The sequence below is a fragment of the Vicia villosa genome, linkage group LG1 (assembly GCF_029867415.1).
Source record: "Vicia villosa cultivar HV-30 ecotype Madison, WI linkage group LG1, Vvil1.0, whole genome shotgun sequence".
NCBI lineage: Eukaryota > Viridiplantae > Streptophyta > Magnoliopsida > Fabales > Fabaceae > Vicia > Vicia villosa.
In genome coordinates this window covers 75,760,771-75,832,859 of record NC_081180.1, presented here as the reverse complement: position 1 = coordinate 75,832,859, position 72,089 = coordinate 75,760,771, and the positions used below count along the sequence as shown (strand labels likewise).

The window sequence follows — 72,089 nt, the reverse complement described above, 5'->3', positions numbered from 1 at the left end:
AACCAATCGTCTTCAGTGATTGAGGGTCCTGTATGAAACAACCAGAAGAGTTAAAAGTGATATTATAATGAATGGTTTGACACAATTTTGGAACTAAAATGAGATTCACAGAAAATTCTAGTATGTACAAAACCTCTGAAATACTGAATTCAGATGAAAACTTAACTGTGCCAAAAAATTTAGCCATAGAAAACTGACCATTTGGCAGTTTAACATTAATTGGGGTGATAGAGTAAATATGATGAAACCAAGAACGGCTGGAGCAAATGTGATCACTTGCACCCGAGTCTATTATCCATGAATTAAGAGTAGAACATTTATAAATGGAAGAATGAAGACTACCTTGAGCACTAACAGATGTATGACCTGTTAATGAAGATGATGTGACTTGGTTGGATTGAGCAGGAATTGAGGCTTGACTGATGGTAAATTGTTGAATAAGATTGACAAGTTTGTCAAACTGTGCTTGAGTGATAGTGGTAGATCCATGTTTCTCATCATGTTGTTGAACTGAAGCATGATCATCTTCTTCAGTGTCATTAGTGGTGAGGTTGTTAGCAGCTGTTCCTTTGCCAAAATGTGGTGGAAAACCATGTTTGCGATAACAAACTTCTACAGTGTGGCCATTTCTTCCATAGTGAGTGCATACTTGGGATCTTGCAGAGTTAGAGTTATAGCCAGAATTGCCAGATTTGGGATTTGCTTTCTTGAAATTCACAGCATTTATCAATGCTTGTGAATCTTTAGATGTAATGAGGTGATTTTGTCGCTCATGTTGCAACACCATAGAAAATATTTTGTTCATAGCTGGTAAGGGATCCATAAGCAAGATCTGAGACTTTACCACAGCAAAATTTTCATTCAATCCTGTGAGGAATCTAATGACATATAGAAGATTGTGATTGCTTCTTGCAATTCGCATGGCATTGCATGAACATCGAACTCTACATACACATTGCGGAATAGGCATATAAATCTCTAGTTCCTCCCATAAAATCTTTAATTCAGAGAAAAAATCAGTGATTGATTTGGAATCTTGTTTCAAAGCATAAATTTTTGATGTAATTCAGAAATACGAACAAGATCACCTTGCGAGAAGCGTTCTTTCAAATCGTTCCATACATCCAAAGCGTTTTCCATGTACACGATCAACTGCGCAATGGATTCTGAAACTGAATTGATGATCCAAGAAAGAATCAACATGTTGCACCTACTCCAAGCTCGCATGGAAGGATCAAATGTATCATCCAAAATCGCGATTGATCCATAAATGAATTCAAGCTTCATCTTTGCGCCAAGAGTACGACGCATAGAACGTGCCCAAGAGTGATAATTGGAACCGTTCAGAAGAGGTGTAACTTTGACAGGCTTGGTCCATCACTCGGATGAACGTAGTAAGGACTAGTAGGATCGAGTTGAGGATCGGTGGGAGGATTGCATGGTGGTGCCATCAAAAAAAAAGAAGAAGAAGAAGAAGAAACGATGTGAATCGAGAGGAAGAAAGAGTAAACTGGATCAGAAAGGCTCTGATACCATGTTAGAATATAGAAAACTCCATTGATGGAGTGCAGAACTTCTAGAGGAAGAAGATGAAGAATGCATAAAAGAGAGAATGAAGCTGTGATCTTTATTATTCAGCTTAACTGTAAACAATTGCTATGATACAACTATATATACAATTCATAACAACCAAGCAATAACAGCCTAACTAACTAACTACCAAAAGAAAAACCCTAACTGCCATGTAACTGAATTAGTTAAGGGAAAGTTTTCTAAAGTAGTAAGCTAAACACATAAGGCTATGTATTCTAACATTTGTCAATTAGTTTGATGTAGGTAGTTAAGATTCTTACAAATTAGTTAATAAGTTAGAGGTTAGTTATGGTTATGAAACAATCTAATTTGACTAATAGTAATTAAATTAAATTAGTTGGAAAAGTGAAAAAAGAATGAGTAAAATTAGATTAATTAGTAAAGATATGCATAATTATAGATAAGTGATGCTGAATTTTTCATCACCAACATGATATTTTTCAAGAATGTCTCATGTCTCCTTCGATAAAGTTGTATTCTAAATTTTCTTGAAATTGAGAGTATCAACACATTGATGGAAGAAGAATGTCCCCTTAAAAATTTTCTTCTCTGATTGTTTATGGACATCAACCCAAACACCATGTCGAATACATCTATGTTGGACAAATGACTTCAAATAGAAGAGGGGAGTGTGAATTGTGTAGCGTTGAAAAATAATTTCCAATTAAAAGATTTCTTGTAAAATCAATTGTTAAAAATATTTTGAAAAGAGTAAGCATCAGAATAAATAAAACTAGTAAAATTAGAGTTAAAAGCAAACTTGAAAATAGCATAAATAAACAAATAGTGAAAATAAAGAGAGATAAGTGACAAGTAAAATTCACCATAAATTTATAGAGGTTCGGTTTAACCACTTGGTCTACGTCCTATCCCAAAAATGACTTCTTAAGACTTTCACTATATATAAGACTTTTTCACAAGTTATGCTCACGAACCTTCCTACAATAGAAATTGAAGTTTTATACTGGCTATCTTCCAAACCAAACACGAGATTTTGTACAAGGCTAATCTCAAACCAAATGAGAGCTTTTATGACATGTGTAGCTCACGAACCAAGTGGATATTTTAACAGACAATCTCTTGAAACAAACGAGATTTTTTACAACAGACAAAACTCATAGCCAACCTGGAGATTTTAACAGACAATTTCTTGAACCAAACAAGAGCTTTTACAAAAGGCAAAACTCACGAATCAAACGCGAGATTTTGACGCACATCGTCACAAACCAAACAAGATCTTTTTGCCGTGATTTAACTAAGAACCAAACAAAAAAGTCTCACAAAAGATATTATAAATTTTTCCTCACACCAGAACCAAAAATATCACAGGTAAATTTAACTCTCGAAACACTAAGGGTATATTTGGATTGATGGAAAGGGATGGAATGAAATGGAATGGAGTGAAAGAAAGTCATGTTCCATTGTTTGGTTTTACAAAAAATGAATGGAATGGAATGGAATGGAATATGATGGAAACAATTCCATCCAATACCATTATTTTAACCAATTTTTCACTCCCCCCAAATTGGGGTGTATTCAATGGAATGGAATTAGTTAATTAACAAATTACAATTTTGTCCTCCAAATTCTACTTTCTGTAACCATTTTACACTTTATTCTTTTAGTTTTTAGAAATTAGGTATGATATTGTTTTATCTTAATTTATATATTCTTTATATGAAATACTGCAAGATACATTTTTTATTTATTATTATGTTGTTGTGCAGTATACAACGGAAAAGCTCAGCTATAGATGAAATTTTAAAAGCCGGAAATTCTTCGTTAAACAAAAACTTCGGATGATTGAAAAAACTATGTATATCTAACATAATTATTTATTTTTCAATATTGTACCTAACGTAATCAATTTTTTTTGATAACCTATATACCATTCATATTACTTTCATAAAAATGATAACGTTAAATAATTGATACTGCTATTCATTCTACTAATGCAATAACATATATGCCAATTCATTACTACATAACATAACATGATTTAATTTTCTATAAAAAAAATTAATTAATTTGTTTTAAGTTTGATACATTGTTTGATTTATTATAAAAAAATTAATTTGATTTATTTGTATATAAATATATAATTAAATGTAATTTTTATTATTTAATTTTTATCGATAACTAATTAAGACATAAAAATAAAGTATATGAAATTGTTTCAAATGATGATGGTTCAAATATCTATCATTATTGTTCTAATATGTATTAGAAAATTAACGTAGAAGATTTCAAATACCTTCTAAAATCACAAAGCAAAGAGAGAAAGTTAGAAATTTCCATGTGATTTTTTAATAATCTATATATTTTGAAGGAAAGGGTAAAAATGAAATCAAAAAATTATAATGTTTTTCGCTCCGTCCAATTTCCAAACAGTGGAATGAGATATTAGTTCCGCTCCATCGTAAAATACCCAAACAATGGAATGAAATTTATGTTCCATTCCGCTCCATTATATTCCATTCTGCTCCGCTCCGTTCCGTTACTTTTAAATTATCCAAACATAGCCTAAGGCAAAAGGGAAGAAGAAATAAAGAGAGAGAAGAGATTGGAGAGTGAGAAAGAGTATTCAAAATATTTTTTTTCTAGTGTGAATGAAACGAGAAATGAGCCTTGTATTTATATGACAAAGCGTGACTCAAAAATGGAAAGAATCTTTGGGCTTTTTAATACTCATAATCTATTATGCATTTCAAATATGGAAAGTTTTTAAGTCGTTGCCACTAATTGATTATTAGGGTTAAAAAAGTGTTAATTGATTAATCCTAATGGGGTAATTGATTATGCCATGTAAAAACCCTTTTAATTTATTAGAATGAGTCCTTTATCCATTAGCTAGGCATGCTAATTTTTTATGGTTATTTTAACAAAGTCAAAGAGGCTTCCTGGCCATTTAAAAGTATGTGATTTTCCTTAGTAATTCAAGAGCAAATATTATACCTTTACAGACACAAATCACTCAACAGGAACAACGCGAGCTTTCACACTTCTTCTCTTTCACAAATATTGAAATTCAAGATCCCTTGATTGATACATCAATGATTAAGCACTTCATTTAGGACTTGACTTCTTCTATCTGATGAGGCTTGATATGACTTCTTGATAGATATCACCATCAGAAAGATTGCTTGACTGACATCATCAGAGATTCCACTAAACACCATTTGACATTATGTGTTGTTCTTTAGATATATGCTTTGAAATATTGATCTCTAAGCACCACAAATTCATCATCACATCATATGAAGACTTTGTTGGACAAGTGACTTCAAGCACAAGAATGGGGTGAATTGTGGTATTCAATATTTGTGATTGATTTTAACCTTTTCTCGTTTAATTTCGCATCAGCAATTTTTAGGTGAGTGATTGTAGTGGATTGAAAGTAAATTGCAGAAAGTAAAGTATAGGGTTAGAACAATTACACCATATGTTTATATAGATTTGGACGAACATTGGCCTAGTCATGTCCCCAAGAGGTCTTCTTGATAGTTTCAGTATAAACTTTGAGCTTTTAAAGGTTATGCCCACGAACCTTAATACAATATGATCTAGGTATTTTAACAGGCTTATCCCTAACTAAATGATAGCTTTTAACCCATGCTAAGATATCGAACCATTTAGACATTTATGGTTGATCTCAAAGCTTTTTTCAGCAAAGCTTAATAAACCAAGCACGAATATTTTATAAAGATTGATCTCTAGAATCAAACTCAATCTCGTAAAGGTATTTTACACTTAAGAATATAAATGACCGGCATAACCACTTACAAAAATATCTTCCTCACGAGTAAAGTCTTCACTTAGTAGCACTAAGGTAATAAGAAGTGAATACTATTTTCTAGAGAGAGAGATAAATTTTAAAGAAATATGAAAACATTGGAAAGTGGCGTGATTTGAAGTGAGGGCGAGCCTCTCTTATATAGTAGTTGGAAAAATTGAGAAAGGAAATAATCCATCTGCTGAATTGACTATCTAGTCGGTTGAAAAAACGCTCCAACTGATTGGACAACTCAAATATAATCGTTTGTATAACCCAATTAGGAAGGTTTGGATATAGAGTTGTTGCAAGACATTAATGTGTTGTCTTTTTTTTGATTTTGTAATCGATTAACACTTTTCTAATCGATTGACAAAGTGCTCCAATGGATTGGTTGGTCAGAAAGAGTTTTGCCAATCGATTGGCACATCTTTCCAACAGATTAGATAGTTAAAGAAAATTGGACAGATTTTTAATTACTTGTTTTTGGCTAGAAATTGGTTATGGAAGATGTTTTAAGTGTGTGATGGTGTGTTTGTGAGTTGCTTTAGTGCTTTTAAGCAGGGTCGGCCCATTCAAACCAGAGACTCCGTTCTAATTTTAAAAAAAGTCTATCTTTTTTTGAAAAATATAATTATTATAATTAAAAATGACACATTAAAAATATAAATATATAATAATATAAAAAATTTAATTATAATTATTTTGATTTTGATTAATCTCATTTTTTTAATGTATTAGATTTTTATCATAACATTTTTTTAATTTATTAAATTTTTTATAACATTTTTTAATATTTATTTATATTAATATAAAAAATTGAACTTTTTAAAATTTTGAGGTCCTCCGAAATTTTGGGCCCTGTGCCGCAGAGTCTGCTGCTCCTGCACAGGGCAGAACTTGCTCTTAGGCTACTACCTTAATTTTACGGTACTTAATTTATTGAGACATACCGAAAGAAGTTGAATTTAATAGTCCTTTCGGAGATTAAATTGATAATAAGTAGTTAAATAATTGATAATAAATAGTTAAATGTAACAAAAGTAAGTTAATAGTAAATAATTAAATATATGTATCAATTTGACATTTTGAAATGATAAGCATTTTTAAAAGATTCATAATCTAAATATATCTAGGAAAAAAGGAAATGCACTGACAGTATTTTTACACTGTCAACCAATGAGAAACATGCATCAGAATAAATCTCATTTTTAATTTTAAAAAACTGAAATTACATGATAAATTAAAACATTTTGATTGGTTGTATGTGTAAAACTGTTTTCGTATGACAGAGTAGTGTCTTTAAACTCATATATCTTTTTAAAGTGTTATATAAAACTATTGACTAATTTGTTAGTTCATAATAATGACAACCTATGGGTCTTATAACACAAGTCTTAAAGTTTGTAAATCGTGGGTGACTATTTAAATTTAGGTTTTCTATCTTTTTATATTAGTTCATAATGTCCATGTAAAAAAAGTTACTCTAATATTATTCATATATAATATGACATAATTATAAATAAATCGAATTAACACTTTTAAAGACTAATTTGTGAATTACAACAAATATTATTAATATATATTTTAAATATTTTAATTATTAATAATTTTATTTTCTACAAAACATTTGACACTCTCACGTAACTAACGGATCAATGTTATTGTTATTATTACATTCCCACCTATACATATGGCATTTGATCATGATCTGAAAAAGATTTCAGACAGTTTCAAATGACATTTGATTTCTTGTTACATCTTCTACCACAGACTTTTGTTCTTGTTCTGTGGATAGTAGTAACACTTTCACTCTACCATGTTCATGTCAATGCCTTCCAAAAAAACCAATTAAATCATTGTGATTATTCTAATGGAAAATGGGTTGTTGATGATCCTTACTATCCTCTTTATGATGCCTCAAGTGATTGTCCTTTCATTGTGCAAGGATATGACTGTCTCAAAAATGGTAGAATTGATCAAGTTTACCTCAAATATCGATGGAAACCTTTTGATTGTGATATTCCAAGGTAACATTATTAGTGTTTTCTATAGCATCAAAATCTCTGAAAAAAATTGTTCATGACAGTGTTACATTGTCTGTGTCCGTGATTATAGTTAGTGATGCTGATTAACAGGTTTGATGGTGTGAAATTCTTGGAGACATATAGAGGGAAGAATATAACATTTATAGGAGATTCTATAAGTGACAATATGTGGCAATCACTCGCTTGCATGCTTCACATTTCCGTTCCAGAATCAAATTACACTTTGACAAGAATAACCAAACATCTTTCTATGTTCTCATTTCCGGTATTCTTGTTTAGTTCCAGTATTTTCGAAACTTGATTAAGATTGATTTATTAATTAGCTTAATTTATAACTTTGTTCCGTTGTTACTATTATGTGTTATATAGGACTATGAAGTTTCAATAATGTGGGTGAAAGATGGTTACTTAGTGGATACGTTTCGCGATATCAGAAAAGGAAGAATTTTAAAGCTTGATTCTATTAGTTCTGGAAATTTGTGGCATGGAGATGTTTTGATTTTCAATACCTATCATTGGTGGTTTCACACCGGAAAAACTCAAACGTAGGAAAGTTTTTAGCTACAAACTTTTACAATAATTTGAACAAAATTTGTGATAAAGAGAATTCAAATGTGTGTGTTACTCTTTGATTTTGACAGATTTTTTCAATTGGGAAATGAGATAATAGAAGGCATGGATAAGATGGAAGCTTTTAAGATTGGGTTAACCACTTGGTCTAATTGGATTGATTCTAACATTGATCCATCAAAGACTAGTGTTATATTCCAAGGAATTGCTGCAGCACATGCAGGGTTAGTTTAGTTTTAACTATTCTTTGTAAAATATAACCCCTCTGGTCCTACTTATGAGTCAATGTTTTCTTATAAATAGGATTCTTAACACGATTTATAATGGTTGTTGAATTTTTTAAGGGAAAATGATTGTATGGGACGAACTGAGCCAGAGGAAGGAACAAAACCAAGTTATCCTGGTGTAGAGGTTGTTAAGAATGTTTTGAGTAACATGAAAAGTGATGTTTATTGGCTTGACATTACTTTGCAAACTCAATTGAGGATAGATGGTCACCCTTCTATATACACTGGACTAGGGACTTCTTATGATGATTGTAGTCATTGGTGTCTGGCTGGTGCTCCTGATACTTGGAATGAAATTTTGTATGCTGTTTTACTTGGAATTTAGTATTAGTATTAGCATCGTTTGTAGTAGCTCTAGTTTATGTTTTTTTTATTCCTATTGAGGAGACAAGACTCGTAAATTTGGATTGTAGACAAAATATATTACTATTACTATGTTTGAACCTCCCTTTGTAATTATTTTACAAGCAATAGGGGTGTGTGGAAGTACATAATCCTCACAAAAACAGTTTGAGGAAACTTCTGCAATATTAGTTCATAAGTTGAAATAATTGATACAATTTATATGAACAAAATTGATTCCCTTACCCGTCGCGGCGTCGCCCTTCATTGACCAATGGGTCTCAAAGGGCCAACAGAACTGCTCATAGTATCAATCACCGCCTCACAAGCCTTCCCCCGCATATTGAATACTCCACAACAACAAAAATTGAATGATAATCCTCAGCAACAATTGGAAATCTGGCAATGTCGTCTTTACGTCTGAAAGGCCGGTGAGGTTAGATACGGAGGTGTTGTCGTGATCGAGGAAGATGGCAAAGCTGAGCAATTCCTTTCTTTTCCACGTTGGACCACCGTGTCATCAGTATGCTTGATTTACAACCAAGTTGGTAAGAATCAGCATTTTCCATGTATGTGTATATAATGAATGAGTCATCTTAATGATATTACCAATAATCACCACAAGAACATCTTCCATCTTTAAAATGATGGAATCTATTAATATCTCTAACAACAATTTGCCTTGAAACAATCTTAGTTACAAATTTGAGAAAAGTGTGGCAGTCAACACAAACTCTCAAATTCTTTTTTACTCTTATTGGAGCTCCATGTGGTGTAGCTATTAATCCAAAAGCTACAGCAAGTTTCTCACTATGATGATATAATAGCTTTTCCTTTTCACTTTGGTTCACATTATGTATATCAATCTCTGTGACGGGACTGTATCCAGCTTTACTTAGAAGGTCGTTTAATTCGTCCAATTTAGCATATATTTCATCACTTCTAGAATGATTTCTATCTCCAACGATGAAAGTGTGTATCTTGTCTTTGACCTCAATCCAACTCATTCCGGGTTCCTTTTTCACATTGCTGTTTTTCATAACTTTTCTAACATTAGCAACATTTTCCCACATCCCTGCTGATGCATAAATGTTTGCAAGGAGAACATGAGTACCAGATTTGTCTGGCTCAAGAGCAAAAAGCATCTCTGCAGCTTTCTTACCAAGTTCAACATTTTTATGGATTCTTGCAGCACCAAGAAGGGCCCCCCAAACCGATCCATCAGCTTCAAATGGAATGGAATTCATAAGCTCCACAGCTTCATTTAGTTTCCCTGATCTTCCAAGGAGATCGATCATGCAAGCATAATGCTCTTGTGTAGGTTTGATTCCAAACTTTTCTTCCATTGTTTCAAAATATTGTTTCCCCTCATTTACCAAACCAGCATGATTACATGCACAGAGAACACTGACCAATGTAATATGGTTTGGTGACACGCAATCTTCAAGCATTTGATTGAACAACTTAAGAGCCTCTTTACCATGTCCATGTTGAGCCAGCCCTCCAATCATTGCAGACCATGAGACGATTCCTCTCTGCTGTATCTCGGAAAAGGCGCAACCAGCATCCTCTATGCTTCCACATTTTGCATACATATTAACAAGAGAATTACTGGCAAAAATATCAGACATAAATCCAAACTTAATGGCATGGACATGTAGTTGCTTCCCTTGCTCATATGCCGACAAGTTTGCACAAGCATTTAAAAGAGAACTGCAGACAAACGGATCCGGCTTGATGTCTGCAACCTGCATTTGCAAATATAGCTTTAAAGCCTCCTCTCCATCCCCATACTGAGAATATGCCGTTATCATGGATGTGTAAGCCACCAAATCTTCCCAAGTGCGCTCTTCGAATATTTTAGATGCTTCGTCTATATGACTACATTTTCCATAAGTGTCAAGAAGACTGTTTATAACATAGAAATCCGAATAAATTCCAGACTTTATAGAAATTGTATGAATTTGCTTGCACACCTTAATTGCCTGCAAGCTGGCCACAGATTTAAGAACCGTCGACAAAGTAGTTTGATTGAACTCAATATTTTCATGGCACATTTTGAAAAAAATTGAGACTGCTTGTAAGTCATCACCACACTGCGAGTAACCGGAGATCAAAGCATTCCATGAAATACTATCCTTCTTTGTTGGCATCAAATCATAAGCTCTTCTTGCATCATCCATCATCTCACACTTGGAATACAAATCTATTAGCCCAACAGCCACAAACAAATCTGAATCAGTATCAATCTTTACCAAACAAGAATGTATCTGTCTACCTAAATCCTTAAACCCCATTGCAGCACAAGCTTTCAAGGCACTTGATAATGTAAACACATTGGGACAACAAGTTCCCGACTTTTTCATTTCATTCAACAGTATCAAAGCCAATTCATTATAATCATGAAGAACACAACCAGCAATAACTGCATTCCAAGAAACAGTATCAGGGTGTATAATTTCTCGAAAAATAGCAACAGCATCTTCAATCCTCCCCGCTTTAGCATACATATCAACCAATGCATTCGTAGAAAATTGATCCAAACCATGTCCAAGCTTCATTAAAACACCATGAACCGTCCTTCCAAGACTCCCATCCCGCAATCCAGCACAGGCATTCAATATAATCGAAAGACTGAACTCGTTAGGTCTTACTTCACTCTCAAGCATTCGTTTAAATAAATCAACAGCTTCACCTAAGAAATCACTCTGCACATGACAAGAAAACATGACATTCCAAGAAACAACACCCGGCTCCAAAATCATACCAAACAATTTCTTAGAATCAATAAAATCCCCACATTTAGCATACATAACAACCAAAGTGTTGGAAACAAAAGCATCAGACTCAAACCCTGAGACCACAGTCATGGCATGAACCTTTTTCCCCATATTCAAATCCTTCTTGATTGAGCATGCTTTGAGCACACTTGGGAAAGTAAATTCATTACACTTAAGTCCCAATGTACACATCTCATTAAATGCCAATAAGGCCTCTTTATGAAACCCATTTTGCACATGGCGAGATATTAATGCAGACCAAGAAACAACTGTACTTGGTTCAGTACTTTGATCAAGCAGGTTACGGGCATGCCCAAAACAACGAGAGCTAGAATAGAGTGTTGTCAAATGTTTTCTGAGATTTGGGTGGCGGGAAAATGCAAACTTGCTCAAGTGGGTGTGAAGTTCCATGCATGAAGTGAGGGTCGGGTTGACTCGGACGAGTCAAAGGCGGAATTGTGAGAGACAGAGCGAGTCAGAGACGATGGGTACGTGGAAGGAATGAAGATTAGTTTTTTTATGGGCCGAAGATGGGCTCTGAAGATTTATGCTAGGCCCAAGTTGGGGAGTGTGTTAGAAGAATTTATCTCCACAATTTCTTTATAGACCTCCATGGCTTCTTAGAAATCTGCGGCGAAATTCCAAAACGCCCTTATTTTTCGGAAGTGTATATCCGAATGCATCTTTTTCTGGAAAAAAAGAGATTTCGGATGTGCACTTCCGAAAATACCATTTTTTTTAGAAAAAGAAGTACATTCGGAGATGCACTTCCGAAGACACCTGTTTTTTAAAAATAAAAGTGACTTCGGATGTGCACATCCGAAATCACCCCCCTTAGGAGATTTCGGAGATCCACATCCGAAATATTGTCTAATGCAGAAAATAAAAAACAAACCAACAAAGCTTTGACAAAGCCTTCAATGGAACATTTTTGTTGTGTTACCGACATGTTAGGGAGGGTGGTTGAAGCCTATGAGTTTGTTAAGGGACTGGGTGAGGATGGTAACAGCATGGAAATATGGAGATCTATTCTTGCGTCTTGTTAAAATCATGGGCATTTTGAATTGGGAAAAGTTGTTGCCAACAAATTGTTGAACATGGGTAGGGAGAAAAGAATGGCAGGATATCATGTTCTGCTCTCAAATATTTATGCAGAGGAAGGAGAGTGGGAAAATGTTGATAGACTGAGAAAGCAGATGAAGGAAAAAGGTCTGAAATTTAGGTGCTTTCGGAGATGCATATCCGAAAACACTTAAAAATAGGTGTTTTCGGAGATGCATATCCGAATTAACCAAAATCCCAATTTTTTTGGGTGTTTTCGGAGATGCATCTCCGAATAAACCAAAATCCCAATTTTTTGTGTTTTCAGAGATGCATCTTCGAAGGGTATTTTGGAGTTTCCAGTAGAGTTTTCACCTCTTGGGGGTCTATAAAGAAATTGTCTTTATCTCGCACCCGTCAAGTTGGTCCTATCACCCCATATACCCAACAATTTTATCCCTAAATCATAAAGTTAGTAGTTTTTTTTTAATTTTTTCAAAAATAATGTGTTTTCACAAAAGATTTGAAGGAAGATACTTCATTTTTACAATTAACTAGCATTTTATATTCAATCTATGAATAATCCTAACTATACAACAATGTCAGTACAACCATGCAATCCTAACTATACAACAATATCAATACAATCCAAATTATGTTGACCTCCTGACTTCTTCTTCTCAATGCCTTTTGCATCCCGAATATGTTGTTTCTCATGCTCTTGCATCTTCACTACAATCCTCTCTCTTTAAATTAAAATCACCAAATTATTTTTGGAGTCTAGTCGGTTGTTTTTGGAAATAGTCAAATTGATTAAGACAAGTTTTTGAATGGTCTAATCTATTATAACAAATACCTAGATGAGTGTGAATCAAGTCCATAATCGATTATGACAATATCTTAATGAATGGTAACGGCTCCGTATCTAAATCTTCCAAAATACCTAATCGATTAGCTGTGACATTTATTTTTCCTGTGGATTGTTTCCTAAAATGAACCATCTCTTGCCCTACAAATAGTGGGTTTCCCTTTCATTTCAATACATCAAGAAAACATGATACTCCTCACTTTTTTCTCTTTCTCAATCTCTCCAAAATATTTTTCTTTCTCTCACATATTTTTAACCGTAGCTCTTTGAAAGTGTTCTTGAGTTTTGTGAGGAAGTTGTTCTAGGTGAGGGATTTATTGTAAAATTTATCAAGAGTTATCTTTCCTCTTGAGTAAATTATTCTTCTTTAGGAAATGTTTGTTTTGGTTTGGAGATAAACCAACGTAAAAGCTCTTTGAGAATTAGTATAAGTCTCTGTTTGGTTTGTGAGTTCCGCTACTTGAAGAAAATCTTTCCTTTATGGTTCGTGAAGAATAATCAGTGAAAAATCTTCACATTTTTTCTTGAGTTTAGCCCAATATAAAAGCTCATTCGATTGGAGATTATTGTATTATAAAATCTCACTCAGTTTTTTAGTTCAGTCTATACAAAAGCTCAGTAGGTTCGAGATCGGCCCAGTAAAAATCTAAGTTCAGTTCATGGTCAACCTAAATTAAACCCCGATTCGATTCAGAGGATAACCAATTTAAAACACCAAATTGGTTCGAGATCAACATGTGCAAAATCTCAGTTTGGCTTAGAGACTAATCGCTTGAAACTCCATCCATTATTTGGCTTGAAGATTAACTGTGCTTCATTCCTCAATTCGTTGTGTGGTTGGAAGTTGACTTGAAACTTCATTTTCCTTGTACAAGGGGGTTCATGGGTTTAACCTTCTAAAAGATCTGAATTATTATTTGATACTCTCAAGATCAGTTTTAGGGGAGAGGAGTAGTTCACTTCTTTAAGACCGAACCTCTATAAATCTTTAGTGTTATCTCTTTTCCCTTAACTCTTTTATTTTTGTTGTATATTCAAACATTTTTATTAAAATGTTTTCAAACTCTATTTTGGAAAAAAACTGTCTTAAAAAATTGTTTTTTAAACCTCCACAATTCAACCCCCCCCCCCTCTTGTGTATGGAGTCATTCCATATTGATTATGGAGTCTTATGATGTGAAAATGAGTAATACACTCTCGCGCTTTACGTAAAAATGAGTATGTTTCTCATCTTTAAGTCATAAGATGCCATTTTATTTTTGTCATATGTTAAATCCTTTGAGGACAGTATAGTAGATATGCCATTGACATTACTTTTAAGGATAAAAGGTTCGTCTGTGATAGTTATCAAAATCAGTTCATCTATTGGCATATCATGAACATACATAGTATCTTTCCAATAAGCATAGTTTTCACCTTTAAAAATTGAGGATCTATCGAAAGCTCCCTTCATATGAGTGTTATCCATATTCTCTTTTGTAGTCGTTAGACCTGATAAAAAGACCGGCTCTAAAGCTAACTGTTGGGGAAGAATATGGACTCGAATGGTCTAGAAAGGGGGTTGAATAGATCGTTCCTAAAAAGACCAAATTAAAAAACCTTTCTTTTTTAAATCAGAGTTTAGCGAAATCGCATGTCATAGCAAAATTTTCATACATAATATATGTTATTGGATTTATCGTAGTATACACTTAAACCTACCAGTAATGGACGAAAGATGAATAGACTAAATCAATCAACGCTTCAATTAACTTAACTTAATTTTACACGAGATGTGTAAACTGAAACTTTATGATTTAAAGAAATATATTATTATAATTTTTAAGATTTAATCAAAAGTAAAAAATATTTAGGATCTTGATCTAACACAGACTAAATCCTTAACCATGAAATAACTATGGAGTTGGTAAAACCTAATAACACACAATATATAAGAAAACATTAAATCTAAACATATGATTCTAAATAAAATATAAGAGAGAGACAGAGAGAGGGGGGGTATGTTGGATTTATAGTGGTTCAGCAAGTTTGTCCTCGCTTTGTGCCTACTCCAGAATCCAATGGATTCCTAATGAAATTTTGTAGTCTTCCAATATGATTTTGACAATTTTAACTGGGTATTTTAATATTGTCAAGAGATTTAAGATAATGTTGAAAATTAAACAATCTTCAATATGAATCTTATCTTTGAATGTATATAGCGTATGAAATTAGTCACTGCAAGATTCAAAATTCTACTCGATCTTGCCTTCAACCTTTCAAATTCAAAATTTTTGCTCTAAACGTCCGTTCCTCGGCCACTTCTCCGAAGTCCTATCGATTCATTGACTAAGCCTTAATTTGTATGAAGGTAATAGAAACTCCAGAAATGTCTATAGTAGCTTCCACACAGCTCTACCGAAGCAATCTTGGAGAAAAAACTCCTTTTTCACAACTAGATTGTCAATCCTAGTCACAACCACAAAAATATGCCGACCTGAAATCCTCAAATATTCACAAAACAATAATCACAAAACGAACCTCCCCAATAAAATGTCACACCCTTGGTTGAAAAGTTAGTCCAAATAATATTGGTAAAAGCTAGAGGTTGAAGATGAAGATAAATTTTGGTTGCAAAGTCAAAACAAAACTCAAAATGTTTTTTGAAAGGTTGAGAGAAAAATGTGTTGTGTGTTCTAAATCATGTAATGTTATGGGAGGGATTTCGAAAAATGATTTCTATATGTGTTGGAGATATGACACAAAAATGAGAGAAAATACACATTTGATTCAAGTCAAGAGCAAATGGTGTGAGTTGAGTCAAGAGTGGATGATTTAAATCAAGAATAATAGGGCTGGCAATGAACTAAACTAACTCGAAAATAGTTCGAAACTCGATTCGGAAATTAAATCGTTGAACTAGGTTCATGAACCAAATGAGCTGAGTATGAGCTAAAAACTAAGTTCGTTAACTAAATATGCTGAACTTGAACTATACATAGTTCGACTCGTTAGATTCATGAGTCATCTCGATTATATATGAGATAGATTATATTGTCTTTAAGAGTAGGTTTTAAGATTTGCTCTAAATCTTAGTATCATATTTTATTTTAATCTAACGGTTATAATTGATAATTTATATTCTCAAGTGAGAAAAATATTTCTACAAATAATTATACAATTAAAATTAACATCGTATAAATTTCAATCTTATAACTTTTAATTTATTTCTATATTTTTCATTTTAAAATATTAATTTAAAATGTCAAATATATATATATATATATATATATATATATATATATATATATATATATATATATATATATATATATATATATATATATATATATATATATACTTTAAAAAATTACTTTTAAGTCCGTGAAATAAGCGAGTTGAACCTAACAAGTGTAATCTAACGAGTTGAACCGAGATGTTCGTAAACTTCTAACAAGTCGAGTTTGAGCTGAAAAAAAGTTCGTGATTAACTCGAACTCGAACTCAAACTCGGTCAATTCCTAACGAGTCGAGTTTGAGCCGGAAAAAAAAGTTCGTCTTAAACTCGAACTCGGCCAATTCTTAACGAGTCAAACTGAGCTGATGCGAGTTCGACTCGACTCGACTCATTTCCAGCCCTAAAGAATAAAAAACCAAGAAAAATTGTATCTATGATTTGAATCAAGCTTTTCTAGATTCGAGTCAAACAAATCAATGATTCGAATTAAGATTACATAACCAAAATCCAAAATTTGCAACCAAGATTTGATTGAGTCAAGCTTTTTTAAGATCCGAATCAAAACCTCTTTGATTTGAGTCAAACTTTTCTTTGATTTGAATCAACCACTCAATAGAAAAGTCCTATTTTGTAGAGTCCATATTTGATTTGAGTCACACTTTTCTGTAATTTGAATCAAACACTTCGAATCAAACACTTAGAAACAAAATCTGATTTCTCACATTCAATTTGATTTGAGTCTGCCAATTTCCTAATTTGAATACACTTTAAAAAATTCAAATTTTAACAAAAATAAAGTATTGATTTCAATCGAGACTTTGCACAATTTGAATTATGCTCTAATGTGTTTCACGATCCAAACCTCCAACTAATTGACTAGGAATTTTTGTGTTGACTTTAAGAAAATAGTTTAATTTTTGAATGCGTAAAAATGATTTAGCATTACACCCTAGAATGCGCAACTATGTGATGAGACTCAATTATGACAAATAAACAAAAATACTAAATTCACAAAACATTAACTTGGGAAAATCCTAGGAGGCAGAGCGACTTCACTTGCCCCAAACAGCACTTAAGGGTCTTGCCTCTAAGAAACACTTTAGATACTTATCGTCGTAGGTTTTTAAGAAATCAGTGCATATCTAATTTAATCACTTCACCTTTTCCAGACCTCGTGCTTGAGAGACTGATGACTGGGATAATTTCATTAGACATGGAAAGTTGTAGCAAATAGCCTAAAAAACCCAAAGAAATTATGAAAGGTCATTGGGAGAGTGGGCGAGCGCGACCCCAGGTCACCCGACCTAGACTCATGCCTACCACCTAATATTCTTGCCAGTACGTGGCAAAAGTTATTTTCCAAAAGAAGGTCACTTTTGCTCCTCCTGGTAATAGAGGAAACCATCTCTCCAAGTCAGGAAGAGGGACTAGTCATCCTTCTACTCCTACATACTCGTTGGGAAAATGGTAGATTATTTGGCCCAAAAAACTATCTATTAATATTTCAACCCTAAAGCTTAGAAATCATTCATTAATTTGAAATATTTAGAGCACGTAAGTTCTCTTATGATGATCTTTGTAAGCGGATTATCACTATAATGTATTACTAACAAGCACAATCAGAATTGTTTACAACATAAAATTTTATCACCTTTTTAACATATCTTTATCATCTTCTGTACATCCCAAGATTTTTTATGAGGCCAAACAGTGAGGCTTATGCATATCTCAGATTTTTCCTATTCTGGGACAGGTCCAAAAGTCGGGGTGAGCTTCACATCTCGAAATTTGGAAGGCTGCATCCAATGACATTTAGCCTTTACAGCATCCAAGGGGTTATCAATCTGTTACCGTATTTAAGTGGAGGTTACTGACATGCCCAAAACAACGATAAGCATGGTTTTTTCCTTTAAATATTGAGGATCTATTGTACTCTCCCTTCAGATCATTGTTACCCATATTCTTCTTATAGATTCGCGAGAAGAAACTTAACGATTAAATAAGAAATATATTATTAGATTTTTTCAGATTTAATCAAAAGTAAAAATGTTTAGGACCTTGATCTAACACAGACCTAATTCTTATCCATGATATCACTATGAATGCGGTAAAACCTAACAACAACATGTGATATCTAAGAAAACGTTAAATCTAAACATATGATTCTAAACAAAATATGAGTGAGAGAGAGAGGGTATGTTGGATTTATAGTGGTTCATCATGTTTGTCCTTGCTTTATGCCTACCCCACAATCCAATGGATTCCTAACAAAATTTTTTAGTCTTCCACTATGATTTTGACAATTTTAATAAGGTATTTTAATATTGTTAAGAGATTCAAGATGATGTTGAAAATTAAACAATCTTCTGTCTGAATCTTATCTTTGAATGTATATAGCGTATGAATTTGGTCTCTGCAAGATTCAAAATTCTACTCGATCTCGACTTCAACCTTTCAAATTCAAAATTTCTGCTCCAAACATTCGTTTCTCGGCTACTTCTCCTAAGTCCTACCGGTTCCTTGACTAAGCCTTAATTTGTATGAAGGTAATAGGAACTCCAGGTATGTCCATAGTAGCTTCCACACAACTCTAACGAAGCAATCTTGGAGAAAAAACTCCTTCTTTTTCACAACTAGATTGTCAATCCTAGCCACAACCACAAAAATATGCCAGCCTGAAATATTGAAATCTTCACAAAACATTAATCACAAAACAAACCTCCCCAATCAAATGCCACACCCTTGGTTGAAAAGTTAGTCCAAACAATAATGGTAAAAGCTAGAGGTTGAAGATGAAGAGAAATTTTGGTTGCAAAGTCAAAACAAAACTCAAAATGTTATTTTGAAAGGTTGAGAGAAAAATGTGTTGTGTGTTCTAAATCATATAATGTTATGAGAGGGATTTTGAAAAATGATTTCTATCTGTGTTGGAGATATGGCACAAAAATGAGAGAAAATACACATTTAATTCAAGTCAGGGGCAAATGGTGTGAGTTAAGTCAAGAGAGGATGCTTTGAATCAAGAATAAAAAACCAAGAAAAATTGTTTCTATGATTCGAATCAAGCTTTTCATGATTCGAGTCATGTAATTCGAGTCATACAAATCCATGATTTGAATTAAGATTACATAACCAAAATCCAAAATTTGCAACCCAGAAAATATACTTTGAAAAATTAAAATTTTAACAAAAAAAAAAGTATTGATTTAATCGAGACTTAGGACAATTTGAATTATGTTCTAATGTGCTTATTGATCCAAATCTCCAACTAATTGACTAGGAATATATTGTGTTAACTTTAAGAAAATAGTTTGATTTATGCATGCATAAAAATGATTTAGCATTAAACCCTAGAATGTGCAACTATGTGATGAGACTCAATCACGACAAATACACCAAAATACTAAATTGACAAGCAGTAAAGCATAAACTAAGGAAAACCCTAGGAGGCAGAGCAATTTCACTCGCCCCAAACAGCGCTTAAGGGTCTTGCCTCCAAACAACACTTTAGGGACTCGCCGTCGCAGGTTTAGAGAAATCATTGCATATCTAATTTAATCACTTCTCCTTTTTTAGACCTCGTGTTTGAGGGACTGTGGAGTGAGATAATTTTATTGGACATGGAGAGATGTAGCTCATAGCTTAAAAATCCCAAAGAAGTTATGAAAGGTCATTGGGAGAATGGGCGAGCGCGACCTCAGGTCACTCCACCTGGACTCATGCGTACCACCTAATCTCCTCGTCATTGCGTAGAAAAAATAATTTTCCAAGAGAATGTCACTTTTGCTCCTCTTGGTAAAAGAGGAAACCATTCCTTCAAATTAGAAAGAGGGACCAGTCATCCTCGTACTCCCACATACTCATTGGGAATATGGTAGATTATTTGGCCCAAAAAACTATTTATTCATACTTCAACCTTAAAAGTTAAAAAAAAAAATCATTTATTAATTTGAAATATTTAGAGCACGAAAGCACTCTTGTGATCATCTTTATAAGCGGGATTATCACTATAATGTATTTCTTACAAATTAAATATTTAAAAAAAAAAGATTTGTGCCAAAATTTCTTTCTACCAAAAATAAATAATCATAGCAAACTTTTTAATAATACATATAGGAAATTATAGGTATATATATATATATATATATATATATATATATATATATATATATATATATATATATATATATATATATATATATATATATATATATATAGTCTGATGTAAACTTTTTAATTATAAGTTTGCCACCGCGTTTTTTTTCCATCATTTGAGTTAAATGTCTGATGTAAAATCACTAAATTAAATTTTTTTCACATCAATTTGTTATAAAATCTGATGTAAAATCTTTTGACAAATATTTTTCACATCAGTTATCTTGATACCTGAAGTAAAATCTTAAAACCAAATGTCTTATTTTTAGTAGTGATATCACGACTCGAATTTTGATAGCTCATAAAAGGATTAAGAAATGGCTTGATAAGGAGATCCATGGTTTGCATAATACTAACAATATCAATATTTATCATTTTAATAAAATGATAGATGAGAGTTTTTGAATATTTTTTGTAGGGTTGGTCAAGAAAAAAATAGTAAAATCTAATGATTAAAACACGTGTGATTCACGTTTGGACATTTTACAATGTAATAATATATTTAGAAAAATGATAATCCATTAACTATAAAACATATTTAAAAAGTATAAATTCAACTATTGCACTATTTTTATTAAAAAATATATAAACAATAGACAAATACATCATCTCATGCATTAAGAAAAAGTATTATAATTTATATACGCATTTTGGTTGAAAAAAATCAGATCCAATAGGCGGTTTTTTACTCCTCCCCTTTCTCTTTAATTAAGTTCATCTTTCTATATATAAATAAATAGTCTAGTTTTATAAGATTTTTTTTTTTAATTTCAACATTATTGATTATGTTAATATTCCATTAAATTTATGCTTAGAAAAACAACAATAAGTAAAAGACCAGTAGTACTTAAAGCAAATTTATGCTTAAGTTTTTTTTTTCCTTTTTGTTTTTTGAATTATTGGATCAATTTAAATATAAACAACTATATAAGTGCTACTATAATTTATCTCTTCCTCTTATTTTATTTTTGTCATTTATTTTTTAACTTCAAATAAAAAGTATTAATAATTCTGAAGAAATAAATAAACAACCATTTTCATCACCATGAACGCATGTTGCATGATTCATAGCTTCATAATTATATATTCTATAATCCCCTTTTATCTAACCTAGTCCAAATAAAAGGGAACAAAAAGTAGTAGTAAAAAAAATTAAAAATTTACATATCTAAGAAATTTAAAAATCCCATTAGATAGATTAATTAAGGAAAAAAAAAATTCCTTTTCCCTTTTTTAATTTTTTTTCTTCATAATTTCTATTGTGCCGGCAAGGTTCCGTGCCGCCACGAGTCAGAAAACTCGTTCGAGTCATAATACACATCTGAATGGTTAAAAATCCCATCAAACGAGTCATAACCAAAACTTTCGAATCTGTTTCCTAAATCAAACGAGTCATAACTCGGGATCTGGTTCTCAAACTCCCATAACTCACCGATCCCGGACGAGTCAGACAAAACTCGGGCCAAATCAGTTTCATCTTTCTTCTCTTCATGAACTTCACGAACTTCATGAACCGAAGGATATCCCGGTGGTGGAAGCCCGAGTTCATCATCGGAAGCTTCCAGAAGATACCCGATCTGAGCCTGAGACTCGCCGGAATCTGACGTCACACGGATGGAGATGGAATTAGAAGTGGAAGACGCGGAGATCTCATCCTGTAAGCTCTTCATAACAGAATCAAGCTCTTGAGTCGAAGGAGTTGGATCGGAATCGTTCAAGAACTCAAGCAAATCCTCTCTGAGTCGCTTTGCCTCGGACGATTCAATCTCTGACTCGGACGAGTCATTGCGTAACCGCTTCTTGCAACTGTTTTCATCAGCCATTTTTTATTATAAAAAAATAAAAGAGAATTAAAAAAGCAAAACGGTGGCGTTTATTAACTTGTGTGAGTTTGAACACGAGTTGACACGGTGGGTTTGAAGAGAAATCGAAGGCTTTATATATAAGGGGGACAATGGAGAGAGAGAAAGAGGAGAGAGAAAGTAATGATGCTGACGACGCAGGCGCGTGGGACCGAATTCTTAGCTTATCAAACAACATTGATTTTTTTTGTTTTTAAATTATTCACTTTTTTTCTATTTTTATATTTTAAAATTTTTAAAAAAGGAAAAATTAAATACCAGCGGCTGCTTTTTCCTATTTTAATTTATTCAATTGAGTTGAATTAAAACTTGGAGTCCGGGTCAGTTGGCGTGGGACCCACAAGCCTAGTCAATCACGACTTTGATGCTTTGCTTTGTTGTTTTAAGAGGAAAACCAAACAAAGAAGGGTTAGTGAGAGGGTATTTTGGGAATATTATATTTTAATGGGTTTGGGTTTTTTTTAGTGTTTTGAATTGGTTGGATGAAATTGAATGGAATAAGATTTGATGAGACTTGAAAACCGCATTAGGAATTAGAAATAGCGGTTGATTGGAATGGGCAACAAGAAAAAAAAGGATGGGTGGAGTGTTGTGAACGTCAATAATGTTTGTATTAAAAATGTTTGTGATAATGTTGCCCACTATCGTTGCCTTAATTAATGGGTATACAGATACTACGCTTATCTCCTTTTTCCTTAAAAACTAGCGGGATACCCGTGCGTTTGCACGGGTACTGGTGTGTGGTACATATACGATTTTGTTTTCAAAATATAAATGAGAAAAACAAAATTATTTAAAAAAAATTTTAATTTTAAAAAAAAGACATATTTTTTTAATAAAAGCAAAGTTATTTTACAATAATGTATATTTTAACTTTTTTAATATTATCTTAAAATATAATGTATCTTAAAGTGTACCTAATTTTAAAATAAAAATATTAGTAACATAAATAATTAAAAAACACTACATTTTTCTTGTGTTTGGATTATATATATATATATATATATATATATATATATATATATATATATATATATATATATAAAATAGTACAAAAAATATAATAACTCGTGGGTTCATACAAATTCTGATCTGAACACCCGTGCATTCGTACGGATACTGGTGCATTACGCGCATATGTTTCTAAAATATAATAAGAATGAAAAACCAGAAAGACAAAATTAGTTAACTAAAAAAATTTATTATTTAAAAAAAATATATTTTTACTTATATTTGAAGCATAAATATAGTTTTTCCATGTATACAAATATTTTGATCAACCGTATATTTTTCCGTATGGAAATATTAAATTTGTTTTGACATTATTTATAATAATATTTATGCAATCATTTAATTTTATAAATATCAACTAATAACATAGTATTTAAAAATATTATTTTAATTATATAAATAAATATTAATAACATAAATAAATACGTTTTGGCTGTGTTCAGATTCATACATTATTTAAAATATATTTACTTTAAATTTCTTTAATTGTTCGGACGGATTCTAGTATGAATAGGGGTGGCAAAATAGGTTGTGGTCCGCTGGGCCGGCTCGCATACCCGTCAAAAAAATGGCGGATTAAGTTGAGATTTTGGGCCTTCTGTCCACCTATACCCGCCCCGCCAAAGCCCGCTGCCCGCTAATGCTTGTCCAACCAAAGCTTGTCGCCTTTCAAAACACACCTAGCCTATCCGTTAAGTCCGTCCCTACTTAAGTCCACCCTTTTTTAGTTAATTATAGTAATAACAACTCTTGATAGTTTTATTTTATACATTTATTTGTGAATAATACAATATATTTTAAGTGAAATTTATTAAAATAATATTTTATAGAAAATTATTCTAAAAAATAAGTAAAAAATCTAATCGAAATATAAAAAAGGCAATTAATCTATTAAAAAATAAGAAAAATAAGTAAAAAATAGGTGGGCAAGCCCATCGCCCGCCAACCCCTCACCTTGGCAGAGCGGCCTAGATTTCTTTGCCTATTTTCATTTGGCGGGCTTGTCTGCCCCATATTTTTTAGGGGCATAAGGCGGGGAGCCCGACCCATTTTGCCATCCTAAATATGGATATCCGTGCATTTGTACAAGTATTGGTGCGTTATGCGCATATGTTTTTAAAACCTATAAAACTGTTGCCTATAATTTTTCCAAAAATATTTGATTTAATAATATTATTTTTTCCTATATAAATATTATTTTTTATTTCTTATTATTTTAAAAAATAATTGAATAAATAGTAAATTTGTTCCTTTTTTTTCACTTTTTTGATAAATAACTTTATTTTCCCGTTATTATTGAGTCAATAGTAAATTTGTTTCCGTTATTATTTAATTTTTTTGATCAATAACTTTATTTTTCTCGCGGCATAAATTTTTTATATTTGAAGAGAATAAAATTTATTAAACTTTTAAATACATATTATTTTCATGTTTGAATCAATAATTATATATTAGTTTATTTTTGTGATCATAAAATAATTAAAATTACTTCTTATTCTCATACAATTTTGATACTATTTAATTCATGCATTACTTATGTATTTGTTCTAGATCACAATAATATACTTTATAATCTTACCAATTTATTTTATAATACATTATCTTTCGAAATTAAAATAATACATTATTTCACCTGTATTATTTTTTGTCTTATTCTATTAGTATTTATATTAAAGTTGGTTTATTCCATTATATTGTATGATCGTTTTATATCAAAAGAAGATTTTATGATTATTGATTTAATTATATAAATTTTAATTAGTAACTTACTATATATATTATAACATAAATACGATTCAATGAATAAAATATTTTTGTTACATTTTTATTTATCATAAAATAAAATTTAATACAATTTATTTTATCTTAAATTATTTATAATTTTAGATGATATATTATATTTGATAATAGAAAAAATTATCATACATATTATAATAAATAGTTTTTTTTTAACTTTTTTAATAACAAAATAGATGGTAAATGTAAAAATGATAAATTTGAGGTGTATCATACCTTTAATTTAGATAAGTTTATTTATTTTGAAACTGTTGCTTTTTATTTTTATAAATCTTAAGATTATACAAATAACATAATTTAAAAAATATATTATTCTGAATTAAAATTTATATTTTATATATAGAATAGATTAAAAATAAAATATTTGAATAGAAAAATAAAGTTTTATTTTGGAGTAAAAAGTTTTTTTTGAACATTTTGATAAGTTAATATTGCACTTAAATGATTAGAATTAAAAAAATATAAAAATGTAGAATCAATTCTACTTGAAATTCCCTCGTTTAATAATTTCTTTATACAAAATTATTTTTATAAATCATCCTACTAATTTTAATCACTCATTCAATGAAATCAACTAAAATCAAATAATAGACAATAAATTAACAAAATTCAAGTTAAATAATAAATAATTAATTCTTATTATTAATTATGATGACATCATAAAAACTATATTAATATAGTTATTAATAATTATTATAAACAATTCGAATTTTTTAATTAAAATCCTCATAAAAAATGGCTAGTAATTAACCTAATTTATTATACTAAATTTGGAAAGATAAATTATTACAATAACTTTGTTAAAAACTGAAATAATATTGTCGTTTATCGGTTGAAATTATTCCAAAAATAAAGTTTTACTCTTTAAATAGGATCCTATGAAATTATTCCAAAAATACCATTATATGAGATTTATTTGCTCTAGGACCCTATGAAATAGGACCCATTATATGAGATTTATTTGCTCTAATCTCCTCCCGGCATGTAATCATAGCACGATAGAGGAAAGGCATGTAATCATAGCACGATAGAGGAAAAAAACCATCTTGGGATTAAGAATATAAATTTACATTAGACAGACCGTGTGATTTTTTTTTTAAAAAAACCATCTTGGATTAAGTCAATACAAATTTACATTAGATTTATTTGCTCTAATCACTTCCCGGCATGTAATCATAGCACGATAAAAGAAAAAAACCATCTTGGGATTAAGAATATAAATTTACATTAGACTAACCGTGTGATTTTTTTTTGAAAAAACCATCTTGGGGTTAAGTCAATACAAATTTACATTAGACTAACCGTGTATTTTTTTTAAAAAACATAAACACTTAACACAATCTATTTGTTAAGTGTTTATCTAAAGCTTCCAATCTTCCATAATGGCCTTTTCAATATCAGCCATTGCCTGTCATCAATTTTTTCCAGAAACATAGCCAGTTAAACTCATATTCTTCAATCAATTCTAAATAATATTACCCTGTCTCAAATCAACAAAAAGAAAAAACCAGTATGATGAAACAGAAGTGATAATAAGATTTGACATACATTTTCTAAAACCAATATATATTACGGCCGACAGTAAATGACAACCTCGTAGTCTCCTGTAAAAACAAAGTATTTAAACATCATATTCAATACATTAACTCAGAAAGTTTTGAATAAAAATAGCATTTAAACATCATATTTAATACAAAGTTTTGAATAAAAAATACCATTAACCAACAATGATTGTGATTCCTATAAAGAGTTAAAAGTTGAAGAATATTCCAAATTGAAATGATTGATTGGACTAACTTATATCTATAAATTTAATTCCTAAAAACATAAAATCCAACGATATTCATGATCTCATCTGTATATTCACCATAGTTGCTAACCACTATTTGAGGTCCAAATAACTCCATCTCTCTTGAAGTTTATTGAGTTTCTTTTCCATGAAACTCCTATTCTTATCGGACAATCTTTTCATCAGATCAGATGCATCCTCAACTTCTGTTATAAGGCAACCTGCTCCATATATAACGGTTGGGTGAAATTGCACAAACTCTAAATCCTATATAATATAAGATAAAAATCTTATCTTATTATTAAAAAGCACAAAATATTATAGAATAAAAAACCTCAAGCCACGGCATTGCCATCTGCAGTGCATGAGCTGAGGTTGCTGAGAAGTACGCCTTACCATAACCCTGGTGCAGAATAAAATATCTCACTATTCCACAAGAAATCAGCTTGGAAATGTAGTGTACCATCCTCCATATTTAAGACAATCACTCCTTGGCGAGTACCTACATATCCAATATGAAAAATAGTTAATATAATCATTATCTACGAAACAAACAAATATTTTTTCCTCTCTTTCACCACTGTAACATGTTTGATAAAGCAATATTGGCATAAAAAAATAACTTACTGATTTTTTTCTCTCAACCACATCAGAATAAGCACTTATGAAGAATTACATATATTTATAGTACAACTTACTGGTTTTTCTACAACCATACATCATTCACTATTATTTTGTAAGTATTAAACTCAAATGTACCTCAAGTGACATTTCAAGAAGCAATTGTTTGTTGAAGCCTTCAAAACTAAGCTTTTTATTCGGTTGAACCCCTCAACCAAACCATCAAATATCACAACACAATCCTTAAAAAATCAACATTTTTTCTACTAAGGAAGAGAACCCTAATAAAAAGTTCACATCTTGAACAACTTTGACGATTCTTCATCCAAACCCATAAAATAAAAAACCATAAATTTATCCCTAAACATCCAAAAGTAAATTGAAAATGCAAGATTCTAAAATTGAAAAAGAAAATTACCTTCCATAAGTTGGAGGCCTTCAACGATAAAACAATACACAAAAATCAGATTTGGTTGTTGTTGATAGCAGATTATCGCTTGCAAATATCAAAGCGTTTTGTAAACCGATTTCTCAGATTATCGCTTATGTCTATTTGATTTCATAGCTTTGTCCATTGTTTTCTGTCACATAATCCACAACAATGATCGAAAATGCTGCTTAAGAAACCACCAACTCCATAGCACACATAAATTCCACTATGTCATAACCACATAGCACCTTAAGTGAGCCTGAGACAAACAAATCAAATTAAAACAAATATTATAGAAAACACCAAAGTAACAGAACTGTGATTCTCACCCTTGGTGGATTTGAACACTAGCAGTGTCACCAAACCTGAAACAACAAAATCTAATTCAAAAACCAAATCGAACTTGTCCGAAAGAGAGAGAAGACGAAGAAATCAGAAGTCCAATTCATTGGAAGTGAGAAGACGAATGAAAGAGAAAGCAGAATGAGAAGATGTGCTAGAGAGATTAATGGGTGATGAAACAGTTACTGATTGTGGAATAAGGAAAACTACACCTAAAACTCACCACAGCGACAGACTTGTTGTTAGGATTCTCCTTCTTGGAAGTCTCTCTGAATTTGGACCTAAAACCATAGCAAAATCACGAGAATGAAAATCAGAAACCAATTCACCTAAATGGGTTGCGGAATAGTGAGAATGGTGGTTTAGGAAAATGGAGGCGGAAGATTTCAATTTCATAACCGCCATTGATAGTGGAGATACGATTTAGGAGTGGAAAGGACCCATTTTCTTATATGATATATTTATTTATTATTTGAAAATAATAAATTTATTAATTGGAAGTTATTGGAATTATGAGTTTTAAAACAATCAAATAGAATGCTTAATGGTAAAGCTTGCCACGTGGGTGATTAAGGAATAAGAAGGGTAATTAGGGGTTTTTAAGAACACTTAATTTTCTTATATGATAGATTAGTAATAGTTAGTTAATCACATCTGTTTTAACTACTCTTTATGTTCATCCACTTTTTATATTTATAGATTTTTTAATATTTGCAGTAATTTATATATATAAATAAATGTATTTGAAGTTTTTAGATATTAATACAACATTCTCTTCAAATTTTTATATATATTTATAATTTATTTACAAATTTATTAGAATATAATGAAAAGACAAAATGAGTATAAAATTAATTAGAATTTGTTTTTAATTTGCGCATTAATAGTAGGCCTATAATATATTATTGTGTTTGTATATGAAATTTTAAACTTTATCAAAAAGTTTTAGAGTATTGTTTTGTTTGTATAGTATCTTGATTATATTTAGAGGATAATTGATTATGTTTATAGAATTTATTTCTATAAAAAGATTATGTTAAATATTAATCGTATTAAGTTAGATTAAAAAAATATTTATAGAAGTAGTACTCGTGCATTGCATGCCTTGCACGACATGGTAGTTATTATTATTATTAAATTTAAACAAATAATATTGTTTTATTGCATTGCATGTGTGTCACGTGTTTTTTTTTTCTTTCTGAATTCAATTCAAAACCAACCTCAATTGGCCTTGTTTTAAATTCTGAAATAAATTGTAGTTCCAAATTATATTCTTTTGTTTTGTGTAAGAGAAAAGAGATCATTTCATTGGGTAAATTAATTTTATAATTTTAACATTAAGTATTCTGTTAAATTAGGTTAATTAAATTAAAAATTTTAAATTATTTGTTTGATATGAAAGAATAATATTTTAATTAAAACAATATAAAACTTTTAATATTTCAGTATATCTCTTAAACTCTTTGTGGAAGAGAAAAGAGATATACTATAAATTAATTTTACACTTTTAACAATGATAATGTATCACATCAAATCAGACTGAAATTTTTAAATTATTTGTATATCATTAATTTTATTTTATTCTCATCAGCATTAATTATTTTTTATAGATAAATAATATGTGCATTAAAATAATATGTAATTACAAATATTTTAAAATAGAAATAATTTCAGTTTTTATAAAATAATATAAAAATAAAAAAATCTCAAATCTTCACTATTTAAAAAAATTAACATATTTTATATTTAGAATTTTCTTTAAAGAGTCTCGTCAAATAAAATGATGGCGAATAACATGTTAAAAATTAAACAGAGAATTTGATATTATTTTATTAAAAATATATAATGTATAATATGTTTATTTATTTATTGTTTTTAATACAAATTTTTATATGCGAGTTTTTAAGATGCGTTCATAGAGCATAAGTTAAATATGATATCTTTTAATATAGAACAATTTTGTTTTTTTTTAAGTAGGCTATTTTTAAAAACAACAATTTTATCAACAATTTTTTAATACTTTAATTCGTACTACTAAACAAAATAAATTAATACAAACTAATCCAATTACAAGTGTTGCAAATGGTGACAAAATGGCACAATCAATAGGACCAATGCTCCACGATAACAAAAGAGGAAGACACCACATCTTAACTCAAAATTTTAAAGTGTTAGGTAAATAGGTCATCTCTCTTATATATTTAACATTACACTCATTCTTAGATAATGTGGAACTTTAACCACTCACACTTAAGAAAGTCTTTACATATTTATTTATTATTTTATATTAAAAAAATTGGTGAATTTGGATTTTAAAAACTTAACAGAATCAAAATCATCTTTTACATAAGTCAAATAAATATTTATTTGTTTTAGGAGTGTTGGGTCTTCTAGAACAGTATTATAATTTTTAATAAAATTGATTTTGACTTTTAAAAAGAGTTTGACTTTTAAAAAGAGATAGTGGTGTAATTTGTTGTATGCTGTTTATTATTTTTATTATATATAAATTGAATAGCGGTGTTGTCTGATTTCTATTATTTATTGTTTACGTATAATTTTGATTATATATAATTAATTAAATGATTAAACTCTCATTGTCTGCTTAATTATTATTTGTGTATAATTTTTATTATATATAAATTGGGTTACAGACCTCTCCACTCTAATATTCATCCAAACCAAGCAAAATACCAAGACTTTCCTCTTAAAATTTGTTTTTATAATCATATCCTAAGATCGTCTTCTTTGAGGATCTATAAAATGGACTACATTTGTTATAGTCATACATGCCTCTGTGGACTTGTTCCACATTTGTTATAAGTCTACGGGGAGCCATTTTCTACCAAGTAAAATGCAAGTTTACATGAATTTTCCTATTATACTTGACCAATGTTTTGAATAACTAGTCACATATCTAGAATATGCCTCATATTTTACTTGCTAATAGTATTGAAATTAATCACAAGTAGTTATTACAATTTTTCTGCGCACATTCACAATAATTTCTGAATATTAAAATAATTTTTGAATGTTCATGTCTTGTTTCTAAAATTAAAACTTGTCTGAAAATTCTTACAATTTAACATTTAAGAATTATTTTGAATAAAAACATATAAAAACGGACTTGAATCGTCTTCTTTATTGTTCTTTCCTCTGGTCTCCATTCTCTCTATTTCTCTTTTAATCTCATTCTCACTCATCATTAAAAAATAAAATATAATCAAGAGAGAGACAGAAATAATATAGAAGAAAGAAGAAAAAAATGAAGGAGAAAATAAAAATGAATCTTATTGTCTTAAGAAATTTCGTATTTTCATTATTTTTTTACTGGTTAGTGACTATTTATTTTGGCTTTCTTAGAGTCCCTTTATAATATTTTGAAGTATTTTTCAATTTTGAGTGAATTTTCACTAACCTTGCATCTTTCATCTATTCCTAGTTATTCTTCAGCGTTCAATTTCATCACTCTTCCTTTAATTTCTATAGAAAAAATGGTAGTTGAAAATTTTTCTATCAACGGAAAGATTGCACTATGAATTTTTATTCTAATGTTTGACATGTAGAAAATTTTGAAATGCTTTAACTTCAAGTAAACTATACTCAAGAATGTATAGTATTTCTAGTCGATCTCGATCACAATTAAGGGTGGAAATAAGACTATTTACAATGAAGGTGTTGAAATTTTTTTTCAATAGTTGAATTGGTACAATGGTGTGTTGAATCATATGTTGAAAGTGATGTGGATTATTTTGTTGAAAACATTCAACATGTTGAATGAGAAATTAGTGGGGGCCACATAATATTTTTGGCAAATTATTATTGGTTGTTGTGAGTGTTTATATTTTTATTTCATGATAATTATTTAATGTCATTTATTTTATAGTAAATAAATTTTATTTATTTATTTTTATTTTCACCAAAATTCATCATTTTTTTGGTCTATAAATAGAGACTTGGTTCATTTGATTTGGACACAAAAAAAAATTCCACTTTTTTCTTAATTTTTCATAATTTAAATTGATAATAATATTAATATATAATTAATAATATTAAAATTCATCATTTTTCATAATTTCAATTGATAATAATATTAATATATAATTAATTTTAATATATAATCATAAAACAAAAATATAAAAGAAAATAAGTATATGAAATAAAAGTAGTGGGGTAGGGTGTTGAATTTTATTAAACAAAATTATTGTAGTGAGTAGGGGTGGACAAAATGCCACCAACCGCAGGTAACCGACCGGCCCATACAATCCGAATGCTTTCGGTCGGGTCAAGTTCGGGTCTGCGGGTCAAACGGTTTGGTCCTACGGTTTTAAGTGGGTAGCAGCGGTTCGGTTCGGTTGGTCTAATCCAATCCAAAAAAAACCGAACCCGACCGACTTTTAATATTATTTATATTATTTTGTTTAATATTTATATTTATATTGGGCTGGATTGGGCTATTTCTTAAGCCCAATAAATATCTCATTAACCTAACACAAGAAAACCCTAGCCGTCAGTCTTCTCCTCTTCCCATCTGCGTCTCTATCTCTCTGCTTTTCTCTCACGGTTACAAACCCTTATGCATTCTCCTTCCCCGATCTCTCTCTGTTTCCTCTCACAGTCTCAAACCCTAACTACTTCACTTCTGCTTCTATTATCTCTTTATGATTTCTCTTTCAACCACAAACCTTTTTTCATATGTAATTTTTGAAACTTAATATCATTATATTCTTCTTTTTAACTAACAAATGTTTATTTTGTAGTTTGCAGGTTTATCTTTATCATTCGCTATCATCTTTTTTCCTGCAGTTGGATGGATTCAAGGCTACATTAGAGAAATTTTATACGTTTTATATCAGTAATCAAAAGGTTAGTAGTTGATTTATGTGATTTATACACTATTGTGATTTAGAGAGTGTTTGTTTAAATTTAAGGTTTGTGTTTGTGTTTTTGTTTAGTTGTCAATCTCTAAAAGTGATTTAGGGTTAAGATCTTTTATTATGTTATGTATGGATCTGATGAACAATAATGGTTTATGTATGGATCTGATGAACAATAGTGATTTATGTATGTATCTGATGAACTATAATGGTTTATGTATGGATCTGATGAACTATAATGGTTTTGTGTTAAAAAATCTTAGTGTTTTGATCTTGCAGCTTGAAAGATAATAAAAGTTTTCACAGATTACATAAAAATGAAGGAATTAATTCTTGGAACGTCCTAGTGGTAAAACTTTCTTTTTTGTTTTTCAGGTAAACAAAAGATTGGTGTAAGTTGTTGTGTTTGAAACATGATTACTAAACATCCTTGCAGATACCTCCATTGACAACAACAATACTGCAAGGGATATGTGGCCTCTTTGGTATAGTTAAAGCAAAAATGTATACCATGAGTTTTCTTATAGGTATTACTTACATGTGTAATATATGCTATAATTTGTTAACATGATAGATATATTTTGATAGGTTTTGATATAATTTTATGATTGTTAATTATGTTAAGTTTCTATTTGTTAAAATCATAGTTATGTTTTGTTTGGGTTTGATATAATTTTGTGATTGTAAATTTGTGAAGTTTCTATCTTTTTCTACAGGGAACTTATGAACATGAGGAAGCAGCGGACTTATGAACTTGTGTAGAAGCCGGAAGGAAATGCACTTAGGAATGAATAAGATCATTTAAAGATCTTAGTATTTGTGTTTCTGATTTTTTAATTTTTAAAGGACTTAAAATGGACTGAATTTTATTGATATACTCTGTTATAATTTTTCATTTATCTTACTGATTGTGAGGTATCTCACTTTTTTATGGATTAAGTGATTAAAGTCATTTATTGACATTTACATTATTTTAATTTGGTTGATTTAGGTCTATATTTAATTAAAGCAATTTATTGATATATATTTTAAATTTAATAATGATTTGGTGCAATAACTAGTATAATTTGGTGAAATTGTTAGTACTTTTTTATTCAAATAAACAATATAAAAAAAAGTTGATTTTGTCATTTTTAAAATTAAAATAAAACTAATGTTGTGATGTAATTTGGCTGGAAATTGGAATGGCCCAATAACTACTAATAAGAATTTTCAAAAATTAAAAAAAAAACAAAAAAATCATTGCCCACATAAAAAACCAAAATTAACCGGTCCAGCTAACCGAACCCGTTTCTACCCGAAACCGAAAAACCCGAAAATTGGTTTGGTCGGAATTGGGCCAATAGATACCACCCGAGGGTTGGGCCGGATTGGGGTTTTGGGCCCGAACTCGAACCGGCCCGAACCGATGTCCACCCCTAGTAGTGAGTAAAAGTTGAATGTGTGTTGAATTATTAGGTGGAAGAGAGAGAAGATGATGTGGAGTATAAAAAGTGAAAAAGTAGGGTGTTGAATTTGGAAACCATTGTAAATAGTTTAAGTCAGACCAACTAAAACCATTTACAATGAAGGTGTTGAAAAAATTATTCAATAGTTGAATAGGTGCAATGAGGTGTTGAATAAAGAGTTGAAAGTGATGTGGATTAATATGTGTTGAAAACATTCAACATGTTGAATGAGAAAGTGTGGGCCCACATATATTACTTTGCAAAATTTTATTGGTTGTTGTGATTGTTTAAAATGGTGAGATTGGATGTTGAATTTTATTAAACAAAACCATTGTAGTGAGTAAAAATTAAATGAGTGTTGAATTATTATGTGGAAGAAAGAGAAGATGATGTGGAGAATAAAAAGTGAAAAAAGAGGGTGTTGAATATGCAAATCATTGTACATAGCCTAACAGGGGCCTACGGCCTAACCTACATAAGTGTTTATCCAGAATTTTGGTAAACAACCGTCAGTCTCTCATTAAAGGTTACTTTGCAAGATCAACTAGCGAATCCTAAAACTTTATTGTGCTAAATATGTTTGGTAAGGTTTATAATTGTCTTACTTATGCTCGGTGATTAAAAAGGGTAAAGGATAAAATGCAGGAATTTAAAGGTAAATGACTGGAAAAGTTTGCGAAACTTAAAAGTAACATGAACTTTTTAGAATGAAGTAAATTTATTGCATGAAAATGAAAAACGGTATGTATACGTACATTCTCAGAAATGACACTTATTTCTCACTTTTTGACACAGAGATTAAGAGTTTTCTTTTGTAATGTAAAAATGTGAATCCTAAAACTTTGCAGGATCAACTAGCGAATCCTAAAACTTTATTGTGCTAAATATGTTTTTGGTAAGGTTTGTAATTGTCTTACTTATACTCGGTGATTAAAAAGGGTAAAGGATAAAATGCAGGAATTTAAAGGTAAATGACTGGAAAAGATTGTGAAACTTAAAAGTAACATGAACTTTTTAGAATGAAGTAAATTTATTGCATGAAAATGAAAAACGGTACGCATACGTACATTCTCAAAAATGATACTTATTTCTCACTTTTTGACACAGAGATTAAGAGTTTTCTTTTGTAATGTAAAAATGCCGACCCCTAAAACTACAAACATTGCTGCTAATTATATAGATATTCTGACTAGTACCTACCCTAACGGTCGACTAAGTATGGACCACCACGTGTCCATAACATGCAACCTTCGCCTATCAGACTTCCACGTGTCTCGGAAGAAACTGTCGGATCTTATCTGTTAGTCTCGACTTTAACCAACTTCTAACCAAGATACAAATAAATATATCTAAGTCTTTTCTTTCAAGTATAACGCCTGAGAAAATCTCACCTTCGACTATGTTCCAATTCTATCGAAGGCTCTTCGACTGAAGGATCTATTTGACTTAATCTTTCACATTATGGACTTAAATACCTCCAAATCTTACTACAAATAGGAAGTCGAAATTCATGAATAACAACAGGACAAGGTCAGGCCAGACTTTTTTCTTAAATAGAAAAGGCCTAGGTTTTTTTATAAGCCTATTTAGTTAAATAGGTTAGGCCAAAGGCCATACAAAGAGCCTTATAAGTCTATCAGGCCGACCTGTTTTAATAAATATGAATGAATTTATTGTTTTTATATTATATTTTATAATTTATATAAAAAATACAAATATAAAACTTAGTTATCTTGAAGAACTTATGAAAATAAGTTAAAGGAAATCTTATGGATAATGTCATATGGTGTTTTCGTAAGTTCTCTCAAACAAATCATCTCACAAAATTTATGCTACTAGATAAGCTCGAATAAGTCAATGCAAAATAAACATTCAATTTCATTGTATTTTTTATTCTATAGTCTAGTTAAACTTTAGTTTAATTGTTTATTTATTTATGTTCAAATGATATGGCTTTTTAAGTAGGCTAATAGGTCAATCAGACCTTCGAAAAGGCCCGGCTCAGGCCAAAAATAAGCCTATGACAGGCTACAGGCCAGACTTATGCTTTAAATTTTTTAGCAGGCCAGACTCAGATTTGACAAAGCTTAACTCGGCCCAGCCTATTCCCACCCTTAGTCCCAACTTAGTTACTGAGTCTAAAAAGGAAAGACATTTATATCACAGGGAAAAACATTAGCTTCAATCAGGACCGATCCCGATATTTTAGAGGATCCGGGCAAATACTAAATTTCTTATATTTTAATTTATTATTATAAAATAAAATTTAATAATATATTTTTTATAAAAAAATAAAAAATAATATAACTAAACATAAATAATAATAATAATAATAATAATATATTAAATTTTATTATATGAGTTTAATAATAAATGAATTGTTCATATGATAAATTTTTTTAAATGTAAATTAAATATAATTAACATATATTATTCAAAATGTAATTTTAAAAAATTGAAAAGGTTCATCCGATACATATCTGATTTTCTTTTTAGTTTATATTAATACAATATTTTTTTAGAAGTTATGTGGAAACGTGAAAATCATTAAACACCTTTATATTTTAGTGGTATATATAAGGAAATCATAAAAAAATTGAATTGGTATGCTAGTCTTATATACTCCCTAATAGACCATATACATTCATTACTCAATAAACTTAAAAAAGAAATATTTGCTTATAAATAAGGCCAGAGGGAGTATAAGGCAACCATTGTGATTCATAAAATAAAAGTTAAAAAATTAAATTGTAAAATTTGTTCCTTAGTCTCAAACTCAAGATTTGCTGGTTGCAAGACAAAGACCATTACCACTCGGCTATAACTGCAATTTGTTATATCATTAGCAAGCATTTTGTTTATTACTTAATATCCATTATAATTTTTTACTCTTCACCCGATTTTGAGGCCGTGGGCCTGATTGCCTGGCCCAGGGTCAGCCCTGGCTTCAATATTAGTTGCCCAATACAAGGTTCTAAGATATTTGGAGCATAAATAAACCTGGTCCAAGAAGGTAGCTAAAAAAGAACAGTTAGATGATACAACAAATTGTATTCTGACATTTTTTTCCGTTTTAGACACCATGTAAAACTAAGATTGTGGGTCTTTAAAATCCTAATAAGACCCTTATATAAAGGACCACATAAGTCAAGGTAGATACTAACATTCTCTAAAACTTCATACCTTGCATATTCAACGGTCATTGACTTGGGATGAGTGTTTACAGGTGTTACCCTCTCAATTTAACCGAAATGATTAAGATGTGAAAGATCTCTAAACACAAGAGTGTTGATACCTGGCCATATTCTTCTTTGAGAAGAAGCTTCCTTAACGAAAGTAAGTTTGCTTTCGTCTGTTGGAAACGAAGACATTGTTCAAACCACTTTCTCAAACACCGGGAAATGACCAACCTAAGAAGAAAAGCAACTTGAAATTTCAACCATCAATTATTTGTGTAGAGCAAAGTCACGAGGAGGAGTCCACATCAGGAGGAAGGTCTCACAACTTTCTCATGCGTTCTAGAAATCCATATCTAAAATCCCTCAGAAGTCAAGGCTCTTGGACCCCTTCATTTATACCATGAGCTTTAAACACCAGTGATAACTAATGTGGGTCCACCTCAAGATGGATACTGTTGAAGTTACAACTCCATTGATGCACAAGGTTGAAGATGAAAGAATTTGTAGAGAGAGACTCTGTAACAAAATTTTGTAACTAACTTTTCTTCAAACTCAGTTTCTCAAAATGCTTAAGTGTTACAAACTGAACTAAGTTTTGGTTTATATACACTAACCCAAATTCAAATACAAACTAAATGAAACTTAAATGCAAATTAAACTTAAACTAAACTAACTTGAATTTGGATTACATTTCAACATCATCCCTTAATTCATATTCAAGTTAAAATCAACAACACCAATTCCATCCCTCAAATTGATGAAGTGCTCAATTTTGATTGCATTGGTCTGCACATCCGCAAGTTGCTTATGAGTGCTACATTGAACAACCTCAAGCACTCCATGTTGAACTTGATTGTGCATAAAATGGAACTTTGTGTCAATGTGCTTGCTTCTTCCATGCAGCACTAGATTCTTGGCAAGACTTATGGCAAATTTGTTATCAATCATCAATCTGACTGGTTTGGTCATCTTAAACTTCAATTCTTGCAGAAAATTCATAAGCCAAATAGCCTGGCAAGCTGATAATGCTCCAACAATGTATTTTGCTTCACAGGTTGACAATGCAACCATTGTTTGCTTCTTGGAGCACCATGAAATATGAGCTCATAAATATATAAACAAATATCATCTAGTGCTTCTTATGTCAACTCTGTCACCATACCAGTCTGATTATGAATAGCATACCAGCTCAACATCATCTAACACTCCATATGGAAACATAATTCCATGCCTCGAAATTCCATTGACATACTTGAGTATCCTGACTGCAGTTTGGCAATGTGACCTACTTTTCATTCCAACTGCATAACATATGTTATACCTAGTGTTACACAAATAGCTCAGATAGCCAACCAACTATTTAAAGGTTATAGCATCTACATCCTCGCCATCAGCATCAGAATCCAGTTTATGATTGGTTTATGATGGTGCGATTTCAGATTTATAGTTCACCAAATTAAATCTCTTTAGCAACTCAAGTTCATACTTCAGTTGGTGCACAATGATTCCCTTTTCAGAGTGTAACATCTCCATCCCTATAAAATATATCATGCTTCCAAGGTCAGTCGTATCAAATTTATTCATTAGCACATTTTTTAACTTGTTTATCTTAGAAATATAGCTCCTTGTTAGAACCATATCATCAACATAAAGACACACCAGAATCAATTTGTTATTAGAGGTATGTTGCACATACACACCATACTCCATTTCACATTTTTTGTATCCCTGATGATTAAAAAACAAATCAATTTCCATATTCCAAGTCCTTGGAGCTTGCTTAAGCTCGTACAAGGCTTTATGTAGCTTGTATACCATCCCTTCCTGATTCTTTATCACAAACCCAGGAGGTTGAAACATATAAACTTCTTATCGCGATGGACCTTCATGGCCTCCATTCATACTTTCTTCTTGAGTGCCTCATTGACACTGACAAGTTCATATTCCACCATCATGGCACGCTATATTCTTGCCCTTCAGATTCAATCTCAGTATCATGCAGCAACTCGAAGTCTGCAAGTCTCCTTGGTATCTGTCTAATTCTTTATGTTATTTGAGACTGCGTAAGTCCACCTTCATAGCCATGTTAACCTTCAAAATCTCCACCTTCAAAGGCAGTGCCACATTTAGAGGCTAGATTACCTTCAGAGGTTGCATTACCTTCAGACTCATTATCACCTTCAGACTCATGATCACCTTCAGGCTCAAACTCACCTTCAGACTCAGACTCGCCTTTAGAGTCTGAATCTCTTTCAGAGGCAGATTCTCCTTCAGAGTCAGAATCTCTAATTTCCTTCTAGTAGCCTCCGGTACGTGTTTCTAACATACAAAACCAAACACTTTGAAGTGGCTCACACTTTTATTTCTTCCTATCCACTTCTCTAGAGTAACTACTTCCCTTAACTTCTTTGTTGGACATTTGTTGAGCACGTATGCTGACGTGGCAATAGCTTCACCCCCAAATGTGCCAGGTAGGTTCTTTTCTTTAAACATGCTTATTGTCATGTCAAGTAGAGTCCTATACCTTCTCACCTAGATTGGAGACTTATGACTTATGACTTATGACTTTTGAGCACCACCACCATTTTTTTTCTTGTTCTCTAGCAATGTTTGCTTCTTGTTCTTCTTGACAAAAGAAGCTTTCAGGGTGTGTTATGTTTCTCTTTCAGAGTTTCTTTCTGTCATACACAACTCTTGTGCCTTTAAACTACACTGTAGCATTTCAATTCTCATGGTGCTGGTGCCTTTAGAGTGTTCTATAGTTACAACTAGTAATCAAACTAACGAGTAATTGATCTTAGTACCTTTCAATGATTATTTGTTCATATGGTGTTTCTTCACAAGCCTTTATCTCATTCATGACCACAATCACTCTAGAGATGTAGTCAGATACCTTTTTATTGTTCTTCATGCTGAGATTCTCGTATTGCTTGCGTAGGGACTACAATTTTACGTTCTTCACTAATGCGTCGCCACCATAGCACCGCACAAGTGTGTCCCACGTTACCTTTTCCGTCGTCGAGTCACTAATCTTCTCAAACACCATTGTATCCCCACACTGATGGATATAGAAGAATGTCTTTTGATCCTTCTTCCTCGTTTCACGTTGCATATTTCTTTGTGCTTTTGTTGCATTGTATGCAACCAACGTGTAACTGTCATCGATGAGATCAAGAACATCTTGAGCACCAAATAACGCACTCATTTGAACCGACCACCGATTCCAATTATTTTCGTTGAATATTGATAGCTTTGTATTCAAGCAACCATTTCCGTCATTCATCTTCGTTCTTGTGCAAATCACTCAATTATCACCCACACTTATGTTTCCCAAACCCTGAGAATCAAGAAATGTGAATCTCTTCAATTTTGATCTTCAATTAAGTGTGAATTTGAGGAACGAAATCAATCACACACCTCACGTACACTTGTGTTTTCCTGGGAATCGTACCGGAGCTCGAGATACTAATTGTTAGAGTTACAAATCCATTGATGCACAAGGTTGAAAATGAAGATGAAAGAATTTGCAGAGAGAGAAATAGAGAGAAAATCTAACAAAATTTTGTGACCAACTTTTCTTCAAACTCAATTTCTCAAAATGCTTAAGTGTTACAAGTTAAACTAACATTGGGTTTATATACACTAACCCCAATTCAAACGCAAACCAAATGAAACTTAAACTAAACTAAGTTGAATTTGGATTACATTTCAACAAAAACAGCATATCTTGCAACCTGCAACCTGGAGATGCTGGTAGTAAACAATAAAATAACACTTTAGTGAGAGACTTACTGATGGCAATTAACAAACAATCTGCGATTTCGGAACTCTAGAGCGAACAATTTTAAGAAGTCAAAATTCCAAATCACCCCCGCCTTTTACAAATATTCTTTCATCAACTTTAGTGAGTCCATCGATTTTTATGCTCCCCTCAAGTAGAAAATTTTTCATTCACATACACCTGTACCGATGTTGACATCCTTACCACGTCATAGACACTTCAATGGGACACATCGTCTAACCACTACCTTGTAAGGAAGACATATATTTACAAAAAATCTTAAGACATTGAATATACGACTCTTTTCACTTATAAAGAGTTCAAATTCTATTTTAAATTCTTTAAGTAAGTAATTTAACATGGTTTAAATAGACAACGAGCCTAATAGAGCAATAATATTAAATTCTATTTTAAGATTGGACATATAATTTTAGAGATTGTTTTTTCAGTTACGCTAATTTTAGAAAATTTGAATTTATATAATATTGTATTTTAATTATATTTTAAACAAATATATTTAAATATGAAAAATTATTGTAGATTAATATATTTAAATTATTAAAATAGTTAGCAAAATTTTAATTTAACATAATATTATTATTATTATTAATAATAATAATAATAATAATAATAATAATAATAATAATAATAATAATAATAATAATAATAATAATAATAATAATAATAATAATAACAATAATTGTAATACAAATACTAGCTCTAAAAAAATCCTAAATTTGTACGTTTATCTAAAAATATAATATGTATTGATAATTAAAAAGCCAAACATGGGTGGGTGTGAGGTTGCTTAATTTACCTAAATAACACACAAATTAACTAAACTTGTTGAACAACGTTTGTGTTAGATATTTTATAATTCATTAAAGAAACGATATATATTAATTAAGGTAGAACTTGAATGGTAGTTGAGATTTCCCAACTACCACGTGAACGTGATGGAAAAGATCGACATGAATGAAGTGGCCATTCTCAATTACTTACAGTTGGTGCTCCAAAAAAATCTATCACTCTTGGCCCACCATGGCAGCGAGTCACTATTATTGGCCAGTGGTCGACACCTCATCACATGATGATGTTCTCACTTTTAAACGATTGTTAAATCGTTCCATCATGTGCTATAATCATTCAATTAGTATATCAATTTTTAGGTCATGCTAATAAGGTTTTGTTTGGCAATGCAAAAATTTTAGATTATAGCATATACACATGTGTGATAATCATATTGATATGAAATAGATTTTTTTTTATGGCAGTAAATTTAGTTTGACAGTGGATGATTTACATGTAACCGTAAATATTTTGATGTTTAAATTTTTAATTGTCGTAGTGGCGAGGTTTTAGCTATAAAAAATGTGTATTTGAGATTGAGTTGTCTTTTAAACTGTATAATAAATTTATAGGGTTTCAGGTCTTAGAATTTTTTGAGAAATTTAGCATATATGCTCACGTGAGATGGGAGGCTCTATTGAGGATCGGTGATGCTTTGTAGCAAGTGTACAATTGACGGTGGTCGTGTGTTAAGACCGCAGTGAGCGTTGTGCTCTTTATGGTGTACAAAATGTGTATTAGTTACAGTATGTCCTTTTCCTTAAGAGGAAATGTATTTATAGAGGTCTCTAGGACCTAGAGTTTTAGTCACCCTTAGTGGCGTTAACCACTCATATTTTCTCTGGGAAGTTATTAACCACCTATATTTTAGGATTTAGTCGAGATTCCTTCTTTCTTGACTCACACGTCAGGGCTTCCTCTGGACGGGTTTTTGGGTCATCAAGGCGCGTCTCCCTATTTTAGGGCATCCACAAATATAATACTACATAGTCCCTCAAGCACGAGGGATTTTCTAAGGGTGGAGTGTTTTAAAATCTTAGAGTGCGCCCCTCGCCCTATCATTAATTTCTCAAGGCGAGGATAACCATGCTCACTAGGCGAGTCCCTCAGCCCTCAGCTAGGGTGAGTCCCTCGGCTGAAGTCATTTGTAGAAAAGGCGAATAGTATACTAAAGCACACGCATATTCATGTGTGATGTTCTAAGACATCAAAACATTAATCACTTCTGAAAGCTTGAGTATTTAGATAGAAAAGGTATATGTGGCATTTAATGTACCTCATATGGCGCTTCTCAAGAAAACAAGTTTGTTTTAATTCTTACATGTGTCTTTCAGATGTGGAGACTCTCCCACTTCCTATGGCAGTTCCCTCGTGTATCTTTGGGCTTCCCTATATTAATTCGTAAAACCCTTTCACTTTCCTTTCCTCATTCTTTTTCTTAGAGAAACATTTATGGGTTAGACATCTTTTCTCTCAAGTCTCTATTTTTGTTTTGATTATGGGGAAGAAAACAACATCTGTTCATGTCCAGGATATTATATCCATGTATTCTAATGAAGAAATTATCGATAAATTTATCACGACATCAATTTTTCTAGCACCGGTCAACAAACGGATGTCATAATGGGACCTTGCTTGAAGGCAGAGAGGGTGAGTATGGATACTTCTGGAGGAATGTCTTCCCCCTAATTTTATATCCATCTTCCTATTATTTATGAATTGATGGTTCTGATTCCCTTTACTTCCTTTGAAGTAGATTTTTTAGCTATTACTAATGTCGCTCTGTCCCAAGTTACTCTAAAAGTATGAGGTATACTTAGAGATTTCCAGATAGTTTGTTATAGTTTGGGTGTATCTCTACTTCTTTGGAACGAAATTCCTTCCTACCAATAGTTAAGTGACTTTGCGCTCTTTTAATGACATCTTCCTGCTAAAACCCTTCATCAACCCTTATGAGGATTGTAAAGACAAGTTTGTAAGGATAAGGGGTCAGGATAGCGATTCTACTGTTGTAGTAGGGGCGAAATGTGAATCTCTTTTCCCTCTGTCCTTGTCTTCAGATCCAAGTCTAATGGCGATGGTGGATCCACATGTCATTTCTCCCCTCGACCGAGAAGTAATTGAGGTCCTTGAGTGTTTTCGTCCATGGTTTCTAGTATCGTTATCAACCGGGATCATGAATGTGAATACAAGATCACACTCACAAAGATGTTTTTGATTCATGGCAAACTCAACAAGCATACAAGCAACAAGGCACAAGCAGAAGAACTCAAAAGAAAAGCAAGCATTGGTTACTTATAACAGAGCAGGTCGACCTACTATGCATATAGGTCGACTCAACACAAGCAAAACAAGAAAAATGCAGAAAAGCAGCAGCTAGGTCGACCTACTGTCAATCCAGGTCGACCTAAAATGGAGAAAATCTCATACACTTCTGTTAGGTCGACCCACACATCAACTAGGTCGACCTAATCTGAGAAAAATTCCCCAAAACGCATTTGAAGTGGATTCTGGTCGACCTACTCCTTTACCAGGTCGACCTAACTGGGAACAAATAACATCCAAAGGATATGCAGCTCTGTTAGGTCGACCTAAGCACCACAAGAGGTCGACATATCTGATCAAAAAGGATAAGCAGCTCTGTTAGGTCGACCTAAGCATCACAAGAGGTCGACCTATCTGATCAAAAATGCCAGAATTTTTGGTTTTCTCTGCATCAACTGAAAAGCACTCATATATATTATCAAATGTTCATTATTGAAATCAACACCAACGACTGAAAGATACACAAAGGCTTCTCATCTTCGTTCTTCGTCATCTCCAACACAATTACACATAATCATTCTTGCGTTGAGGGTTAGTGATCGAGTTCGATAACGTCCATGGAACAGAATTGAAGATTCCTAGTGGGTGAAGATTTGTGGGGTTTTTGGTGAATAAAATCTGCGGGTTTTGTCCTCCAAGATAGGTGTTTCTTGGGGGTTTTTATCAAGAGGTTTCATCGAGGATCCATCTGAGTGTGAAGATTGAAGAACAAGGGTTCAAGGCAATTCAAGACACTGCAGAAAAGGGATCGAGTGAAGCTCTTGGATCACCTTGATCTGATTCAAGATTAAGGGGGAAGAAGATTCAAAGGATCGACATAATTGGTTTATGGTTTATCGCTTTGTTATCTTCTTTGTATAAACTGCTTTCAACATTAATGAAAGATTTCCCAATTTCAGTTTGGAATTGGGGGCAGACGTAGTCATAGCGAGGACGATCGACGAACTGCCTAAACAAATATCGTGTTCTTGTCGCTTTTACCTTTTCATTTACGTTTTGTTCATATTTGGTTATAATAGCAAATTGATCAACGATCTGAGTGTTAAGATTGTGAATTAAGAACTTATATAAACCTCACAATCCATCACACATTGAATCACCATCAATTTGATCATTATCACCAAGTGTTTGTGTTTTTGCTTCTTTCACCATTACTGCATTGCAAACGTCGTTCATCATATAAGAAGTTAATTGATTTTCAATAGAGCGACGTATTGATTCTATAGTGTATTCTCTTATCGTTTATCTCAAGCTGGTTAGTGGTTTTAACACATATACAATCGTTTCAATAGTGGTTCGGAATAGACGCGAGTCGATTCAGAATCACTTCCGTTTAAAGTTCAATTAATTCCGCAAAACTGTTTAAGATCTATTCACCCCCCCTCTAGATCCTAAGGCCAGCGTCTATCAATGAAGACGACAATGGAGTGAAGGAATATTTAGGTATGAAAAAATATATCTAACTCTACCTATCGCTTCATTTTAATGATGTTTGTTATTTGTAGATGATATGATATGAATCCCTCTTGACGAGAAGAAGGAGCGCACAGTGAAGAGGCAGGCGACTCAGAAGTAGGCAATATGTTCCTTCGCCCAAGACATGGTAGGTTCAGGGAGATGGCGCAAGGCGAGACTTATAGAGCGGCCGAGATTCACCCTCATAAGATTCCTATAAGGGAAGTGGATCCTTCTGGGCCGACAAGTAATCGTGAGGCAGGGCGAGACGTGGAGAGGATAATAGATGATTCGCCCCCTTCCGAGCCCTCCTTATGAAATAACTAAGCTTTTAATTTCATGGAGTTTGTAGACTACCTCTTTTCTTTCCCTAAGAATTTCCCTGATAATTACCAGTGGCTTTTTGACATGTCCCTTTCTCAGCTTTCTGATCTACTGGAGATCTAACTCTTGAGGTGCTTATTAATGGAGAAAGCACTGAGGGAGAAATATCCCTGCACCTCAGGGGGCTTTGCTCTTGGGAGATCAATGTTAGAAAGCGCACTTGTAAAGGCAGGACAATGATAGAACAACTAAAGGAGAGGCAGGATGATTTGAAGGCTCTTGCCGAAAGGGCGACCATCCAGGTCTGCACTCAGCTCACATAAGTGAAGATTTTGAAGCAATCACTCGAGAAAACTAATGATACCTATAAAGGTTTGGAGGAGTGGATTTCCCTACTGAAGGATGAAGTCGTGGCGACTTCTGTCCATCATTTTGAGGGACTGAAAAGACATATTTCTCTTCTTTATCCCATTATGGACTTGAGTTCCATGGATCATTTCCAGGTGGTTCGAGATGGACAGCTAGTGAATGAAGAATAGTTCTTGTTCTCACCTTTTTTGGTTGTATTTCCTTTGCCCCTTCGAGGTTTTTTTTTTATTGTTATGAAAAACGGCGTCCCTTTGGGGCGTCATTTATGTTAACTGCTTTTATCATTATCTTCTTATTTTTACCCTTTGTCTCAATGGCTTTTGTGATCGTGATTGCCCTGGTGGGCTGCAAGGATACCGTTTTAAGGATCCAGTAAATGATCGCCTCGTGGATGACAAAGATACCATTTTAAGGATCTAGCGATTGATCGTCTCGTTGGACGACAATGATCCCATTTAAGGATCTAGCAATTGATTGTCTCGCTGGGCGACAAGTATCTCACTAAAGGATCTAGCCATTAAACGTCTCATTGGGCGAGAAGGATCTCACTTAAGGATCTAGTGACTGATGGTCTCGTTGGGAGGCAAGGATTCCACTTAAGGATCCAACATTTTGATCACCTCATTGGACGACAATGATTCCACTTAAGGACCCAACAATTGATCGGCTCATTGGACGACAAAGATACCACTCAATGCATATCGCAACGCAATTAACCTATTTATAGTCGTTGAGAAACACATTAAAAGTTGGAATATCGACATTGTAATGATTAGACTACAACGTGATTAGGCATATTTACATATATTTGTCATTTCCTCCATTTTTCTTTGGTCACGCTTTTCTCTTCTCTTATACTCTTCTTGCACCTAATTTTTTATCATAATATTTATTATTGTTATTCCATGTTTAAAGTATGAAAAATCAATATTTTCATACAAATAAAATTAAATTAACTTTAACTTTTCACTATTAATCATATTTATTTTTTATAATTTTTAAATTTAATATATATATATATATATATATATATATATATATATATATATATATATATATATATATATATATATATATATATATATATATATATATATATATATATATATATATATATATATATATATATATATATATGATATAAATTATACATAAATAAAAAGTAAATGAACATTTAACTTCACCGTTTTTTCTTTTTAACCAAACAATAGATAACACTATTATTCCTGAAAAGATTAATTTTGAAAATATAATTTCAACGAATGGTATTTTGAAACAAATACACCTTACATAATATGAAAAACTATATATTTTTATTTTATTTTTATCTATTTTTTAAGTCATATTTATTTTCTCTAATTTTATTTTGTTTATAAAAATGATTAATTTGTACCAAATAAACCAAATAAGAGTATTCGGTGGAACCAAAGGTAATCGGCAATGAGAAAAGAGACGGTGCACTGAGATATTCTAATCGGATGAATGTATAATAATTCTTTACAGTGTCGTGCACTACCATTAAATCAATGATAATTTAATATGAATTTTATTAATAAATTATAGAGTTAAAAAGTAGTGTACTGATCATGTAAAATAATTTTACATTATTATTCAATAGAAAGTCATTAATTTATCATGACATTAAATTACTTTTTAAATAAAAAATTATTTAATTAAATACATAAGAGTATAAAGGTAGTCCACTGACCGTGTAAACTAACGTTACACATACAACCAATCAAAGTCTATACACTAGCAATGTCATATTAGTTTTTTAAAATTAAAATTGTGTTTTAATTGAATACATGGTTGTGATTGATTGATAGTGTAAAAATATTTTACACTTTTAATGCATATCCCTTTTTCTCAATAGATAATAGTAATCAGTTGACAGTGTAAAAATATTTTACACAGTCAATGCATCAACCATTTCTCTAAATTATAACCACCATGATGCGAATGAGTTCGGAGAATTCGCAATACTGCCGTAAGATGTTACGCAATTAATTTTTTTTTTTAAATTGAATTGTAATAATTAGTTGATGATGATGCATGAATATCAAGTATATGAACATGTGATTAAGGATGGCAAACGGGCATGCCCGCAAAAAAAAGGGCGGAACGGGGCGGACATATTTGAGAGAGCGGGTCTAAAACCTTGCCCCGCCCTAAAAAAGTGAGAGCGGGCGGGGAAAGCCTACGGGCATTGAACCTTTTAGGCCTAGAAATAGTAAAATTATATGAAGAAGTTCATGTCCGCAAAAAAACGGGCGGGCCGGGGCGGATACAATAAAGAAAGTGGACCTAAAACTTTGTCCCGCCCCGCTAAAAGTGCGGGTAAAACGGACTTTCTCCGTGCACCGGACCCGTTTCGCCACCCCTACATGTGATATTCTATTCTTTTACTTTTAAAAAATAAACTCTAATCATTATACGACACGATAAAAAATTACAATAATCACTAATGGAGAATAGTAGTATCATTCTCAACGCCAGTTCAAAGTCCAAACAACATAAATCCAGGGTTTAGAATTCAAATATTTAGATTAAAAAAATTTATAAAAAACAAAATTTTGTTATAAATATATCACGATATCAATTTTTTATCAAATAATAATTTTAAGTTAAGGTGAAGATTATTGTAGTATGTCTTTGATGATGAACATAAATAAAATATATTTGAAGATTGCATAAATAAGAAAAATTATAAATTTTAGAAAGTATTTGAGAAAATCAAAATTTTGAAATCAGGGCAAAAGTCGGATCAGGCGGCACTGGAGCTGTGGATTTTTGGCGAAATCAGTCGACGACAGTCGAAGTGCCAACTGGTTTCTAGAATGGGGCGGTGGTTGGTGTTCAGCGGCGGCAGAGGCCACGGTGGTCGGTCGGCGGGTTCGTACGGCTACTCAGGTTTGTCTGTACAGTATTTAGATTTTTCAATAAATCAAATTGTTTCTTCGATTCGCGTGTTTTTAGATTTTTTTTGTTCCGTTCATGGGTCCATTTAGAAAAGATTTATGTTTTGGGCTTTAGTTGTTAGGTTTAATAATTATAAATATGTATTCTTTTGCTATTATGGTAAGAGTTTTAAAGTAAAAAGAAAAAATTAAGATTTAAAAAAATTTTAAAGAAAAATTTAAAAAGACAAAAAAAATTTAAGAAAATTTTGAAATTATCCATATTTGTCTAAATATTTGGCATAAAGTAATCGATGAATCGTAAACAATGTAATTAAACTAGTCCTATTTGAACGTGGACGACAACCCTATACTTTCCTATCAACTTGACCCACAATTACAGGTTGGGCATGCTTTTCAAAGTGGTCCACACGAAACTAGATTATTATTTCCTTTAGATATTTTCTCATTCAAGATTTTCACACACAAATATATTACAAATCTTAGTTGACACTCTTTACGACTTACAACAAATAATTTATTTATAAATTCCTTCTTAAAAAATATGTATAAATTTAATTTTTTTAAAATTAATTTTCCAAAAGTTTCTTTCTTTAATTATTTTTATATTAGTCAGAGAGTATAATTAAAAAACACAAAATATTTAAAATAATATTGATTATATTTTTTTAAAATTATTAAATAATAAATATCAATAAATTTTAATTTATAATTATAAATAAATATTGCCATTAGCGATTAAATTGTGGACCAACAAATTACATCTATTATTTTTTTTAATTTACAATATAATTAATATTAAATAAGTCTATTATTAGGGGAAAGGAATGTAGTATATTTAATATTTCATTTTTTAGGAAGATATTTTTCGAATATCCTTTTGTTTTTTATTCTCTTTACCTCTAAAAATATTAGATACTATTGTTGAGAATATAGCAAATGTGAGTAGTGGGAGAAAATAACTTTATATTAGATAGAAATGTGATGATTTGAGCATTTATAAGTTAAAAAATTTAATCAGCTATAAAGTTTTAGATAGATAAATGGTGTGTTTCCCATAAAAATGTATTGTTCAAAAAAATCTAAGAAGTAAACAATACTCTTCGCTCAATTCTCTCTCAGTTGTTGCGCCAATAATTATTTGAAAAAAATCTAACAACTAGAAAAATAAATATATTTAGACAAATATATATTTTTATAAAGCACTTTGATAAAGTTTGATTCTTAATACTTGGTCCTCTTCTTTTCGTACACATATGTTCCTTGCTATATAGAAAAAGTGTCTCTTTCTAATTTCCCCCCAACCCCACGCATCTAACACAATAATATATTCCTATCAATCAATCTTTCTTCTATCATGCACGAGATAAATAATTTTGGAACCTAACAAAAGCGATGGCCTAACCCAATCAAATCAAATTTCCATGTTTATCTATGTTTGCAAAAAAGGACAAAGCTCATATACAAACCGTCCACTCACCTTTGTCTATATTTAGCTTTAATTTATAGTCCTACGGCATATATTATTTTTCTTACATACTTGATTGATGAACTAAATTTTCTTATTAAATGAATGTTACTTTGTAGTATCACATGAAGAATAGGTATAGCAAAATAGCATCAATTGAGTAGAGTGTTTGCATTTGTCTTGTCTAACCAAAGTTGGCTAACAAGGACGTGTGCGTGTGTGGTGTATGTAATTGTTAATTTACTTTTCTTCAATTAGAGTATGTGTTGAGTTATATAATACATGAAATTCATGTTTAAAACTAGCAACCAAATGCAAAAGAAAAATCCATAAATCAAAAGGTGGGAAACAAGAACTATCCAAAAATCAAGATAATGAAAAACAACAAGAAGAAACAAAAGAAAATATAAGAGATACAAAATTGCAACCTCAACTTGAGAAAGGGCAGTAAACAAAATATGTCTTATCAAGATATAATTTTTAATAACAAAAAATAAATATATTCACCAATTTCTTGATAGTAAATGTAAAACTTCGAAAAATAAAATCGAATTAGGATTTTCATAAGGCCACATAACGAAAATGGTGGAAAGAAGTCTTCCTAAAAGCTCGGAAAACATACAAGAGAGTCCTTCGATGTTTACAATCACATGTTATTTATAGAGGTTAACCTTTATGAAGATCTTATTCTTAATTAACTATTATAAGAAAACAATTAATTTAGAATGAGTCTAATTATTTCAAATAAGAGGATAGTCTCCACCAATATCTTAAAGCCAACTCTAGCTCTATTTACCTAAAAGTGTCATATTGACCATGCATAGATCCCTAACACTCAAACCCTTCACATTCTTCAATTTACATACATCCAACTACGAAACTCAAGAGATTTTAAAGTTGTTTTTAGTCATTCTCAAAAAAAGCACCTCAGAGATCTCAAGCTTGAATTTTTTTTCTTCTAAATAGTCAATCAAAGTCAAAATTTAAATACACATTTTTTGAGGTCTTTTTGGGTTATAATGGAGCTTATGTCAAGGTGAAATATTTTTGGATAGTAGCCTTAAAATTTGGAGTTAAATATCTCTTCTTTTTTTTTTACAACCATCTTTAACATAGTACCAATTCAAGAGTACTAGTGAACAACTTATTCTATTTTTTTTTTAAGAAGTCATTTTAACTTCTTTGTTTTTACTACTTTTTTTTTAACCATGTTCTCTAGTACCCCAACCCCAAAGTTAAGATGTTTCTAGTTCCAAAAGAAACCACAAACATAATCATTTGCATTAACAAGGAAGAATAAAATTTCTATGTAACTTCAAAGAGGGTGGAAAAACTAATATTTCAAACCAATAGGCTTTTAATTTGGCTATGCCACCGAACAAAAGAGTTAAGGCTCAACGAGGTTTAACAACATATAAATTCATTACAATGTGGCTTGAAAAGACTCAGAGTTTCAACAAATAAGTGTCTCAGTATATATAAAAAATTAGACCAATAAACTACTAAGAAATATCACAAGTTATGGAAAAATAAGTCATTGCATGGATACTCTCAATAACAATGAAAAAAGTAAAAAGAGAAATATTTGAGCTCAAATGTTACTTGTTTAGGTCTCTGAAAATTTAGTATACATCAGTTAGATATCATTCCTCTTCGTTGTCTGTCAATCTGCATTCGGAACTTTCGTAACAAATGAGCTCTTTAAATTTTATATGGTGGAAATCTTTTTTTAAAACTTTTTTTTGCTCTTGTGGTATCATTGGTAAATAAACAATGCTTTTAAACTGGAAATTTAAAATATTAGAAAGTAAAGGAGTTCATTAATTTCAAGAAATTAATACAATTGAATAAAAGGGGAAGCAACTAACAAAAATTAAAACATAAATATTAAAGCTAGGAATACATCAAAAATAAAAACGACAGTGAAACACCTGAATCACTGGTCATCGAAAAGAGGCTGGAGAGGGGATGAGTTGAAGCTTATCAAGTCCTATATCATTTCTGGTGTGCATGCTCCAACCTCAAAAACTGTTCTCACATCATTTTTTTCCTCTTTCTGTAACTATTTTTCTATGGTTCAAAAAATATCTCTCAATGTCTTCCCTTTTGCCAAACCGCTCGAGCAATTTTGGAACAAGCATATAATTGTGGTACTATTTCATAGCCACTCTTAACTACGAATCAAAAAAGAGACTGGTCTATATATAGAGATGCAAAGATGTCACTGGCCCCGTTGGACTTCCCCGTAGAATTGTTTTGGATGAGATGAGGAGGCAGTTGTTACGCTTCTTGTGTTGGAGGGACTTCTTGACCAAGTGGTGGTTACTGCTCATGGTTTTCTTTAGTTTATACTCTTGCTTGATGCATCAGATCTTTGGACATGCTATTCATAATGACTTTGTTTTTTAACACTTTTGGAGGTAAGCTAGTATCGTTGTCTTAGCTCTAGACACCTAAAAACCTGCATATTTCATTAATAATACATCAATTCCAAAAAATGTTATGCTTAGAATCAACAATTAACTTGATGTTTTCTACAATTAATCTTCACAATTTCTCCTCTAATAAATTCCAGAAACCCATATACCATTAAGAGGATGAATTTAAAAGTACTTGAAGCTCCATGTAAAGTAGACATAAAAAGATATACCCATGCCTTGGGTATAGGTTTCAATTTTTGGATGGTTATCTTTGTAGGATTTTGTCCTGGTTTTTGGAACCATTGAGCTTCAAGTCAATGCAGATCTAGCAAAATTGGCTCCCATTCATCATAACTTGAGAGTTTCATCAGATGCTTCCTTCTTTAAATGTTACATTCCTCTGGTGGTGTCAACCTCAACAACTTGTCAATTTTGGCAAGACCGTAATCAATCTCCTTGCCCCAAACAAATGACGCATAATTACTCGGTGAATGGTTGAACGCATTAGCATAGAACTCTAATGCAACTGTTTAGTTTCTTTCAATGATCCTGATGTTGATTTGGATCCAGTCTCTCTTACTCATCTCTTTGAAGAAAGTTGGATACTCTAATAAATCTACCACATCAAAACTTCTCTCCTGAGTAAACTTGTGGATTTTAATTTTTAACCACATATCAACATGAGTTCTACTAAAAAAATTTAGATGAAGATAGTGGTACAAAGGATGGTTGTTGCACAGAGCCATTTTTTGGAGCAACTAATAGGACATGTAACATTCCATTTCTACCCAACGAATAATGTAAAATCAGAGTTACAAAATTTCAACAACATATGGGATGCCACATTTTCAACTTACAATAACATAAATTAATCGCATGTAAAGCAAATACATAACACATCACATTCGGATGAACCGATAACAACATACTTTAGTCTTTGAAACCAAACAACTTTTTATAAATTACGCAGCGGAATCACAATATTCAATTTCAAATAACATATCATCTTGTTCAACTAAGGCAACTTGAAAACATCATGGCACTTCTTAAAATTCAACTTAAAATTCAGCAACATAAAACAAAAGCAACAACAAAACAACTATCGGCCACCCCCCCGAGTGTTACATATGAGAGCGACATTATCGACTCGAACTATCGAAGCTAACTAGTCTTCATTCTTGTTTACCTGCACGTTACCAATAGAGGAAAACATTCAAACAGAAAGGATGAGATATCTACCAATATAAACAAGCGTATGATAAATAATATATTAGGATTAGATCATACCAAATTACCACTTCAAAGCTTATAACAACAATTAATACGACAAGTCATCAATATAATACTACACAAAATAATCAACTTAATATCACAACAAAATTATCACAACAAATATACAACAAAATCATCAACATCATATAACAACTTAAAATGCAACTCATAACAATGCACATGCATGTGGTACCATTGGAGCAGAACTCCCAACTTAGAACTGTCAATTAATAAAGGCATCAACAAGGCATAAGCCTTCAACTTAATATTTTTCTAATCCAGGCTAACTTACAGAGCATAAGCCCCCAACTTGATAATGCGATGTATGCAACGCAATATGGATGTCATATAACAACAATAATAATTCATCAACAACACAACTACTTAGCAACATTGTACCAATAAATAGAGGTACTCATCATCACTTCGACATTGGCCATAGGCCTACAACTTAGTATCATCACATCAACAACAACAAATCAATAACAACATATCAACGACAACATATCAACAATAAATCAACAACCATAAATCAACACAAATAATTCAATGAAAAATCAACATTGGCCATAAAGCCTACAACTTTATTCTGCCAATAATTAGAGGCAATTCAACTAAATTCATCGCCACCTGAAAATTCACACTTTTCAACTAAGTACTCAACAAACCAAATCACCAAAACACGCCACAACTGTTCCCTAATTACTCAGACAGTTTTCAACTAAAACCAGTTAATTAATTTCTCGGCTAAAACTACTGATATTGTCGTCATGTACTGATATTCTCAAACCATACTACTACTACTACTACTATTACGGTTTCACTGATACTATCCTTCTGCCAAAACTACTAGTCCTGCTATTTTACTGGTACTAACCAATGTCTCCTTTAATAATACATTACTCTATCATTTCATTATTCTGCTATTACTTATTCGGCTACTGCTACTAAATTTCCACTGTCAAATTAGTACAACTAGGGGTTTTCAAAACCAAACCGGCCCAATAGAAAACTGCAAAACCGAACCAAACCAAACCGAAATCACAAAAAACCGCATTTGTTTCGGATGTGTTTGGGTCATTTTTTAACAAATCGCGCGGTTTGGTTCGGTTTGCGGTTTGTATTTTACAAACCAAACCAAACCTCATTATGTTACAACCCCCTAAACTTCAATTAACTTATATCCAACTCAAACTCAAACCTATTATATCTTAGCCTTACGATTACGAATGATTTTCTTTTCCTCACACTTAAGGTTTCAGTTTAAGTCTTCTCAAATCTCTCCTAGCGGTATTGCACCTTCTTCTCATCTTCTTTTCCAAATACATATCACATATTTTTCTAGTCTTTCATATTTTAAGTTCTTTCTTTTTCATCTTATTATTTTTACTCTACTGTTCTCTCTTCCAATTACGTTTTTAATGTTCATCTTCTTATCTAATCGCATCTCTTCTGCTCTTTCTTTTTCATCTTCTCTAATATTTCATCTCCTCTTTTTTTCTATTTCATTATAGTGTTTTTGATATTATTTTATGCTACTATTTTATATATTTTTCTTCCACTTTTATCTAATATTATTTTTGTATATTAAATAGAACGTTATTATCTAAATATGATGAATTTTGTTGTTATTTGATAACACATAAATGACTAAATACAAAGTTATGTTTTCATCAATATGTAAATGTATGGCTCGATAAATTTTTGTAAAAAAAACCGAACCAATCGAACCAATCGAAACCACATTGGTTTGGTTTGGTTCAGTTTTATTTCTAAAAGAAAATCAAACCAAACCAAACCACGCATTTTTTCCTCTTGCGGTTCAGATGATTTTTTACGTTGAAACCTCCCAAACCGCACCGCGAACACCCCTAAGTACAACACTGCTACTAAAATATTTCTGCTACTCAATTATTAGTCTACTACTAATTACTAATATATATATATATATATATATATATATATATATATATATATATATATATTATTTCTGCTACTAAGTATACCTCTGCTTAATATATTACTTCTGCTAAATATTCTTCACTAATACTGCTTTTGCCAATTTCCTGCTACCAAGCATCTCCCATCTATTTACTGATATACACTCTTAAAATATACTACCTGTCAATATAATTTTCTCTGCTATTTATTAAGTATACTACTGTTTCTATCATTGAATTCTCCTATTGCTACGTCGATGAGTTTATTATTTCTGCTACAACTTCATACTAGATCATCTCTGTTGGTTATAACAATAATCCGCTACTGATGCTCTTACCGACTTATCTCGTACCAATTATATACATGTACTATGTAGTAAGTTAATTAAACACTTAATTCCATTTCTACCTTGCCAAAAAGAATCCTATGAACTAAGTTATATATGTGTATATCATGAGACACAGAAATAAGAAAATATAATATAAAATTTGGTGGTCCCCGCCTTGCACTACAGGAAGAATGCCCCACTCTTTATACCATAAGGGGCGCCCATCCTTCATCTGTGGCCCCCATCCCATAACATGGGGCGTCCATCCCACCTCCTACTTCTATTTGGGGCGCCCACCCCACATGGTGTGGCCCCTGCCCCATATTTTTTGTGGCCCCCTCCACCTGTGTCCATCTTCATCTCCTTCCACAAATTCTTCTGTATTTTTCATAAACCGTCTCTCCGATTTTTAGTTTTATGCTTTTTCAATTTCACCACATATAATCACTATATCAACATCAATATTATATAACTTCTCGCACATGAATTCTCATCGATTATCAAACTACTAATTTCAAATCAAACCAACGAATATCACAACAATATCAAGTTGTATGCAACATTCACAACAGTCAACAAATACCCAGAAATCAAGGATTACACACATAGAGGCAATTTATACAAACCAAATCCCCACATATTAATCATCATATATCCGGTTATATAGTCAGAACCCCACTATTACCTTGAATTAGAGACCGCTCTATAATTCTCCGATCGAATCCGAGCTTCGCCGTAGATTCCAACCTTTGCCTCTTCTGCAACTTTTCCTCTTCACATCAACTCTTCGTATCTTCACCAAAGCCTTGTGCCTCTTTTTCTGATAAACCTAAAGAAAACTCTCAATGTTACTTCTAAATCTTTTTTCTTATTATTCCACTCAATCAATACAATATCACTATTATTTCCTTATTCTCATTGGGCCTAATATTCACACCCCCGTTAATGCTACTTCTAACCATTCAAATTCCATAATAATAATAATAGTATTATTCTAATACTATTTCTTCAATTTAATCAACCAATTTAATTCAACTAACAATACCACAGCTTAAATCAACATTTCACAGTGATTCACACTTTAACAATTTAATCAGAAAATATTCAAAAATATTAAATTAAATAAATAATTAAATATTGGGCGTTACAGGACACTCTTTCTTTTTTAGCAGGATTTTTTATATATTTTTATAAAGTAAATTTTTTTTTTGCACCCTTGACTAAAGGTCCTTGCTCCGCCACTGATTACAACGTCTTTATGGTGGAATTATGGGGTTTGATTGAAGGTCTTAAGCTTATGTTATCCCTTGGGTATCGTAAGGTAGAAGTCAATGTTAATTCTATCATGGTTGTTCAGGCTATAGCATATATATATATATATATATATATATATATATATATATATATATATATATATATATATATATATATATATATATATATATATATATATATATATATAGAGAGAGAGAGAGAGAGAGAGAGAGAGAGAGAGAGAGAGAGAGAGAGAGAGAATAGAGAGATTTTGGAGAAGAAAGAGGAAGTCTGTGTGTCTCATTCGTTTAAAGCAAACAAGTGTGCTGATGTGCTTGCTAGTATGGACTCTAGTACGGGTCCTGAAATTGTGTTTTACAATGCAAAGCCTAATTGTCTTCTCAACCTGTTAAATGAGGACTTTCGTGATATCCCTTTTCTTAGATTGATGTCTGTGTAGTTTGTCTGTTTTTTTAGGTCTCTAGCCCTCTTAGAAGAAAAAAAAGAAAATAAATAAATAAGATTTATCTTATATGCATGTTTGGTTGAGCAATAAAATTGCCACAATTTTGTGAAACAATAAAATGTAACTTGACAAAAACACAGTCGCTTACCATGTCTTTCATATAAAACATGCACTTTGTAGATTTCAATAATTGATACTATTTGATACACCAATGCTATCTTGACATCATTTTCTACACCAAATACTTACACCGTATATACTTTTCACCGTATAAATACGGTGAATAGTGATTTTTATTACAATAATATTATTTTTAAAAAATATATTTATTTTTTAAATTTATTATATAACATAAATATGAGGTGTCATTAACCAACTTCACAATTGTATTAACCACAAAAATATACGTCATTAACCACTTATTTTACTTATAATTCATTAACCACTTTTAGTATTTCATTAACCGATAAAATACATAGTATTAATCATGTTCTGACACCAAATTATCAATGTATTAACCAATTTTTATACTCTATTAACCAACTTTATTTTACTATTTAATTTATGTTTGAGAACTCATTAACCATGTTATGAATTGTATTAATCAACTTTATACAAATTATTAACCAAAGTCTAAACGAGATACATATTAACCTTTTATATCAGAATATATATTAACCAAACTTTGAACCGTATTAACCAAAATTTAATATTTCATTAACCAAAAATAATTTTTAAAAAATAAGAATACATCAAAAATTTAAAATAATAATAAAAATACTGTTCACGTATTTGTTAACTGTATGTGTAGGTGTATGAAATTTGTGTCGTGATATCATTTCTCTACTTGATATTTCAAAATTGTGGGTCATGGAAATTAGGTAGGAGCACATACATGTAACATGCTATAAACATGAAAAGGGTGGTGTTTGTCTCTTTAGTCTTTCAATCATGTTCTTTTAATATATTAAAACGTACTGTATTTCCAAAATAAATAGTTATTAAAAAATCAAACATAGACTGCCCTATAGGATGTAACCTAACTTTTTTGAAGATTTTAACGTTAGAAAAAATATTATTTTCTGAATATGGCTGTGAAAATTTAATATGTTTATATTTGATTTAAGTTTTAAAAAACATTAAAATTAATTTTTTTTTATATTTTAAAGAATCTTATTTACATATTTTTTTATTCTAAGTTTTAAAAGGTGAGAATGTAATATTCTCATGGGAATAACTATAACTTCCCACTACTAATCACATTTATTTTTATTTTTTAATTTTAAATTAAACAAATTTATAATTATTCTTAAAAAAATTTAATTTCTACCAAACACATAAGTAGGAATAGTAATTTTATGAATATTATTCTAAGGAGTATAATTTGAAACCTTAAAACAAACAAGTAAAATATTATTTTGATTAAAAAATATTAATGATATAAATTAAATATACTTTTAGTTCTTTTAGATTACGAGTTTTTTAGTTTCCAAAGAAAATATTATTAACCTTGATTCTTCTAAATCTTTTATCATCAATTTTAGTCCTTAATTTTTTTACAAGAATTTACATAGCATGTTTATTTTTAAGATATTAAAAAATTATTAACCTAATATTTAACTATTTAATTTTCAGTTTAATAATTTACCATTTAATTTAATGTTATAAATAAATTAATAATTATAAAAATTAAATAATTAAATTAGTATGTTAATAATATTTTAAGATCTTACAAATATGACATGATATAAAAATATCATTTTCACTATACAACTAAATTTAGATGACAAAATATAATTATTATTTTTTTAGAGAGACTAAGTTTAAAATGGATATATTTAAAGGTATTATAAACATATTTAGTCCTTGAAATTTTAATTATAAAATAATATATTAATAAAAAAAAGTAAAAACTACTTTAATACAAATAGTTCGTTAGTACAAGAAGTGTCGAATGTCACAAATAAAAAAAATACCACCACGACTAATAAGAACAATAAATCATAATCAAATAGAAAAAACAGAGAAAACATTCAAGCAGTTAGAAACCGACCCTTAAGATTTAGGTCAGAGATTGTATTGTGAGAATCACCGTCGATAAATCAAGCTTCACCTCCATCGAGAGAAAAAATAAAACCACATATCATCATTTATCTCAAAACCAAAACAAACACTCGATTCTCTATTGATTAAGATAAAGAATAGTATTTTGCATCCAATCAACGTACGCTTGTGAATTCACTTCTAATCTATCTAAAAAATACTTCCTTAGTTTTTATAACACCATCGAAAATGACATCATTACAGACTCTTCACTGGTCGAGACTACAATGTTCTAAATAATAAAAAAACCACCCGAAATCTTAGCCCTACCACATAAATTAAAAAATAACCAAAAAAGACGCATATGATCACTAGAAAAAATCACATGTCAATTCAACTACTAGAAAATCTTATACCACACAAGAAAAACTAAATCACAAGTGACAGTAACTCAATGATACCCCAGAAAAAGGACACAAAATTCCACTAAACTCATTAATCACCTCATTTTATACAAGTTCCAAACTATTTAAGTAAAAGCTGTCAGGAGACTGTTTGTTACAATACAACAACAAAAAATAATAAGTATTTTTTGTATGGTCTACATAAGAACCGGTGTGATAATCAAAAGCCATTCCAATCATTTCTTTATTTTAATTAGTTACTGTACAAAATTTTTATGTTGTTATCTTGTAACAGTTGTTTATATTATTTGTGACCATTTATTTTAATTGTTATTGGCTTTATCCCACCCATTAAATTTTTTAATGTGTTTGAAACTATCAGCAAAATATATTTGTTAGAGTTTTACTAACAATAGAAAAAATAATTATCAATTGAGATTTTTTATTGTCATGTATTGCATCTATATAGCAAACGAGATATCTCAACTGAAATGAAAATGAAGTAGATTCAAACTCAATCACAAAGCATCTTATATAATAACAAAGATCCATTTTATATGAATAAAAAAAATTAAAAGTTCAGTTTGGGAGGAAAATTTTCTAGTTAATTTTTCGGAGTGAAATAAAAATGCAAAAATATACCTCTAAATATAATTTTCTAATGAATTGATGGGAAAATATAGAGGTGTGAAAAGTTACTCCTATTTGCATGTTCTAATGGGTGCAGCAGTGTTTATTTGAAAAGCTTTACGGCCCATATATTAGATGTTATTGGCCCATTTGTAGTTTTTTGTTTTTGTTTGAAAAATGTTAAAAAACAGAAGAAAACGTCGACAGCAGGGTTCGAACCTGCGCGGGCGAAGCCCAACAGATTTCAAGTCTGTCTCCTTAACCACTCGGACATATCGACTCGTTGCAATTGTTGCTTAATTTAATTATTATTAAATAGTTTCATCATGATTTATTACACTATATAAATTACTCCACTTATTTGTTTCGGTAACAATTGAGATTATCTCCTTTACTCCCCCAAAAGTTAAAGGGTGGCAAGGAAAAATACAGTTTTATTAGGCTTAGAATTTCATTTATACTTATAAAATTAATGTTCTGGTGAAATAACATAAATATATTTTTTTTCATAAATATGAAAAAAAAACACAATTAGATTTTGTTACATGATATTTCTTTTTATATTTATATTTTTCTCTCTTATATATATATATATTTTTTTAGTGATGTTTAAGATGAGGAGTCAATTAAATTTATCAAAGTGGAACACATGAAAATTACAATTAGATTTAATCAATAATTTAGATTTATTTAAAATTTAAAAAAAAGTACAATTAGACATTACAATATAACTCGTACATGTGAAAATTTGCTCTATTATGTTCCGAGTTTGATGGGAAAAACTCTCTTTTATTAAGTTCGAGTTTGAATTATCTTCAATTATAAAATATAAGGAGTCAGATAATAGAAACACTAGTACCTAATAAGCTTAGTTTATATCATAATTTATCATTTATTTCCGTTGATAATTCAATATTTTTGCTTGGCTTTATTTTCATTTTACTATCTCTTCTATTGGCTTTCTTTTATTTCAATAATTCAAAGAAGACCGAGGTTTCATAGCTTAAATCCAAATATTAAAGACTCAATGTGATAATTTTTGAAAAAGTTCCTCAAAACTTACAAAGAATGAAGCAAAAATGATGAACAAGGAGAACTACACTCAGCTCGTAGCACGTACGACCGTAGTGGCCAAACAAAGAAACAAGTCAGAACAAAACATGTAGGATTACAGTCTGCACGTAGCAATGGCTACAGTCGTAGTCCATCCAATTTTATCAGTTTTATTTTTTTCGGTTGTTTTAATTCGTTCAGTTCCCATTTGTTTTATGTATTAAGTATTACTTATCGATGATTATTGGCATGATAAATAAAACGATTAAGATCAGTTTTAGACAAATAAACTCATTGAAATTATTTTATCGTAAGAATTTTGTATTGAAGAAAGCTTTTCTCTTGTAACACTTTGATTTATTTTCTATATTCAGGTTATGTTTTACTTTGTTTTGTTTCCCCCCTTATTTTTATTATGTTTATGACCATAATTTTTGTATCATATTATTATGCATGAGTAGTCTCTTAACATTTTAAGACTATGAGGACTGTCAGATGATAAACTCCCTTTCAATCTCAATTTATAATATCTGTTGCGAGTATAAAAGCATTACTATGATCTTTATCGTTTTTCTTCTACAAAATTAGACACAATATTATATAACGATTGATGGACTGAAAGGTGAAGGCTAATATTTGACATATAAATATTAGACAAGAGAGTTAAAACATGAAAATAATTATGATTCTCATGAGATTATTCTCAGTTTTTATAATAGATTATCTTAATGGGTCTTGCCAATAAATCAACCATGAAAATACGTGATTAAATGGTTCAAAATATATTTATATGCTCTAAAAGGAGATATAATATACTATAATTATTAATTTATGCAAAAGTTGAATTCTTGTAGCAAAATACGGAATTGTGATTTATGTAGTCTATTCGAGGTAAAGAATCAAAATCCTAAGACTTTTTATCATAATTCTAAAAATAATTCAAAACAAAATCAATTAAACTATCTCTTTAAGCTAATCAACAAGATAAAAAAGAACCAGCATACACAATTAGTCCCTACTTTACTACTCTAATATAATTCGTACATTTGTAGCGTATTAAGTTTTTGGCATCATTGTTGGAGACTTGTTATGATTTTGATTTTTGTTTTTCATTGATTACTAAAAAAGTTGTGTTAATTTTTTGGGTTAATAGTAGTTCACCCCTTGTAATGTTAGCGAATTTTGCTTTTCCCCCTCCCTACCTTTTGGCAACGGTTTTTTCAAGAAAATCGTTGCCAAAATCTACCTTTGGCAACGGTGGGGGGTAAACCGAAACACGCTCATATTATAGGGGGTAAACTACTATTAACCCTAATTTTTTTACCAAATACGCTTGTTCTTTGTTGAATGCAAAGATTCTGAAGTCTTGGCGATGTAGTTGAACTAATCAGTGATATAGAAAAATATTTTCATAAGAGACACAAAGAACGAGCGGTGGTTGAGAATCACACTTTAAAAGGTCATTCCTCCCAAAACCATAAGGAACCACGTTCCAATATAGTGCATCCTATTTTGGATGCTAATAACTTCAAGCTAAACCCTTGTTTGTTGTCTATGGTACAATAAAACCAATTTTCTAGTTCATCAATGGGTGACCTGAATCTTCATCTATCAAATTTTCTTGAATTTTACGACACCTTGAAATTAATGGATTAACTAGTGATTCTATTAGACTCAAAATTTTCCCTTTTTTCATTAACGGACAGAGACAAAGCTTTACAATATTCTTTTCCCTCTATTTCTATCACTACATGGGATCAACTAATAATCACTTTTCTTGCTAAATATTTCCTCCTAGTAAAATAAACCAACTAAGATATCACATTATAGGTTTTACTCTGAAGGACGGAAAATCTCTCTACGAGGGATGATAGGGATTTAAGTAAATGTTTAGGTTGTGCCCTCATCACGAGTTTGAGAAATGGATAATTGTTTACTTTTTACAATGATATTTTGTACACCACAAGGATGATAGTAAATACAACTGCATGAGGAGAACTGATGAACAAAAATATAAAGGAATACTATGTTATAATTGAAGACATGGCGCAAAATCACTACCAATAGGGAAGTGACAAAAACTCCATTGAACATTCACCCCATCTGAAGGGGGTACGTTTGAAGTTGATGCTTTAGATCACTTTGCTGATAATGTTAAAGCTTCATTTCAAATATTTGATAAATTGAATGTAAATGTTGCCACCCCCAAATATTCCTCCTTGTAAAATTTATTAGATTATTGTCCATACTGCATTGAGTGTCAGATGATCTCAAATGGAGAGTCTAGTAGAGATAATTTTAATTGAATTAACAATCCTCAAAGAGTGAATTCATCTACTAATACGTATAACCCATGGTGGAGAGATCATCCAAATTTTTCCTACAAAAATAACTCTCCCCAGGAAGAAGCTAAGCCTTGTAATTTTAAGGGACAAAAGGGTGCTAAAGCTCCCATAAAGTCCAATCTTGATTGAAAACTACGTGATCACTCAAACAAGGTAAAATGAGGAATTCAAATACTAGAATTTGAACATAAATGAAATCCTTAGGGAGTTATCATCTAAGTTAGATTCTATGGCCACCCATAGTGAAATTTTGGAGACTCAAATCTCCCAAGTAGCACAACAACTTGCTTCACCCTCTAAATCTCTCAGGACATTTCCAAGGCAACCTGATCAAAATACTATATGACATTTAAATGTCGTCACCCTGAAAAAATGAGAAACAACTTGAGGGGCCCGAGGAGAAAGATTATAATGATAGTAATGAGAGTGAAAAAGTCCAACTAACTAATGAAGTGGTACAGGAAGAAAAATAAAAAAAACTTATGTACATCTACCTCCATACAAACCTCTCATATCATTCTCACATGTTCAAGCTAGGCTTCTAATATTAGCTATTTTGGGCTTAAGCGTCTCATTACTCTTTTCTAGAAACTTAAGATAATTCTTAAGGTATAAGTTACACTTTTTAATAGCATCATTTTTTTCTTTTATTAACTTAATACTTAATTTGAACAGCAGCATGTATGATAACTTTGTTACCTCATGGGCATATTCTTCGTTAAATGTTTTCAAACAAACTTTATCTTTTTTATTTGACAAAAATTCTTCGAAGGTTCTACCTAAAGTTGACTCTTCGAGGTTCCTCCTTGATATGGAATCTCTAAGTGTGTTACTTGTAGAGGCTTGATTCTCCTTTCTTCTCTCGAAGTCTCCACTAGACGAAGCCAATTCTTCATATGGAGTTTCTCCATTTGATGTTGAATCCTCTGAGGTTCGTTTAACTATTCAGACTATTTTTTTAAAGGATATTACTCGAGTTGATTTGTTTTTGCATGATTTTATCGATGAAGTTACTAAACATTCTACTAGACTTTAGTTCATGCCTTCTTCCTTTAGTAGTTGAATTAATTCATTCAACTTCTCAACGATTTATTCCTTCTTGGAATTTTCATTAAAGTCGTAAATATCCCCATCCCTAGATTTAAGGGTTGGATCAGATTAGTGATTTCAATTCTTAATTCTTAGATATTTGTTAATGATGAAGGTTCTAACTTTATTTCCAATATTTCTAAATTTAGAGAAGCATCTATGAAATAAACATTCGTCTTGTTCGCAATGTGTGTTCATTCGCTCTTGTTCAATACTTGGAGAAAATCCATATATCACTACAAGAGTGTCCTACATTTCCTTGGCGGAGTTACAATTATGAACATAGAAAAGTTTATTACCATCTAAAGACACGACTAAGAAATTTTTTGTTTTAAAATCAATTTCAAATTTTCTCTTTTCCTCTATGGTCCAAAGGAAATTTGGTTTATCTACTTATTTATTTTCGTTGTGAGTAGGGATTAACAGAACAATCATTATGGTTTCCTATAACTTGAAATTAAGGCATTGAATGAATTCAAATTTAGCTTTCCATTGTTCAAGTTTATCACAATTAAACGGTGGAGGTGTTTTTATGAAAGTTCTCTTGTTAAAAACAGTGTTAGGAGTCATTGTAACACCCTAACCCCGATGCACAGTTTATAAAATAAATCAAAGTATATTCTTCACCGAAGGGTGTCACATATTCTTAGTTTAACCATCTTTCATTATTTGACATATCGCAACAGAATTTAAAACATTTAATAACACCTCCTCATGGTCTCAGAAATAGAAATTACTTTAATCGAAATAAAACATTAGTTCAATGACAACTCAACTATAAGCATAGTAAAATAAACAATGATCTCATCTCCACTGTTACAAATCAGAGCAACCGAAAACTAAAATAACAGAAAACGATAAATAAACGAAGAATAGCCTGAATGCCATCTTCCAACTCACATCAGTTATTTCTCCTCCTGAGTATTTGTGCCACAACGTATAGAACACCACACAAACAAATCCAAATAGGGGTGATAATACGCTCAAATATATTAATGGTGCAAAACGTGGCAAAGGTAGCATATTCAACACAATCATCAGCCACACGTTTTATTCACAATAATTAAAAAAATCACAATTCGTTTATTTATGCAATGCAAACAACATCTCGACTCAATGCATTTGGTACCATTTTGTGGACATCAAAGTTTTGTTACTACATTCATCCACTCACTGCAGTTCCTCTTCGAACCCAAACTCATCACTGATCCCCTATTTTGGACCAGTGACTTGCCACTTCTCAACACGACACACGTGATGCATGAAATATAAAAACAATATACATGTGCAACGACACCACTAGTTCCACTTCAAACTATACACAATAGCACATAAGGCAATCACAATAGTTCTCTCTCCGAACTATGCATCTTTACATCAACCACATATACTTATAAACTCATCATATAATTATACAAACATATAGAATATTGTTTAACTCATCACTATTCTATCACAACAAACCATCTCATTCAAACACATCGAAAAAGCAGCGAAACATCATTCACACACGAACATAGCTCGAAAAATTGAATCAAAACAACCAACTCGCCACTGTCATCGTTCGCTAAGCGACCATGTAGCTTGCTAGGCGAGCTCTCTCTAAGTGAGAATCTCAAACTAGAACCATCAACCACTCTGATCATCTCACTAAGCGAGACTCTCCTTCGCTAAGTGAATACCCGCTAAGCGAGCTCCCCATCGCTAAGTGAAAGCATTCAGAACTGCAAAAAAACCAGAACGCAACTCCATTATTAAAGCTCTATCAAAGCTCTGATTTTGATCCCTAATCACCCAAACCAAATAGAAAACATTACATATATATATATATATATATATACATCATACGTTGTTTATAACATAAATTAACCACCGATTCATCATCTAATTCATCAGTTTATCTCAAATATGAAAATATGTTCATCACACCAAAAACCTTAAACACGAATAAAAATCCAATCAATTTGAACATACAAAGGCACGCCAAAATCAGTAGTAAAACAATGCACGAATTTCATATTAACAACATCAATCACAACACAGTTATCATTAATGTTTTTCTTTAAGGACACGTAAACCTCAACAATGGTAAAAGATGAAAAAACCTAAAGGAGAGTGGGGATCCCTCTCTACTCTTCATGCATTTAACACCAATAGTCTTTAGCCACAATTCAAGCTCTAGTTATGGCCTATCCTTCCTTCTCTAACCCTTGTTCTTTCTCTTTCTCACAAAAGCTATCTCTTCTAATTTTTAATTCATGTACTAACACAAATAAGCTCCAATAATCACTTTTTATTAACAAACTAATTCCTCAATTTAATAATTACACCTTCGCCCCAACTACTTTCTAATTACCATCACTTTACCTCATCTTTCTATAAATTCTAATTTTCACCCAATCTCTCACAAATCTATTATTTTACTTAAATAATATTGTCATAAATCCCAATAAAACCCCACAAACCCCAATTAAATTACATAAAGCATGTTCTCACCAAAATAAATAAAATAAAACATTTAGAAATTCAATTAAATTATTAATTGAAAGTTCGAGATGTTACAACTCTCCCCCATTTAAAGAATTCCCGTCCTCAAAAATTACCTTAACGAAACAACTCCGAATAAAATTATTTCATCCGACTCTCCAACTCCCACAATGTGCTTCCTCCCCACACTACCTTCACCAGCACGATATCTTCTCCTCTCTAGTGTTTCACCTCTCGATCATCAATTTGCAACGCTGATGCCTCCATAGTTATATCTCACTTGCACATTGTAACACCCTTCTAACCTACAAGGAATATTCACAATATAATATAAAATTAACTCAATTAAGAATCACCAACAAGGGTGTCACATCATCAAATAAACATCACAATAACTAGTCCTACTCCGTAACACGGGTTGCATCAATTTTAAAACATACATCGAATGAAAGTTCAACATATTTATTCAAATAATTCGCAGCGGAATTCAAAATTTAAAACATCTTTAAAATAAACTTCGTAAACATCAATTGAACATCATGGTTCATGAGTTACAACTCAAAGCATCAACATCAAAATATAAATCAACTCAAATAATCAAAGAGAACATAATAGTTCAAAACATAACGAATCCATCCGTGATGTTACATATCAAAGCGAAACTCCCTTCAATCTAGACAACGGTAAAAGGACGCATCGAAGCTATCCTCAAACTTCAACGGACTACTCCTAATTACCTGTGTGTTACCCACGTGGAGGCAACAATCAAACAGAAAGGGTGAGTATTTCATAATCATTATGTAAGACATAAGTAACAAATATAGTAGTGGCATACAAACAACCAATCACACATATACCAATACGACATATCCATCATATACACATACTTACTCGCACCCACACATCATCACCTATTTACAACATCATCTCACAAGTCAATCACAATTATCACTTAAGTATATCAAATCATAAATAATCGAATATCAGCAATTCACACAACGTCGCAACAATGCAATGAAACAACAATGGAGTCATGTATGTGGTACCAATTCATCAGTGACGACTCTGTCATCGTCCTCCAAGGATCCCCACCATAGGATTGATTCCCCTTTGGAATCGGAGCTCCACACAAAATGCACTCAATCCACACAATGGGATTAAGGCCAACACTGGACCAAAGGTCCTACAATATCATTAGACTGTCTTCCTACAAATTTGCTATGAATGCATGATGCTCAACATCACAAAATCGACGACCACGGCTAGTCAAATGGCATCATCATTCATGTATTCATCAACACCATGTCATCATTTAAACACACAACATCACAAGCATCTTGTCCAACACATCACACACACATCAGTTAATCATGTAATCAATCAACACAACAACATTCGCCAAAATCAAGTATAGAAACACAAGAATTCGCGACATGAAGTTACATACTAAATGCCTTATAAACCTACCCAAACGTGCACAATAAATTTCAGAAAATTCTCAAAAATTATAATAAAATATAAGTTACCATATTCTGAAATTGTTTTTCAAAAATATAAATTTTCATTTTCAGGGGACCGCGCTAAGCACGTCTATACCGTGCTAAGCGGGCTCTCTATTGTAATTTGGGTCTTTTTATTTTCCATAGCGCACTGAGCGGGCTCCACCATGCTAAGCGGGATCTACGATTCTGTAGAAAATTCCTGCGCGACCTGCATCATACCAGACCCAATCTTGTGCCCAAAAGCTGGTTTTAAACGTTAATTTCCTGCGATTTAGGGTCTATTACCCTAGTTCTAACATGGATTAATCATTCTAATAACAAAAACACACATGTTCATCATGCCTCAAACAATCTTCATCAAACCCTAAACCTTCAAATCCTCAACAATGGTGAATTCGAGTCTAAATCATGTTATTAATCACCAATACAATAATTGTCAATATCATACATCATGTTAATCATGCAATCCAAACAATTCATCATGGTATTTCATCAATATAATCAAATTCATCATCGAATTCCCAAACCCAAACCAACATACGATTATCAATCCCTTAAGGCAAACATAATAATTAGGATAACCCCTCTTACCTTAGATTGTTATCTTGATCGATTATCTTCCCAAATTCTACGGTCATTCTTCTTCTCCTCTCTTTCCCTAGCTCTCTCTTCTCTTCACGTTGTCATACCCCAAAATTTTTCCATACTTTTTCTCTTATTCAAACTCAAATCAAGGCACAATACTCAAAGACACCCCCTCCTAAACAATGACTCAAGGGACTAGGGTTTTGTTGTTCTGAAGAAAATCAATGGATCCAACGCTAAAAGGCATATCATATGGTTAATGATGTTCCAAACTACCTCCATGACAAAATTCAGGACTCAATTCAAAGAGTTGGTCACTCAATTACTCAGAAAGTCAACAGCCGACTGATTTGACCTAAAAGTCAACTATGGTCAAAGTACAGTCAAAACTCCTGATTTTTGTCAACATCCTTATTTTGAAGTATCATTCACCATTTGATCAAGAATTGATCATGGTTCATCAAGGAAAGATCAGAAATCAACAAATTCAAAAGTTTCTAAATTAGAGTTTTCATAGGAGAAAGTCAACTGAACTTTGACCAGCCATAACTTCCACATGGAACATCAGAAAATTCCCATTCAAAGCTCATTTTGAGGGAAATTGAATTCCCTACAACTTTGTCTCTCACATGCCAGGTCTAAAAATGCTTTATTTGAGAGATATGGATCAAAAGATTATAGGTCCTTTTTGAAAGTCAACCAAAAGCAGTTTTTTGTCAAAGCCCATATCATCAAGATAAATCCTTCAAATG

At 31.5% G+C, this 72,089-nt stretch overlaps 3 protein-coding genes, 2 long non-coding RNA genes and 2 other non-coding genes across 9 annotated transcripts; 2 read left to right on the top strand and 5 right to left on the bottom strand.

The window, feature by feature from the left end:
- The first annotated feature begins 7,102 nt into the window (after positions 1-7,102).
- LOC131646237 (protein trichome birefringence-like 42) lies at positions 7,103-8,595 on the top strand. Its single transcript, XM_058916341.1, has 5 exons — positions 7,103-7,395; positions 7,504-7,678; positions 7,783-7,958; positions 8,055-8,207; positions 8,328-8,595. The coding sequence occupies exons 1-5, from the start codon at positions 7,103-7,105 to the stop codon at positions 8,593-8,595; spliced, it is 1,065 nt and encodes a 354-aa protein (XP_058772324.1).
- On the bottom strand, positions 8,371-11,947 carry LOC131642592 (pentatricopeptide repeat-containing protein At5g04780, mitochondrial-like). The gene has a single exon (XM_058912827.1). It carries the CDS (start codon positions 11,801-11,803, stop codon positions 9,218-9,220), a length of 2,586 nt encoding a protein of 861 aa, XP_058768810.1. The 5' UTR covers positions 11,804-11,947; the 3' UTR covers positions 8,371-9,217.
- A 9,893-nt stretch (positions 11,948-21,840) lies between these two features.
- On the bottom strand, positions 21,841-22,607 carry LOC131609904 (uncharacterized). The gene has a single exon (XM_058881731.1). It carries the CDS (start codon positions 22,494-22,496, stop codon positions 21,930-21,932), a length of 567 nt encoding a protein of 188 aa, XP_058737714.1. The 5' UTR covers positions 22,497-22,607; the 3' UTR covers positions 21,841-21,929.
- Positions 22,608-26,165: 3,558 nt separating this feature from the next.
- Positions 26,166-28,987, bottom strand: LOC131609896 (uncharacterized). 3 transcript variants are annotated; one of them, XR_009286355.1, is made up of 6 exons: positions 28,749-28,987; positions 28,513-28,548; positions 28,172-28,442; positions 27,224-27,634; positions 26,892-26,947; positions 26,166-26,751 (listed from the first exon to the last, which is right to left on the bottom strand). It is a non-coding gene; the product is annotated as an uncharacterized LOC131609896 (long non-coding RNA). The 3 variants fall into 3 exon arrangements; XR_009286354.1 differs by having other exon boundaries at positions 26,166-26,947; positions 28,749-28,986; XR_009286353.1 differs by lacking the exons at positions 26,166-26,751; positions 26,892-26,947 and having other exon boundaries at positions 26,956-27,634; positions 28,749-28,984.
- Positions 28,988-33,060: 4,073 nt separating this feature from the next.
- Positions 33,061-34,373, top strand: LOC131609888 (uncharacterized). The gene is made up of 3 exons (XR_009286351.1): positions 33,061-33,391; positions 33,778-33,929; positions 34,119-34,373. It is a non-coding gene; the product is annotated as an uncharacterized LOC131609888 (long non-coding RNA).
- A 28,101-nt stretch (positions 34,374-62,474) lies between these two features.
- On the bottom strand, positions 62,475-62,556 carry TRNAS-UGA (transfer RNA serine (anticodon UGA)). The gene has a single exon. It is a non-coding gene; the product is annotated as a tRNA-Ser (tRNA).
- A 2,582-nt stretch (positions 62,557-65,138) lies between these two features.
- LOC131645452 (small nucleolar RNA R71) lies at positions 65,139-65,244 on the bottom strand. Its single transcript, XR_009297073.1, has one exon. It is a non-coding gene; the product is annotated as a small nucleolar RNA R71 (small nucleolar RNA).
- Between the last annotated feature and the right edge of the window lie 6,845 nt (positions 65,245-72,089).

What these genes read in the sequence shown, in the direction of transcription:
- LOC131609904 (XM_058881731.1), bottom strand. Translation starts at nt 22,496, where the DNA reads ATGGCTGATGAAAACAGTTGCAAGAAGCGGTTACGCAATGACTCGTCC.
- LOC131646237 (XM_058916341.1), top strand. Translation starts at nt 7,103, where the DNA reads ATGACATTTGATTTCTTGTTACATCTTCTACCACAGACTTTTGTTCTT. An exon ending in TTTGATTGTGATATTCCAAG is followed by an intron (nt 7,396 to 7,503) that starts GTAACATTATTA and finishes GCTGATTAACAG; the next exon opens with GTTTGATGGTGTGAAATTCT. An exon ending in CACACCGGAAAAACTCAAAC is followed by an intron (nt 7,959 to 8,054) that starts GTAGGAAAGTTT and finishes TGATTTTGACAG; the next exon opens with ATTTTTTCAATTGGGAAATG.
- LOC131642592 (XM_058912827.1), bottom strand. Translation starts at nt 11,803, where the DNA reads ATGGAACTTCACACCCACTTGAGCAAGTTTGCATTTTCCCGCCACCCA.